General features: G+C 36.5%; 3 protein-coding genes, 1 long non-coding RNA gene and 1 pseudogene across 10 annotated transcripts; 2 read left to right on the forward strand and 3 right to left on the reverse strand.

Annotated features, from left to right (window-relative positions):
* Positions 1-2,761: 2,761 nt before the first annotated feature.
* On the forward strand, positions 2,762-9,505 carry LOC132311830 (uncharacterized). 2 transcript variants are annotated; one of them, XM_059809956.1, is made up of 14 exons: positions 2,762-3,012; positions 6,166-6,277; positions 6,722-6,834; positions 6,917-7,039; positions 7,129-7,301; positions 7,439-7,514; positions 7,624-7,710; positions 7,961-8,041; positions 8,152-8,184; positions 8,321-8,374; positions 8,485-8,526; positions 8,786-8,864; positions 8,950-9,020; positions 9,122-9,505. In XM_059809956.1, the coding sequence occupies exons 1-14, from the start codon at positions 2,824-2,826 to the stop codon at positions 9,221-9,223; spliced, it is 1,335 nt and encodes a 444-aa protein (XP_059665939.1). In that variant the 5' UTR covers positions 2,762-2,823; the 3' UTR covers positions 9,224-9,505. The 2 variants fall into 2 exon arrangements, with proteins under 2 accessions (XP_059665939.1, XP_059665940.1); XM_059809957.1 differs by lacking the exon at positions 2,762-3,012 and adding an exon at positions 5,620-6,039.
* Positions 9,506-10,096: 591 nt separating this feature from the next.
* On the reverse strand, positions 10,097-19,535 carry LOC132311833 (protein SUPPRESSOR OF K(+) TRANSPORT GROWTH DEFECT 1-like; annotated as a pseudogene).
* A 26,488-nt stretch (positions 19,536-46,023) lies between these two features.
* On the forward strand, positions 46,024-46,572 carry LOC132314903 (uncharacterized). Its single transcript, XR_009483539.1, has 2 exons — positions 46,024-46,091; positions 46,187-46,572. It is a non-coding gene; the product is annotated as an uncharacterized LOC132314903 (long non-coding RNA).
* Positions 46,573-49,755: 3,183 nt separating this feature from the next.
* LOC132311831 (protein SUPPRESSOR OF K(+) TRANSPORT GROWTH DEFECT 1-like) lies at positions 49,756-57,082 on the reverse strand. Of its 6 annotated transcripts, none has more exons than XR_009483113.1 (9): positions 55,955-57,072; positions 54,226-54,331; positions 53,386-53,584; positions 52,355-52,423; positions 52,046-52,120; positions 51,823-51,921; positions 51,554-51,709; positions 49,914-50,139; positions 49,756-49,877 (listed from the first exon to the last, which is right to left on the reverse strand). XR_009483113.1 is itself a non-coding variant. In XM_059809959.1 (9 exons), exons 2-9 carry the CDS (start codon positions 56,328-56,330, stop codon positions 50,014-50,016), a joined length of 1,206 nt encoding a protein of 401 aa, XP_059665942.1. In that variant the 5' UTR covers positions 56,331-56,381; positions 56,901-57,071; the 3' UTR covers positions 49,756-50,013. The 6 variants fall into 6 exon arrangements, 4 of the variants coding, with proteins under 4 accessions (XP_059665942.1, XP_059665941.1, XP_059665943.1 ...); XM_059809959.1 differs by having other exon boundaries at positions 49,756-50,139; positions 55,955-56,381; positions 56,901-57,071; XM_059809958.1 differs by having other exon boundaries at positions 49,756-50,139.
* Positions 57,083-62,799: 5,717 nt separating this feature from the next.
* LOC132314250 (ankyrin repeat-containing protein At5g02620-like) lies at positions 62,800-64,032 on the reverse strand. Its single transcript, XM_059813135.1, has 2 exons — positions 63,710-64,032; positions 62,800-63,127 (listed from the first exon to the last, which is right to left on the reverse strand). Exons 1-2 carry the CDS (start codon positions 64,030-64,032, stop codon positions 62,800-62,802), a joined length of 651 nt encoding a protein of 216 aa, XP_059669118.1.
* Positions 64,033-72,089: the final 8,057 nt, after the last annotated feature.

The following is a 72,089-nucleotide window of genomic DNA, read 5'->3' on the forward strand; positions in this document are numbered from 1 at the left end:
AAATATGGAGTAAATAGTAATTTATTTATTCATGAAAATTGAGTACAATCCTCTAAGATATTCTTTACAAAAGAAAGAAAATATCCTCTGATTTGATTTCCTTTGTTGGTTGGATCCAAGGGCTGTTGGAGCTTGATCTTGAATCGGGTTGTTGACAATCTTCTTCAAATATTTGTAGTTGAAGAAGATCGCCGATGATTTCTGATCGAGGGTTGACGAAGCTTGATCTCGAACAGCGTTGTTTGATGATTCTTTGAACTTGTTGAATCGCAGGAAAAGAACGACACGATTTTGATGTGCTTGTTATCCTTTGTTGAATTTGAGGAAGAACGGCATGACTTTGGATTGGATGTATTTGTTGTTCTTCATCTTCAGAGAATTTGTGGAAGAACGACACGGCTTTGGTTGTGCTTGTTGTTCTTTGCCTTCAAAAGATTTGTTGAATTTGAGAGAAATTGAGAGACTCAGAAATCCAGGGGTCCAGAAATTAAGAGACTTAGAAATCTGAGGACCGGAAATTTAGAGGGATCCAGAGATTCAGAATTCCAGAGTAAATATAAAAGCTCTGCCGACTTTCATCCTCAACACCTAAACCTGAAGGCGAAAAGCAACAAGCACATCAAATCGTGTCGTTCTTCATCAAAATTCCACGGTGATCAACAAAAAGCACAACCAAAGCCGTGTTGTTCTTCATCAAATTCAACAAATTCTCTGAAGACGAAGACCAACAACCATATCCAATCCAAAGCCGTACCGTTCTTCCTCATATTCAGCAAAGAACAACAAGCACATCAAAATCGTGCCGTTCTTTTTCTGTGATTCAACAGGTTCAAAGAATCACCACACAACACTGTTCGAGATCAAGCTTCGTTAGCCCTCGATCAGAAATCATCGGCGGTCTTCCCTAACTACAAATACTTAAAGAAGATTGTTAACAACTTAATTCAAGATTAAGCTCTAACAACCCTTGAATCCAACCAACAAAAGAGATCGAATTAGTGGATATGTTCTTTCTTTTGTAAAGAATACCTCAGAGGATTGTACTCAATTTTTATAAATAAATAAATTACTATTTGCTCCCTATTTTGTTCTTTATTTGTAGATTACAAAATTTGTGTGTATAATGTCACCAAAATAAGTGAAGCAAATTCTAATTTATTGTTACCACATCTTCCATTGCATTGCACTCCATTGGCTTGTATTGTATTTGTATCTATCATACCAGATACATATCTTGGGCGAACAATGTAAACCAGGAAATTTTTATCCACTTGATGTAGTAGATAAATTCAGGTATGAATCCTGTACATTGGGGGATCTAAGGGTGGACTTTATTTTTTTTACTATACCCAATTTAAGCTCAGCCAAATATATATATATATATATATTATTTCTAGTATGTAGACTGTTTTGAATATCTGCAATGGATATTAACACCATCAGCCCCTTAAGTGCCAAGATATCAAACAACTTGCAGCCCATTTGAGTGAAATTGGTTTTCTTGTAATTAATATCTCAACGTTTAATCTTTCCCGTTATTATGTAAATTCTTTTTAGACGCTCAAGGTACCAAAAATTAAAAGAGATTTAATTTTAAATTTAAAGTGCTAATTTAATATTCTCAGACATAACTTAATATTTTTCTCAATAAAGAAAGAATAATGCTTCAAACACGTGTATATTGTGCAACTCTAATAAATACGTAATAATAACTCAAAGATAAAATTTAATTATGCTAATCACTTCGATAAAACTAGAAAGTTTCTATTTTTATTCAATATTTACAAAAGTGATTGTTGGAGATAATATTGCTAATTGGGCTCTGAACTTTCTATTTTAGAATTCCAACCAAAAATTGACAGCCTTTTAAGTATAAAATGAGACTTCATCAAGCCACCAAATTAACGGACAAGCTCCAGCACTTGCGACCCTGAGCTCCAACATCGATGGGCACAAGCAACAACCAGTCAACATATATATATTTTTTTCTTTTTTCTTTGCAACCACCTGTCAATTTTTATTTTTTTTATTTTTTTGGAGATTCAAAAAAATAAAAGAAAATGAATGTGTGGTATATATAAATTGGGTGTTATTTTTATTTAATAATTTAAAATTTTGAGTTAGCAATGATTTTTGGATCAAATTACTAAGTATTCACTCGTTACAAGATATCGCTATGCCACAAAGACTTTGATTTTGTGACTTTGTGAATTGTATATATATTTATATATATGTAGAGCGAGAAAGGGAGAGATGGTAAATCAATTCATCGCCTGAGAACAATTTTTTATTACATCCTTTGTTTTCGGAGGCCAATCATAACTCGAAATTTAAATTAAGTTATTCAATAATTCAGTATAATTTAAATTAAGAAATTTAACTGGTGCTTGATAAAGTTGTTAATTTAAATAAGTTGTTCAATGATCCGATAGATAAGACGTAAACTATAAATTTCTTTTGGGATGGGGTCGTACTTGCAAGAAACTTGCCTTTACAACTTGCTGAATAAGATGTATGTATATATCTATTTAGACAATCGGTCTACTTCAAGTGTTGTCTCTCTTGTTTTTTAAACTATGGATAAGTTTTCATTTAAGTAATTATACTGTGAATGTCGAAAGTTCGAAATTCTCTAGGGAATGTTTATTTTTTTTTTCACATTCCAACCACCGGTCCACCTCATTCCAACCACCGGTCCACCTCCCCCCCCCCCTCTCTCTCTCTCTCTCTCTAGACACACACACACAGAGTTAGTATTCTTATAACTTTGTCAATTTTTGTGGGGAAAAAAACAGAAAAAGAAAAAGAAATAGAAAAAAGGAAATGGGGTGGGGAAGGCTGCTGAGTGTGAGAGAACTGAGACCTGTGCTTCACCTTATGTTGCCTTTACTGGTTCACGGGATCGCCGGAACGATGACCATTCCGGTGCTTGTCGATGTCACCACCAGAGCTCTCTGTCCCGGAAACTCCGCCTGTTCTCGAGTTATTTACATCAACGGTATTCAGCAGACGGTACTCTCCCTCCCTCTCTCTACAAATTACATTCTCTCTCTAAAACTCCTCTTCTTTTTTGTTTTTGTTCTTTTCAAGATTCATATTCCTTAGTCCTTGTATTTCTTTTCGTTTTCCTGCAAATTTTCCGGGAACAAACTTAAAATTTTCGTATACAATTATTAATTTTATGTACAAAAGCTTTGGATTTTAAATCATAGAAGTTAACGAATGAAAAGTCTGATCGCTGACAAACTTTTGATATGAACAAGGTTGGGATAAATTTATTTATTTATTTATGACTAACTTAGGTTCCTGACCAATCAACAAAAAAATACAGTCAGCGTTAATCGAAAGCACACGTCAGCACCATTTATCAGATACTGTACAAGTTTCTCTCTCTTCGTTTTCTCTCTCCTCACGACTTTGTCTCCGATGACGACGACGACCACCATTTGTTGAATCCCGACAATCACTTCTAGCCCGCCATCCAACCCAACGCTGGCCACCCGTCCTGGGCTGCTTACCCCTCCAGAAACTGACCCACTCGCTGCCAATCAGCCTCAAACTGGTTCTTCCGTCGAGGAGCTCTCACCGGTCGTTTTTCTCTCTTCTCCTAACGACGACTTTTGTCTCCGCCGCTCCGACCACTTGTTGAACCCCTACCATAGTTCTGGCCCGCCGTCCAACCCAACGCCGGCCACCCCTCCTCGAGCGCGGCGGCTTACCCCCAGAAACTGTCCCACTGGCCGGCGATCAGCCCCAAACTGGTTTTTCCGGCGATGAGATCTCACCGATCGCACGCACTCTTCGATTTGGGTTTAAGGCTAGTCAAGACCCTTAATCATGGGTCACCATGCGGGTTAAACTTTATCTTGTTTGATCAATACGCTGGTCAGAACGGATCAAGAAATTCACTTGAGGGGAGCATATTTATATAGAGATATTTTATTTATAATTTCAGTGGGAGTAATTTTAAAATTTTATAAACATAAATGTAAAAAAGTACAAATTTAGAGGAATAAAATACAACAACAAAAAATTTCAGTGAAGGCACCACTGAGCCCACTGTAAATCGGTGCCTGACGCCGGTGATTTAAAATGATTCCATTCACACACTATATATATATATGTTGTACTTTTTTTTCTTTCTCTTCTTATATTTTACAAAATTTAGATTATTATATTTCTGGTCGTTTAGGTGCACCAAAAAGTGAAATGGAAGCAACCCAATTAGCTAAAAACACTGTTTGAGTGGTAACATTGTCAGGTTTTTCTTTTAGATGATAAAAATATTTGTTTACTAATTTATAATCCTTCATCCTTTTATTTCATTTCATTTTCCTGCAATTTCTCGGAAACCAAACGGAGCTTCAATTTATTTCTTTCATATTTCTGGTGGTTGATCTTGGTTACACCTTTTTATCTTTCTTTAGTGCTGGTTTGGTGGCATACTTTTATAAGTGCGTCTACCACTATTAATTTTCTGTTTTGCATTTTATATCGTATATCAGAAGTTAGGGATGCAAGAAACTTTGAGTATGTTTACTTCAGGTAAGAGTTCTTAAGAATAGAACTTATTTAAGATAATTATAAAAAACCTTTATATGAAAATAAGTTTTATTTTGTGTTTTTTTATAAATTAATTTTTTTATAAAAAAAATCAAATAAGCTGTACAATATTTTTATTTTCATTTTTATTCTCTTGAAAATAAAAAACTAAATTTGGATTTATTGGCTATATAGATTTGGGAATTTATATAAATTAATGTATTAGGAGCGACACAAATGCTCTCTATGGGACTTGAATACCTCACCTCCCTTTTGAGGGAGGATAGTTTATATAGGCTAGGATTAGTGATTCTGAATGCGGATATATATATATATATATATATATATATATATATATATATATATATATTTTATGTAATATATTGTACATTGAGGGATTATTATTATTATAATAAATATTATTATTTCTCTTTTCTGAAAGGTCAAGCAAATACACACCCTCGCACTATATATATTATGCCTCTACTCAGACTCAAACAACTAACATCTCCATTTGAAGATAAAAATTTATACCGTTTGGACTAGTGCCTATTGGTATTGTACGTTGAGTGTTTTAATTATAGGATCAATATTAAAATTTAGTGGATGACAAGAAGTTCTAATTGACTGATTTTGGATCATTTGATTTTGTTTTGTTCATTTTACAAAGCTGAGGTTGTTCCATTATAGTGGGGACTTTTTTTGTCTTTTGCATAATGTAAATGGATTTTGATTCATTGGATTTGGGAAGAGTTTCCTACTAAAAATGAAATAAAAAAGGCCATGGTTGCTCATGAATAAAGTATATGTTATATAATTTTGTGTATGGGTCCTCTTGATGTCATGGTTGTGGTCGGTTTGTTTTTAAGCTTTTGGTTGGATTTTCAAACTTGCAATATACATAGCATTTGAAAAAAAAGGATCTATCACTTTCATAATCAAGTAGGCGTACCATAAAAAATTAAAATATTTAAAAAATGATATATTTAGTCCATGACATGATCATTATCCATATTTTGAATTAACAAATACCTGCTACTAAAGAAAAAAAAAAAAAAAAAAAAACTGCTACTGTTTTGATGTTTTGACTGTTAAATTAATAGTCTTAGCATGTTAAATTTATACAAGTTATTTTGATTGTATTAGACTATTATGTAAAACCCAAATTATTTAGATACAGCTAAGTTCTTGAAATTTGGATGAAGAAGCAAAATTAGAAATTGAGATTTGTTTTGTGAGGTCTATGAGAACCCTACCCCATTAGTGCACCAAAGGCGTATGAGAAAATGCAAGTAAGAAGAAAAGGGCAGTAACAACAAAAAACTGATCCAATTCGAACTCCTTTAATCCAACAAATGTGCGGGAATGCGATTGTGTTTTTAGGTAGGCTGAAGGACATCCAAATCATATTATCACTATGCAGCAAGCTTGGCTCCCTGATCTATGTCCGAGCTTTTGACTCCAGATATTAAATGCGTAATCTCAGTATTCAATGGGGTATTCCTAAATAATCTCATTTTTCAATTATTCATCCATTTCATTTTACGAAGTTCAATGTTAACCAGATTAGTCAACATATCAACCGTGTACTATCAAGGCTTAGGCTTATCTTTGCCCTTGTAGGTTGTTGGAATTTTCAAGATGGTGGTGCTTCCAGTCCTAGGCCAGCTTTCCGATGAGTTTGGGCGTAAACCACTGCTTCTTATTACAATATCCACTACTATAATTCCTTTTGGTAAGTAATAGAATTTTGACTTTACTTTTGGGTGAGATCGTCTTAAATTTCATTCTGAACTTACTATGTCGTAATCACACTTAAAAGTTAAATGCTAGCTACTTTCTTGTCCCCCCCCTCCTCCTTTTTTAATTTTAAATTTTAAAATTTTCAAATTAGTCTTTGAATATCTAAAATGTTCCTAATGGACAGTGTATATACGCGAACCATAATGACAATTGGTAAATATGATTAGTGGATCATCTACCTCTCAATTAGTCCTTAGCTTTGAAGAAACAAGAATAATTTTCCGGAAAGCAGAAGACATATTTCATGGCCTATTTGTCATCTCTTGATGGTCATTCATTGAAAGGACACTACTTTGCATATTACACTCTGCCTCTAGTCTTGCCACAAGTATTCACAAAGTTTCCTATGACTGATCTTTTCATGCTCTTGTTTCAGGTTTACTTGCGATCAGCGAGTCAAAGGAATTTGTGTATGCTTATTACGTGATCCGTACATTTTCAAATATTATTAGTCAAGGGAGCATTTTATGCATTGCTGCTGCATATGCCGTAAGAATTTTTGTTCTATTTAACCTTTTAAAAAATCATGGTGGGGAACTACGGGGAATCAGCTTTGATCTTCCTCTTGCAGGCAGATGTTATTGATGACAGTAGGAGGGCTGCAGTTTTCAGTTGGATTACAGGTCTCTTTTCTGCTGCGCACGTCTTGGGAAATGTCCTAGCGCGCTTCCTTCCTGAAGATTACATTTTCGAGGCATGTTGGTGCTGAAACTATAGCATTTGCTCATGCTGTTTCTCTCTATCATTGCTACTAGTTAATACTGATGAACCTTCCTGTTTCAGGTTTCGATAGCTCTCTTGATCTTTTGTCCGGTCTACATTCAACTGTTTCTGCCCGAGACAGTTCATCTGACTCCCAAACAGGACAAAAGTGCATTTTGCTTGCACAAGGCATTCAAAGTTGTTCAGGAACGATATAACTCAATGAAATTTGCCGCAATTATTTTCATCAACAGGTATGTCAGTCTGTATGCCAGATTGATTTTTGTGGATACGTAGAAGCATTGCAACAACATATTTGTTATTCTCTATAGAAATTTTAATGTGGACAAACTGTGACATTCTGTTTGCCTGACCTCATTTTACTTCTCAGTCCAACGCTGAAGGGCATTTCTCTTGTTACCTTCTTCTATGAGATGGGAATGACGGGCATCAGCAGTGTCTTACTGGTATGTTGATCGTTAGAAGCTGCCCAAAATTTCATAATTTCAATATTCTACAAATGACTGAGTTATAACATTATCTAAACACTCATGTAACTTTCTTTTATGTCTGCAGTACTATCTGAAATCGGCTTTTGGTTTCAACAAAAATCAATTTTCAGAAATTTTGATGATGGTGGGAATAGGATCAATTGTGTCTCAGGTATTCCTTTTGGCGGTTCTTTCTCTGATATTTTACTTTAGAGATCCTGAAAGCATGTAATATGCTTGTAACTTGATACTGAAGATCGCACGAGTGTCTCAAATCTGAATCCGTTTATGAACAATAATGACAGCACACGAACAAATTGTTTTTATTATCTGTTGAATATTTTCGTTGTGTGCCCTTATTCCAATTATTCCTCAAGAATTTGTCCCCTAACCATATGCTTCATTTTGCGGTTTGCTTTAAGATGTTGGTGCTTCCTCTACTCAATCCATTGGTCGGAGAGAAAGTGATACTTTGCTCATCCTTACTTGCATCAATAGCTTATGTAAGTTTTTCAACGCTAGCTGAATTCAATCCCTGAGCCTGAGGACTTCATCTTATAGCAGCGCATATTTAGTGGATTTTTATGTCAAAGAGTTCATTTTTTTTGTGCAGGCATTGCTTTATGGCTTGGCATGGGCTTCTTGGGTATGTATTTTTACTTACTAATAAATGTGATACTATTATCTGTTTCGAAACTAAAATTCTTACATTAGCAGAAAAAAGACAGATGTTTGCATTTAAGGTTTCAAATCTGTTGCTTATTGAAATCAATGCCAAACAGGTACCATACTTGAGTGCTTCATTTGGAGTCATCTATTGCCTTGTTAAACCTGCTGTAAGTATATTTCCTACGACTATCCATTTTGTCTGAAAAATATGTCAATCAATTTATGATGCCAAATTTGATATTTTTTCCTTTTTTCTGTTGATTTCTTGATATGACAGACTTACGCTATTGTATCAAAAGCTTCAAGCTCGAACGATCAGGTTTGTGAAGTCACAGTGCATCCCTACACAGTGTCATATTAAATATCATTCAGAGTTATAGACATGGCAAAAACCGAAGCCATGACAAATTTGGGGCAAAAAAATGGGGAAAAACTCATTCACAACAGCCTTAAAATTGTAAAATTCAGTCTGCTTCCTTGCTTGACTTCGGTGTCTTGGTCAAAAAAATTTTCATTGCAATTCAGTTTCACATACTTCACATTCTTCTATCGTCTTCTAAGTCCAATATGAATAACAGGGGAAAGCACAAGGGTTTATTGCTGGTGTGGAATCAATATCAAGTTTGTTATCACCACTTGCAATTAGTCCATTGACATGTAAGTTGATTTTTCTGTTTGTTTCAGTTGAACATCAGAACCATTTCAACTAACTTGCCTAACTGCTGACTATATGTTGTCTCAGCATTGTTCCTGTCCAGCAATGCGCCTTTCAACTGCAAAGGTTTCAGTATTATCTGTGCATCGTCATGCATGGTAAGCCTTCTCTCTCTCTCTCTCTCTCTGTGTCTCTCTCTCTCACACACACACACACACGCAACAAACACACAACCTGACTGCACTATTCGTCATCTCAGGTGATTGCCCTTGGTTGTGCTTGGATGCTAAAACCAGAAGCACCACCAAAGAATGATTTGGAGGCTAATGTAGATAACATCGAATCGCCACTTCTGTCATAGAAGGTGGCAGTATTATCCTGGATACTCCTCTTAGGCTGGCAATGTATGCAAATTTTGATGCTTTGTTGTCGCTAATATAGAATGTAAATATCTATGAAGTCTGCCATTTTCTGCTAGTTACACTCTCTCATAGACAATATAGAGCATTGAATTGTTTCTCCTGCAACAGGAGAGTGTATTATAATTATTATTCATGCTCAACATAAGAGTGGTGTGTTAAATGATCTAAAGGTAAGTGATGTCACCAAAATAAGTGAAGCAAATTCTAATTTATTGTTACCACATCTTCCATTGTCCATTGGCTCGTATTGTATTTGTACCCATCATACCAAATACATCTCTTGGGCGAACAATGTAAACGAGGGAGTTTTTATCTACTTGATGTAGTGGATAAGTTCTGGTGTGGATCCTGTAGATCTACTACGTCAATGGCTAGAAACTCTCAGGCTAACAAATAGGTTAGAGAAACCGGCCAAAAAATCATTTTCCTGATTCAATCTCATTCGTACATTTCCATCTGTGATGCCTCTTACTTGTGTAAATATGTTTTTAAAATCGTGAACAAAATGTGCAGAACAAAGTGGACAGTATCTGCTATGAATTCCAACACCGTCACTCCCTCAAGTGCCAAGATGTCAAACAACTTGTAGCCCTATTGAGTGAAATTGGTTTTCTTGTAATTAATATCTCAACATTTAATCTTTCGCTTTATTATGTAAATTCTTTTTAGACGCTGAAGGTACCAAAAATTAAGATGTGATAAAGCATATCTTGTTGACTAATGATCTTTACAGAATTATATTGAGTTGTTTGCACTGAAATGAGCACACTGCTATAGCGTTCTTATAATTCTTTCAAAGGGTGACATTAATGTGACAAGATCAATCATCATAAAGAAACACTTCCGTTACTCTGTACAACATCCAAATGGTTCTCTAAATGAACAAACAAAATTATCAAGACAGTTTTTCTCCCAAATTTACAGTATTGGGGGAGATTTTATGCAACCTCTAAGATTGAAGCTAAATAGAGATGGTTTACATAACAGTACAGGTTTCAATGGCTGCACTCAAGAACTTTGGTCTTGTGTCCCGTATGAGAAACACAATCAGCCCTCTTCCCCAAATTCCTTTGTGAATCTCTCATGCACCTCGAGGTCTTTTTTGCTCACGGTTGGCTTCTGTCTTGTCAGTACTTTGTCAAAATCTCTTCTCGCGATAGGCGGCGGGTGGATCTGCAAGGCAGTCATTTATTTTGATGAGAAAGCAAGCAGTAATTTTCTGGTTAATGAAGGAAGAATTATGTCTGCTGGGATTAGCAAATATTATCTACTCGGGAAACAAATGTGCTTTGAGAATAATGTTACCACCATCACTGGATGAGGAGTATATTATTATCCTAGAAACCATGCCTTTTCCTTTTCAATTCATTCAATCATATTTTTTAGTTTTCTTTTCCTTCTTTTTCTTATTTTTACTTTTAATAAGCATGCTGTAATTTTGATGATGATAGTGCAATTATCGAAGTTCTGAATATTATGAGATCATGAATGTAATATATCAATCCTATTTTTATGACTTCCTGCCAAAAGGGAGGGGCAAAAAAAATTATTTATTGCACATCCTCAAGAATTATGAACATTGACTAACAAGGCCTTGGCTTGTGGTGTACATCTTCCACCTCTCCCAACTCCAAAGAAGAGGTCGAGCCCATAGTTAGCAAATACGTGCATTATCCATGTATATATAATAGTGATAATAATAAAAAAACTGTTTCCTGCATAAGGTTCAAACTTTAACAAATAGTACTCGTATTTTTGAATTGAATCATATATAGTACACGTATTAAACGTTTTAAATATTATACATTATGAAAAATATTTCACTTATATTATTTTTTTTTAAAGATTAAATCGTCTGTAATCATTTCATTAGAAGAAAAAAAGCATATATTTATATATATATATATTTTTAAATAAATGGAAAATTATAGTAACATGACCAATAATTAACCTAATCAAGTAACCATTTCATTTTCCCAGTTAATAGGAAAGTTAATAATTTTATATCTCGTGAGCCACAAGTGGTATCATATAACACTATAAACCTAGGTAATTTTTAAATCTTTTGATGAATTAATTCAGCTACGTAATTATACGTCCTCTGTGATAATTATATATTAATAATTGTGGTAAAAAACAGACAAACTCTTTCTTTGTAAGTTCAAAAAAAGAAAAAAAGAAAAAGACATATAAACAAATAAATATGCAATTTGTTTATAATACTTTTACAACCATGAATTTGTTTCATCACTCTTTTATTTTGATTTAAAATTTGGATATGATTTAAAAATAAACAAAATACTATAACAATAATAATTATTCTAAAATTTATAAACAAAAAATATATATAAATGGTACTGTATTTTTACCATGAACTTTTTATTAGCAGTCAAATTATACCCATATATGTATATATGGGTATTTTTACAGTTTAAATATTTTTATGCTGAATTTTCAACGTAATTTTTAAGAGAAAATCATAATAACTATTATTTTTCCTGGTTACATACTTTGCTAACTATGGTTGCACTATCAAAAATATTATGTGTGTGTGTGTGTGTGTGTGCACGTGGACATTGCACAACGCATTCTCTTTGTTTTCCTCGCCAGTAGTGCAAAGTTCGCTATTTTTTGAAAATGTACTGCTGAATAACTCAATTTCATGTGATCCATACCTTTGAAGCTAGGCCTTGTGCTGCTAGCTCCTGCATGTTAATCTGAATTGCACCTGGTTGTCTAGGTCCATAAGGCGTCCAGATATCGTTAGAAGCCTTTATGAAAAACTCAGCATCTTGAGTTTTACGGACAGGTTCGAACAGCACTTCATTTACCTATCATATAAGCAAAGGCAAGATAGTTAAGCGTTTCAGCCATATATCTAAAAACCATACTTGTGAAAGCTAAATAGGAAGAATTTAAGAACTGACATGAACCTAACACTTACACAAACAGAAACATCTGAACCTGAGAACCCTTCAGTTTTACGGGCTAGTTGTTCAAAATCACTTTCACTTAAGTTGTGAGGAGTATCTCCTAAATGTACCTGCTCATATCCATCAATTGGTATAAGAGTGAGAGTGGGGAAAAGAAGAAGGAAAATAAACTAAGCCAAGATGGAGGCATTGCCCTGATTCCGAGAGAGAGAAGATGCATTAAGAAAGTACCTTGAACATGTGTTGCCTTGCCTTCAAATCTGGGAGAGGAATATAAATCCGCTTCTCAAATCGCCGCCTGATGGCCTGTGATTTAGTTTGCATTAGCCGCCAGTAATAAGTAGCATTCTTTTTCTTACTTTCAACATGACGCTTGTGTCCTACACGTGCTTGAACCCTGCACCTCCTCTTTGGGGGTGGCAGTAGATTCTACTCAAACTAAGAGCCAGTATCCAATAAAAATTAGAAATCCCGAAAAATCTTAGGGGACGTTCCTATTTACTAGTCAAGACCTGTAAAGTGTCCAGAATTTGTCACCTGATCTAAGGCATACGGAGTATTTGTGGCTGCAAGAACAAGAACCTTCTGATCATTGTTCCCTACACCATGATAAGAATAATAAACAATTAAGCTTAAAAGAATGTAAGCAAAAGAGATAAACTTATCAATCATAATATGAGAAATGCTAATGAGACAGTGAGGGGGGAATATGTTGAATCACATGCTACTCTAGGACGGTTTGCAAGCTGCAAGAACCGAATCTTGTGAATTGTCAGAAAGAGGATAAATTTTCAATAAATATTCCACAAGGTTGACTTTAAAGACCATACTCTTTCCCATGACTAATGAGTGGACCATGATAGGGCTTTGCTTGACATTGGGGAGTCATCACCACCATCTGGTAGGGAATGTTACACAACCAGCTTTTCCAGCCTATTCTTGAGATCTTGACCTATCATTGGATGGTGGAAGGGGAAGAAGCGGCTAAGGCAATCAGTGATGACTATGCAATTATAGAGGTGGATGACAGTTTAAAATTTTGATAATGACAATTATTTTCAGATACTGGTCATTTAAAGGTTTCAACGCAAAAAAGTTAATGTATCTGGTCAAAATGCATTACAGAGATAAAGTTAACATAACCAGACAATAAAAGGATCAAATTAGCAAAGCATCTGTTCGGTGAAAAAGGAAATTTGATGGTCTCAAAATTGAGAAAAGAAATCTGATCAATAATACAAGTCAGAGTAAAAAAGGGAATGGTAGTCGTAGCTCACAGTTCTATTTCATTCAATCATAATTATTAAAAGATGGATCCTGGGAGAATTCTATTTGTAAAGCATGTCTTTTGGCTCCAACTATAAAATCCTAGAAGCATTCTGTTACAGGAAAAATTCTTTCTCAAATATGTTATATTACCCACAATTTGCATGTGGGAATTTGATCTGGACATCATTAAGTAGAAAATCTATGCAAGAACTTATGTCACTCAAGTCCAGGTATACCATTTCAATGGAATGGAAGCATAAAGTAACAGTTAAACACTTCCAACTGAGCAAAAACTACCTGCATCTGTACAAGTAGTTCAGTTTTAATATGTCGAGATGCTTCACTCTCATTGCCTTCGCCTCATTGGCCGCATAAAGAATTGATTTCGTCAATGACAATGATGGAAGGAGTACTTTCACGAGCCATTTGAAACAGATTTGAAACTAGCTTTTCCCTTTCTCCCATCCATTTTGAACCATGTCTGATGAAGAAATACTGCATAGAGATGGCATTTGATGCTTGTCAATCCATTAAGTAAACTCCAGCTACAAAAATACATTAAAAAAAGTGAAATATTCAACAGCCAAATTTTCTGAAAGAAAGGAAGAAGTGTAACCAAGTGATACTGACGGAGAAAGCACAATTCCACAATACAGTCTTACAACTAGATATGTGAACCAGCAAGGCATACACGGAAGGCAAAGTGGATATCTAGGAAAGTTGCGTGAATCCAAGAACAATAGATATGATCAGGCATACAGAATGCAAATAAAATCTAGACAATCTTGGTTATTTGCAATCAAAAAATGAATAAATGATTATATATATTTACAAACACAACAAAGAAACACCCACCAGGAACTCAAGCAGGTTCACGTGCACCACAAATCAACTTCAACATATTAAACCTACCAAAGGAGAGACCAATGTTATGCGATCTATTAGACAATGACAGCGTTCCATAATTCCACAAAGTATATCATTTGGAAAAACATGATACGTGTTTGACATATTGCAACAGTAAACCCCCAAAATGTCGTATCAGGAAATTGCTTTATAAGTGTCTACATTGGCCAATTCATTATAATGGAAAGTGGAAACAAACATAAACACACACTTGATCATAGCATGTAAAACCTGAAGAAAGTTGAGTCTGCTTCAGTTGCAACAGCTTTGTCTAAGTATGATTTACCCGTTCCAGGTGGACCATACAGTAGAAATGCTTTCCATGGTCGCCTCTTCCCTAAACAAAGGTATAAGATCAACAAGAATCATCAACTGCAAGATAGAATTGTATCATTCCCGATATCCAACTTGTAGCTATGAAGTACTTTGGAAGCATCAAACGCAAGGATAGCACAAAAATGTAATTACAAAGTCTACACACTATCTTTCAGGTTAATCATACATATGTTATAAAGAAACTCCCCCAAAAGTTTCCAGAACAAGACATAATTGAAACTGTTCATGCTAAAATCTTTACTTACCAACTGCTAGTTCCAGAAATTTGACTCAATTACACTAGACAAAATGTAATTCAATCACAAATTTCAGACCAAATAGATTTTCGTTTGTTCATTTAGATACATGAAAGCAAATAGGTAGGCATAGAAGCATTGTATTAAATTTTAGCGCATCTAATGTGATAAAAACATCAGTGGATAGAGCTTAATACAAAAGAACCATATAAGAAAAAGGTAACAAAAGCACACCGATATACACTATAAGGGGATCTCCAGTTATTACAATAATTTGACAAAAGAACATTCTTAATCTAACAGGTACAAACTCATTATGACGTATCCTTGTATAGAACTTGGATTGCAACCCAGTTCTCCACTGGAAATTATAATTCAGAATGATCCCCCAATCACGCCCCCTCCCAGGCCAAATATAATGTTTCTATGTCTATGCCCATTTTTAATCCCCTTGTTTAGCATTTTTCTTCGGTTTGCTTTATACCTGAAATTACTAAATTAGCCAGGGACATAAAAGATTTTAAGGTGGAGCAATTACTTATAGTAACTTTATCTTTAATTCTTATGCTCAAAGATTTAACTCCACAACAGCCAATTCCAACAAAGAGAGATTAGCTAAATATTTTGCACAAATCAATATCTTCCTACCCATTAAACCCGCAGTTATAACCAACGAAGCACAGGTGTGGACATAGGACATAGGTAAGACACGATACGGACACGGTGATACGACAAATCTCGTCAAATATGTTTGTTATTTTTGTTTTCTTATATTTTATATGTCTAATCAACCCATAAGATATTCTAAATTGCATTGAATCCCATTCTTCTAAAAAAATAATCACAAAACCACCCGTCGCATCTTGAAAGTGTTCAAAACATGTCCTAGTCGTGTCCAACTAGAAAATAAAATATTCAAATTTCAGGACACTTTTAGCCGTGTCCAACACGTGTCTAGGTTGTGTCCGTGTGTTCTAGTCTCCCATACTGCCACGGCACCCCAGAGAAGTGGTGTTCCTTAGGTTATGACTAGTTGAGCTGCGCCATAGGCAGACTTCCCCTTTCAAATTAAAAGCAACAAACATTGCAAAAAGACTTATTAATGCATATATGGGTCCTTCAGTATCGTGAACCATGCTAAACTAACCTAAACCAAATGTGTGAATTTCTTGTCTTTGGAGACTGTTAGAAAATGTTATATTTGGAAATATTATTATAGGAACCCTTAAATTACTCCTTGACATAATATTTGATATGATGATATCATGGGAGAGATTCTAGCCTATGATAGAATATTGATTGGAGTGATTTATGGTATTGATTTTAAGAATCTTCCATTAATGTATTTTTTATATTTATCACCTCTATTCCTTCACCTATAAATAGAGGTGATCATTGTATACAAAGATCAAGAGAGATTATATTATAAAGTGATGTAACTCTTTAGGCTCTTTGTGTCGTGGATGTAGGCCTTAGTGGCTGAACCACGTAATATCTGTGTTCTACTGGTTTTATTTATGTCTTTGCTTCTGTTTTATGCTTTACAACATGATATCAGAGCCTAATTTTCTTCCTAGGTTCGGACCCCTATTTTGGGATATTCCTTTAGCATCTGAAATGTTGCTAAGGGTTTTTCGGTGCTATTTGTGCCTTGTTTGGGTTGCCGGTTTGTTCGGCGGTAATATTTTCGCCTTTGCTGTGTCTTCGACAGTTTTTATTGACTTGTTTGAGCTTCCGGTCTGTTCAGTAGCATTGTTCATCACCTTCGCCATGTGTTCGGTGATATGTGGACTTGTTTGGGCTGCCGGTGTGTTCGGTAGCATTGTTCGTCACCTTCGCCATGTGTTCAGTGCTATGTGGACTTATTTGGGCTGCCGATGTGTTCGGTAGAATTGTTCTTCGCCTTCACCGTGTCTCTAACAATTTTATTGTCTTTTTCCAAATCGTTGTTTCATGATTTGATATGCAAGCTGAGCGTTATTTTCATACAGCCTTCAGCTTGAGGGGGAGTGTTAGAAAATGTTATATTTGAATATATTATTATAGGAATCCTTAAATTACTCCTTGATAGAATATTTGATATGATGATATCATGGGAGAGATTCTAGCCTATGATAAAATATTGATTGGAGTGATTTATAGTATTGATTTTAGGAATCTTCCATTAATGTATTTTCCATATTTATCACCTCTATTCCTTCACCTATAAATAGAGGTGATCATTGTATACAAAGATCAAGAGAGAATATATTATAAAGTGATGTAGTCTTTTAGGCTCTTTGTGTCGTGGATGTAAGTCTTAGTGGCTGAACCACGTAATATCTGTGTGTTCTACTAGTTTTATTTATTTCTTCGCATCCGTTTTGTGCTTTACAACAGAGACCATCGTTCTGTTTTTCAAATTGAAAGCAACCAGAGGCAACATACAAACAGAAACAAATATTGAGAAACTAACCAGTGAAAAAATATGGGAATTTGACAGGCAATATAACAGTTTCCTGCAACGCCTGCTTGGCACTCTCAAGCCCTGCAACATCATTCCACTTCACATTTGGCTTCTCTCTGAATATCGCCGAATTAAGCCCAGACCTGAGCTTCGCTTGCTCTGAGGCTTCCCCATCTCCACCTCCATTCTTAAGCTTTGTCTTCAGCCGCGCGGCAACAGCAGCATCCCCATTGGAGGGAGAGAACCAGTTCCTCCTCCATCAAGAACAGCCCAAATGAATTTCTGAGTAATGCAGAGGAGAGGGCTGATAGAGCTGAAGAAACCTGTGAGAAAATGATGGAGTCCATGAATGATTTGAAATCAAAATAGAATGTCTTCTTAACTTATGTTCACACAATTTGGCACATATCGACCTCCATTTGGTAGCGCACAACAGCAACAACCGCCAGCTTATGGACCCTTTGGTTGTCTATTAAATAGTCCTCAACCACCTACGTTTGGCCCATTTGGTCCATACCAACCATTTCAATCTGAGCATCCAGAAGATGATCAACGATTAATGATCGGTTATTCCTAGCATTTCAGATATTGATGCTTAGATACTGTGTTTTTTATGTTTAAATATTATATCTTTTGGTACTTTTTTCCACTTTTGGGCACCCCAGAGAAGTGGTGTTCCCTAGGTTATGACTAGTTGAGCTGCGCCACAGGCAGACTTCCCCTTTCAAATAAAAAGCAACAAACATTGCAAAAAGACTTATTGATGCATAAATGGGTCCTTCAGTATCGTGAACCATGCCAAACTAACCTAAACCAAATGTGTGAATTTCTTGTCTTTGGAGACCATCGTTATGTTTTTCAAATTGAAAGCAACCAGAGGCAACATACAAGCAGAAACAAATATTGAGAAACTTACCAGTGAAAAATTGTGGGAATTTGACAGGCAATATAACAGCTTCCTGCAACGCCTGCTTGGCACTCTCAAGGCCTGCAACATCATTCCACTTCACATTTGGCTTCTCTCTAATTATCGCTGAATTAAGCCCAGACCTGAGCTTTGCTTGCTCTGAGTCATCCCTGTCTCCACCTCCATTCTTAGGTTTTGTCTTTGGCCGCGCGGCAACAGCAGCATCCCCATTGGAGGGAGAACCAGTTCCTTCGTCATCAAGAACAGCCCGAATCTCTTCGGCCCTCCTCAAGTACTTGGTGAATTTCTGAGTAATGTCTTCCTTAATCTTTGGGTTCTTTTCATACTTCAAATGGGTCTTAAAATATTCTAAAGCATTCATATAAAGGGAAAAAGCCTTAGCATAATTCCCCGCGTTATCCTCTGCAGCAGCCTGCTTCGCAAACGATATAGCCTGCTCCTTAAAATTGCTATACATTTTCTAATGACAAAATAGGCACAGAAATCAATCCTCAAAATATCCAAATTGCAATCATATCATTAAAGCTTCTTCAATTCATTGACAATTGATCAAAATCGATTTCCCAATTACCCCTCACTTTCTTCCCAATTGAACAATCCAACACTGAGTTGTTGCTTCGATGGTTTGTTCAAATTTGAGGTGCTTTGAGGCAAATCAATCCTCCAATTCAATCAGATACAAAACAACCCAATACGACAAATTCAAGATGTTCAATTGAGACTTCCAATAAACGAAGCTTAAAGAAAATCCTAGTTTTTAAAAAGCTAGAACAACTCCTTACAACATACTAAAAATACTCTTTGATTTGATGTTTGAGTGAGAGCAAATTTTAGAGGACCTTCAATTTGATCAGAATATGAAAACCCAAAAACTGGAAGACGCTAAAAAGATAATCAAAATCAAATAAGCAATCAAATGAAAACTTGCCTTTAGATTGAGAGATTACTGTACACTGTTCTAAAGTTAATATTTGCGTTACCTATACCAAAATACAACTGGCAGGTGATAGAGGGGTTTTTTTTATAGGCAGTTCAAGTGATAGCTAGTCTTTAAAAAAAAAAAAAAAAAAACAAAGAAGAATTAAAAAAAATATTGGTCCAAAAAAAACAGTGATCGATAGCTTCTCGGCTAAGATAGTTTGTTCCCATGATTAAAGATTCTTCAGTCTTATGCTGCTTTAATAAAGAAGATAACTTTTGTTCCGGGTGGGTGGTGGTGAGAGATGCTTGTTGAATGAGCTGGATGTGTCACTGTTAGGGCGAATCTTACTGTAGTTGATTGACTGTTGACGTCTTATTGTGGGGAGAATCTTATTGTACCTGATTGACTATCGAGTCTAAAGTCTTTCTGTGCTGGAGATTTCTAATCCAAGGCTCGCTATCAGTCTACAATTGCAGATTTGGCCTCCGTGTAACATAATCGGATATAACAAAATCATTTCTTTCAAACTTGCGCATATATATTAATCAACATACATCGATACATACCAATCAACATACATCCCTACTGTATAAATGATAATTTAAATCAAATAATAATGTAAGGGTTTAGTTAAATAAATTAATAATGTCGCTGAGATAATTTTGGTGTTTTGAATATACAAAATAAGATATAATTTAATAAAAAAATTTGAAATATTATTGATAAAATGTTAAATTTTATTCTTACAATACATGAATGTTAAAATATAAATAAATTATAAGGAAACTAATCCTACAAATAAATATAAAAATAAATTCTCTTTAAAAAATACTAAAACATAGAATAAGAAACCTAATAAATACAGCAACAAATACTAAATCTAAAATTTTAAAACAATCTGAGTTCATTAAAGCCTTAAACAAAAATCCCAAAATAATTAACAGTCTCGTATAAGACGATAAAACGTGATTTCGGAACACTAAACAAAGGTTTTCAGCCGAAAACTAGCATGACCCACAATCTAAATCTAGTGGGTTTTTCTTAACATTTTGTTTCCACCCAAAAAACACTATTAATTTGTCAAAAACGGACTTGTCGAACTGTGTCCTACATCAATCCCTCCTACTTCAAAAAAACCTGTCCTCGAATTTGGCTGCAAATAACATGAAGTCTCACCTACCACAAAATCATACTTTTAATTTCCTTAAGAACCTACAAAGCACGACTTCAAAGTATTTTCATTGGCACCTTTCGGAATAAATAGTTCTTCAGTTATAATCTGCTCAAATAATGATACTTCACCAACTTGAAGCCCGAATTCTTCCATATCATCTTGGACAAAAAACACTCTTAGTTTGTCAAAAACGGACTTATCGAACTGTGTCCTACATCAGTCCCCTTTAAACTTAAAGGCAACAAACGGAATTTGCTTCTTTTCAGGTATATCAAATAATTTTAAAAATTCTTCAACTTCTTCAATCCAGTCCAAGACATTTTCAATAATAAAACTTGCATTGAAAGTAAGTAGATCAAGTTTTATCTGAAATTCATTATTGTTGCGTCTACCTCGATCACTGAATATGAACTCCTCGTTATCAGAAGAATCATCGAAATAATCTGCATAGGCTGGAGGCCTACGTGGATAAACAAGAACATAACTCATATTTGGTTGGCTGTGAAACACATCATCAGAGCTAATTCGAACTGAATCATGAACCTGGTTGCCACTAATTCCAAAACTAGTTGCTACAAACCGATCTTGAGTATGCATGGCTGCTCAAGGGGTCTTCACTCTGCGATCATCGTAGGCAAATTGGGTGCTACCAAAACAAGCAATCGTCATCGGCCCAGGGTAAATCAAGGCTCTGATACTAATTGACGTAAGTGGAAGCAATAAATTTGTTCACAAGGAATGGTTTACTTTGAATCAACAAAATGAGGTGTTTTAAATCCACAAAACAAATGATAATTTCAGAGAAATCTCATATTTGTATTGATAATTGAATGAATGATTTTAATGTCTATATTACACTTATTTACAATGAAAGAAAACCCTAATCGATAAGGAAACTAACTGTAACTTAAATCCTTATAATATAAGAAAAACTAAACATAGAAACGATGTATACTAATATCCGAAAATAAGCCTAAAAATAAAATTTTTCTTCAAGTTTTCAACATATTATTTATTGAACTTAACTCTACTTTTATTTATATAACTGTAATCATATTATTTATTATGTTCAACTTCGTTTGTTTGTGTCATTATCAATCAAATGATGTTCATTCTACTTGCTGATATGTTTCATCACTCTTATTGCGTTCATGCTGTGAATGTTGTCCTTAATGTCTTTTATTAAATGTTAAATTCTCTTTGCATCGCATTCCATAAAGTACATGCATGTCAATTTATAGATTGAGAATTCTGGTATGTAAATTTGTTAAATTTCCCCAACATATATCATATATAGTCTTTGTCCTCTTTTTGGTTTTTTTTAATCAGACATGTGTTTTATAATGTCTATAATTGGTATATTATGTTTTTTATTTTGTGTTGAAATTAAGGTTTGGGGTTGACGAATTAAGAAAATGAAGCATGTGCATCGATGGTTCGGGTAAAGGGAAATATTAGGGTTGCTTGGTTTTGGTGCAGTAATTGGACTTCAATTGTAATTTTATGCCATGTTTCTGGAATACTTTTGAATTTCTTTTTGAAAAAAAAAAAAAAATCCCATAATGTTTATATGAAAAACAAACGAGAGTGATTCTCCAGGAAGAGTCATTCTCCTGACGGATGAGGACTAATTTAGATGAAAAATTAAATGAAGGACAATTTCGTAATTTTATTATTAAAAACTGACTTGGAGTGCCACTGTGCCGGTGACCTTTTTTGCCCTTTTTTTCACAGTGCCGGAGACTAAAATGCTCCCTAAATGTTGGTAATAATTTTATATAAAATAAGAAACAATTAATTTCAAAACTTGATTAGTTAATAATTGGAGCAAATAAAAATAACATAAAAAATTGTATCAATTAAAATTTAATAAAAATGTTCTTTTCACCAAATAGTCGAATTGAATTAGTAGTAAATTAGCTTAGGAATTAAAATACTACTGGCCGGTTAGGAATGTGTTATGATATTGTTTTTTTTATATTGATTTTTAAATTTGAATTCATATCATGTTTGGACGGTTGATATTGATTTGAAATAGCTCATTACATATAGGGGTGACAAAATGGGTCAAGAACCATTAACCCGCTTATATATGCCCGCCTTTTAATGGTTATGGGTGAACTATATTTGATTTGAGGGTCAAGATAGTTGGGTAATTTTTAACCACTTAATTTGAGGGTCAAGATAGGTTGAATATGGTTAACCATATTTAACCGACATTTCACCCATCACATAATAAACATATAACACACATCTATTTTATATTGCACTTAACTCATTTCTCCTTCTAAAATTCTCTCTCACAATCTTCTCTATCTAAATTTGTCTCTTATCAATCCCTTCTCTCTAAGTTTCTCTCTCTAGAAACTTCTTCTAAAAAAAATTAATAATTAGAAAATAATTTTCAAAATAAAAAATAAAAAATTTTTAAAACCTTCTGAAAAAAAATAATTTAAAAATAAAAATAATTAATTTTTTTTTTTATAAATAATAAAAAATAAAAAAATAAAAAAAATAAAAAAATACTATTATAGTGTTGGGTGGCCCCTTTTCTTTTTTCATACGTTACAGTTTTGGCAGTTTCACATTTATGCATATGCCCTCCTACCCCAGGTAACCAAACATGCCAATCAACAAAACAAAAAATTGGAATTTTTTTTAAAACAGAAAATCATTTGCAAAATATTGAACAAATCAAAGTTATCAAACTCAAAACTTCTATTAATTTTCAAAAATTCTGAATTCAAGCTTAAACTATTATGCTACAAACACAGAACTCTACTACAAAAAATTATTATCGAAACTAGTCATTCTTAGAAGCTTAACAGAGCTGACAAGGAGAAACAATGAATAATAGCTATTACCTAAATTCAACTCCATCAATAATATTGATCGGTACAGTTACAAAAGAACTTTGACTTTTTCTGTTTCCGTTTTTCTTTTCTTTTATTTATTTTCAGAAATTTTCTTTTTCCATTATTGCGAACGAGGTAGAAATAAAATAAATTGCGAAGGCGAAGTATGTCTCTTGGGAAAAAATGACGGATCTATTCTCTAACGATGAAGGATTTAGTCTTAGGCTATAAGAAAAAAGAATGTTAAGATCCTTCGACCACACACTCGTATTTGAAGTAAAACATAAAATTTATGTTTGGTTTCATTTGAAATAGAAAAGACATTTTTGTTGTGAAGTTTATTCATTTGTGAATGGAAGCAAGTTTGGTTACTTAAAATTTTTTATGCTCGTAAAAAATTAAAAATAAAAAGTTAAATTGTTTCAACACATTAGTTCTACATGTTGAAATCTAAAACAAATATGTTAAAACATGATTTAAGGTACTAGTATGATTTAAAATATGTTCCTCATTCGCAGTAAGAAAGAGAGACTAGCACTTATTAAAAAATTAAAAATAATAATAATTAATGGGTTTATGGGTCATAACGGATTAACCATGTCCATTTTTAACTCGCCCATGTTTAACCCATTCTGAACGGGTTGAATATGGGTCTTGACTCATGTTGACCCGTCTATTTTTAACCCAACTCAAACCCAGCTCATTTTCTATACAAATCAATCAATGAATCACTTTTTATTGTTAAGTTTCAAATACATTTTCTTATATAAATTTATTCAACTTATTATTATTATTATTTTTCTAAGCCTTCATGTTTTCAAATTTCAACCATTAGATGCATATACATACATTTTATATATACTGTGGTCCCATGCTAAAGCATTTGATGGTTAGAGATGTTTGGGTTTATGTAACAGGTATGTTCTTGTAATACCCCAATAATTTTTTTAAAGAGTTTATTTAAAGTAATTCGGTTTCGGTTAATTATTTAATTATGTAATGTGTAGATTTAGTCACCTATTATTTGTGTATGTTAAAATTTTTAATTAATTTTATTTATTTATGCATGTAATATTGATTTTATGTTCTATATATTATAATGATTAGTTTAGAAATTTTATTTGTTATGTTTTATATAATTAATATTAGTTACTTAAAGTATTATATTTGTATTGTAATATATTATTATGTAGTAATAATAATAATAATTACTAAATCAATGTCATGATGTAAAGTTGACATTAGTATGGGATTTCATTTACTAGGGTAGATTTTGTTGTCAATTATTTGACTTAAATTGCATAGCCTTAAGTTAGTTTAGGTGGGAATGTTGATAGTTAATATTTAGGTTAGATATTTGTATTATATATATTATATAAGTTAGTGTATATATATTAGTTAGTTAGCATTCCTTTGAGGGAACTCACGTAATAGAAGAAGAAAGAAAAATATAGCAGTGAACTATTCTAGAAGAGTGAAAGGAAAAGAGAGAGAGAGAGAAACTTAGATCGGTGTAGGTGATTTTTCCCGACTACGTGCAACTGGCGGATTTGTTTCAAATCCATAAGGCAAGTTATTATCTATTTTTCCCCTTTGAATCCATAAATTATTCAATTAATTTATTCGGCTATTTTAGAGGTTAGAAGCATGCTAGGAATTTTAATAAATAAATTTTTAGTTTATTAAAGAGATGAAATTTTAATTATTAAAGGTGTTAGATATTTATTTATTTGCCTATGTAATTAAAATATAGCTAAAAATAATTATTTAAGGATTTGGGAAATTTTCTAGAATATTCTGGAATTTTTCGGGATTTTTCTGTAATTTCTGGCTAATTTTCTGGCGAGATTTCGGTCACCGGCAGTGGGGAAGACAGTCGGAGTAATCCGGTGTGAGGCAGCGCACAAGGGTTCCTATGCACCTACATCAGCGGCCATTGGATTAGCTTTTGACCACTAGATTGATTCTATGTAGCATAGTATATAATAATAGGATACGCGTAATTCAAGAACCGTTGGATTAAAGGATGATCATTGAGATCAATCCAGTGTAGCGCGCCCACAGAGAAACGGTAAAACTGACCAACCAGCACACGCTGCGTTAGCAGGACGCATTATTGCGCGTGTGGCAGCGCGTGCGCGCGCGTGGCTGATGCCAGACGCGAGTGGGGGCGCGTGTAAGCGCGTGGCAGACTCTAAATGCGCGTGGAGGCGCGTGTGAGAGTGGGGAAGGTGGCAGCGCGTGGGGGAAGCTTAGGGAGGCGCGTGGGGGCGCGTGTAGGACCTCTACAGTTGTTGGAAATGTCCAGAATACCCCTAGGGACTGTTTTGTAATTTCCAGAGCCTTAAACTTTAAATTTTGAGCCTTGGGTTGATGTTTTCGGGATTTACGGGACTTTTAATTATTATTTTTACCCGTTAATTATTATTAGGTCTGATTAATATTTCTAAACATTAATTGTATCATTTACAGTATGGATCGTTATGAAACAGATGTAATTAATGTAATGGCATATTTGAATAATAATTGTGTTGTTATTTAATGTTAAATGAAATGATTACATAATTTGATTCATATAAATTGTCCATTGTATATTCCAGGATTATTTATGTTGTTAATGATATATAAATCATTACTATTATGCTATGTACATTTCAGGTAATAAATGGACTGCTAAATAAATTATGTCACATTTATATTATATGGATGTGTTGTCATATAGAACCATGTGAGCTGACTAATAAGTTTAGACTCATTTATACCTTACGCATTCGTTGCCATAGACAATTGAGTGACTGTCGGGGTATGTGGTTTAATATTATTGGCATGTGTTGCATAAGTGATATGCTCAGTATATTCATTAGTACCTTGAGATGTGTTACCACTATGTAGGACTCATAGTCTGTGTTGTCGGTACCGTGCACCATGTATTAATAGCTGATTACCCAGATAGGGAAATGAGACACTTAACCACCTCGTGTGAGTTTAAGTGATCACCGTCTATTCTGGTTGAGGTCATATTATACATGGTATAGTTTCATTAGGGTGTATACAGGTATAGTATACTGCCGAGTATTAATGATTAATTTATTTGATTCTCTGATTTGGGTCATAGTAGAGAGGACTTGCTCGTGGGGTTGACCCATCACTGTTGTTATTTTAGGACACGGTCAGTACCCGTTTCCAGGTTGAGGCTTAGCAGTGTGGGACCACCATCCGAACTCATCTACTCTTACGGTCTTATCCAGGGTAGAAGTTTTATATATTATTTTGTTTTCAGTTTTATTTAGTTCCGACGTTGAACTTTTAGGTTTATATTTAGGGATCCTTGACATAGAATTTCCAAGTTATATAACGGAGTATTGTATTTAATAAAGGATGGATAGATGTTTTGTTATCGAGTTTTCCTTTTCTGTCTAAGTTCTTTTATTATTATCATCTTGTATTCCATGCTTGTATATTATCAATTGTTTTTGATATCCCTCATTTTTCGTGTATAAGCCTGATCAACTTATGCGTGGAAAATGTGGGGGTGTTACAGTTGGTATCAGAGCCTTCCAGATTCGAGTGTCTTAGGGATCTGTGGTTACTATACTTCTGCGTTGTGTATTCTGATAATTAGAGCCTAAGTATTAGGGTTCTTTGTACTTTTTTAGTCGGTCCATTATAATGTACTGATGTTAGATTTTTCTAATCCGACAGAAAAATGGTTAGACGTGGGATAAGGAGTGCGAATAGAAATCGCAGTATTTCCCCAACTCAAGATGAGAATCAGGAATTTACTCCTCAAGTTGCTGGTATCATTGCACGAGCTGTAGTAGCAGGAGTAGCATCTGCTTTACGAAACCAGCAACCTCCTACGATGGCACCTGTTCCTGAACCGATAGCACAGCCAATTTCATGGGACAAAACTCATCACTCGTTCATCAGAGGGAATCCACCATCATTTGCAGGGTCCACGGATGTCATGTTAGCCTATCAGTGGAAACAGGAGAGCGAACATCATCTTCGGATGGTAGTCTGTACTAAAGTGCAGAAACAGATGTTAGCTACTTTTATGCTGATAGGCAATGCGTTGCAGTGGTGGGAGTCTATCACTACCATTGAAGAGAGGACCAGATTGACATATGCTGAATTTCAGACTCGCTTTGATAGCAAGTATTTTCCCTTGTCAGTAAGATCTGCAATGAAGACCAAATTTCTGGATCTGCAACAGGGGGATATGACCGTGGACGAATATGAACAGAAGTTCATCAATTTGTCTTTATTCGCACTAGAGGAGGTGAATACTGAAGAAAAGAAGAGAGACTGTTTTGTTAAGGGGTTAATATGGCCAATTAAAATGGTGATCGTAGGTAGTCCTGCGTATACTACTTACATACAGGTGGTTAATGCCGCTTTACAGCACTGCCAAATAAGGAGTGATTACCGGAAATCCAACGGAGATAAGCAGGCTGACCGAGACTTCACTCACCAGACAGTGGAGAGGGGAAGCAGTAGTGGTACCAAGTTTAATGACCAGGGCAGAGTTCAAGGAAATCAGCCTTGGAAGAAAAACAAAGGAAACACAGATGTGCGGAGAGATGGGGTTTCTAATCAGGTTAGGCAAGTTGGGGTACCTCAGATTGGATAAGAACAGTTTTCGGGAAATCAACAGAGGAGGCAGACAGGTCATTTTCAGGGACGTTGTTATCACTGTAGGGAGATTGGGCATCCAGCTAAGATGTGTCCCAAAGCAGGGACAGTATGGGCAACTGAGACCTAATCAGCCCTTACCTTTACTGGCCCCACAGATACCACGTGGGCAAGTTCAGAACTTTCAGGCACTTCCAGCACCACCACTTCCTCAGGGACAACCTCTACAACAGTTGCACCATGGCAGGGTATATAACTTCATGCCACATAATGGGCAGTCTCCTCAGGCTATTGAGGGTATGTTTTCTATACATGGTAGATCTGCTTGTATACTGTTTGACACTGGTGCATCACATTCTTTTGTGTCTAGATCTTTTGTTAACTTATCTGGTATGACGACTTAGTTTTGTGACCAACCTCTCAATATTTATACACCATTGGGAGTTGGCGCAATTTTACGAGAGCGTAGCGGTGATATTCTTATAAATATGGGCTGGCTTCGATTTCTTGCAAATTTGTTAGTTTTGGATATGCATTCGTATAATGTTATACTTGGGATGGACTGGTTATCTCAGTACCACGCTGAGGAGGCCCGATATGACATGGGCTAGGTGTGACTTGCAAACGCGGCATTGAGTCCGTACAGGTGGGTCAGGCCCATAAAAAGGCACTACCATATGGGCCGAACGCGCATAGGCCCATCAAAGAGGACCGGGACTCATGGAGGAACGGGCCTAGATCCAGCAGTCCATCAATATTTGTAAACCTCTATAAATAGGAGGAGTAAGGTAAAGAAAAGGGTATCTTTTTGGGGGTTGAGAGAAAGGAATACTAGAGAGAGAGTGGAGAAAGAATTTCTTGTATCTTCAATTGGCGCCGTCTGTGGGAAACGCATGGAAGTTTGGTTGATCAATGAGGAATATCGAGTAGATTCAGACCAATTCGGTTGATCGAGACTCGATCTTTGAGAGTTGGATCCAGATCTGAACGATTGTGACCTACTCTGGAGGAATTTCAGTTCTTGAAGCTTTGGCAAAAATGGCTTCAGATCTACGCAACAACGAGTTGTTCGATTGTGGCAGGATCTGACGGATTTAGAGTTCAGACAATTCAGATCTCGTCAACGGTGAGCATAATTCGGAGAATTCGAAACCAGATCTGAAAAATTCACACTCGCGAAGCTCGGATCTACTCGCGAACTTGAGATTAATGCCTTTACTCCGTTCAGGAATAATGATAGGTGAAAGCTCCAATCCGATGGAGGCTGTCCAGCAAACAAAGCTTGAGGAGTTGATGAACTTGATTGAAGCTCTCAAAAAAGAGAATGCAGAATTGAAAGCTGGAATGCAACATCAGCAAATACCTGCGGCTTCGCATCCACTTCCGGTCGGTGAAGGAGGTGTTCAATCTAATATCGCGCGTCAAGGCGAGCAGGACGAGAACAATCAGTCAGCTCACCACCGTGATGAAAGAATGATGGACAATTTGCCGCCAAATGTTCGTCGAGTTGAGGATCACGAAGGATCGACTCACGTTGATCCGCGACATGAGCAGATTAGACGGAATGAAGCCATAACCTTCGATCCGCATCGGGAAAGGTTCGACCGAGAGGAAGTGATAGAGGTTGATCGCCGTCGAGTAGCGTCGCCTTGGCAAAGAGAGTTCATAGAGGAACGGTCATTCGATCCGTCTTACCGGCCCTCCATGGCTACTATCACTCATCGCGGTTCGGAGGGCAGAACCGTAACTCACAGAGCTACCGCTGGACTCCAGAGAGAGAATGAAGCCCTCCGATCCGCAGCTCGGACGGTTGATTCACCATTCACCGACGAGATCTTGAATGCCCCGCATCCAAGGAAGTTTGCTATGCCAGTCTTTATTCTGTTTGACGGAACAACCGATCCGATCGATCATGTGTACCATATCCAGTTGAAAATGGCCCTGAATACGGAAAACGACTCTTTAATGTGCAAATGTTTCCCTACAAGCCTAGCCGGACCGGCGCTCAGCTGGTTCAAAAACTTGCCTAGCAGCTCCATTGGTAGCTTCAGAAACCTGTGCGATCGGTTCATAAGCCAGTACTATGGGAACAAGCGTCCGCCGAAGGACATCTCGAGCCTATTCACGATGAGGCAGCACAAAGATGAACGTCTCCAGGCTTTTCTCACCAGGTTCAATCTCACTAAGAGTATGGTGATCGAATGCCACCCTTCTACAGCGGTTCAAGCCTTCAAGTTAGCCATGACACGTGGAACTCCGTTTCACACCAGTCTGGTAGTGAACACGCCGACGACTATGGATGAACTCAATGAAAGAGCCGATGGCTTTGTGCGCCTAGAAGAAGAGGAGGCAGCTAATGCTCGGATAGCGTCGCTCGTGTCGACCGAGGAAAAGTCCAAGGCAAAGATCAGGCAGAAGCAGGCTCAGCCGCAACGTCAGACCTCCTGGAAGGCAAAAAAAAGGTCCAGGGAGGAAGAGCTGATTACTCCGCTGAAGATCACTCTGGCGAGGCTATATCAGGAGAACAAAGATAAGTTTCATCCACCACTGCCAATTAGGCAACCCCTCGAGCAGAGGGATCAGACTAAACATTGTGCTTTCCATTCCGATTTCGGTCATCAGACTAACGAATGCAGGAACTTGAGGAGGCAAGTGGAGATGTTGATAGTTAGAGGGGAGTTCGCGAGTTATGTTCAAGGCTCGGCGATAGAGCAGAATCGACCGGTGGAACAAATAAAAAGGAGTCATAAACAAAGCACCCACAATTCACAACCAGTTCGTATTATCAATGCTATCCATGGTCGACCCGAGCCTAGTGAAGAGTCAGATGAGCTACTCCGAGCGCGCCTACGGCAGGCGCAGATGAAGAAAAGGGTCAGCAGTGTGAATACTCTACACCAGCAGACCCCGTCGATGCAGATAAAGTTCGACTGGACAGACCTGCAGCGTGTTCAACTGCCCCATGAAGACCCGTTGGTAGTCAGTTTGACAGTGGCGGACTGCTTGGTGCGCAGAGTTCTGATCGATCCTGGGAGCAGTGCGAATGTCATGCCGAGGGACACATTTGATCGGCTCGAGATTAAACAGAGAGGCTCAAGCCCACTGGAAATCCCCTGTTAGGGTTCGATGGCAAGAGGGTGGAGCCCGTCGGGATGGTGGAAGTAGAAGTTCAAGCTGCAGAACGAGCTCTTATGGAAACTTTTGTGGTTGTAGAAATTCACCCCTCGTATAATCTCCTGATGGGAAGAGGATGGATTTACAGAGTCCAAGGTGTACCCTCAACTCTGCATCAGGTCATGAGGTGCCTCGGACCCGATGGAGATAAAGTGATAGACATCCGGGGGGATCAGGTTGCAGCCAAAGAGTGTTATTCCGTCACACTAAAGTATGCTGGGAAAGGGAAGGCGTCCGTCCGTTCGGCAAGCCCCAGATAGCAATTACAGGAACCTCCGCCCGAGCGGAACAGGGTGGAGGAGTCAGTTGACTTGACCGAAGAGCCCCTTCTGGATGTGCAGATTGATCAGTCCAGGCCAGAACGAACTACCAGAGTGGGAACAAGACTGACCAGAGAAGAACAGCAAGAGCTAGTGGACTTCTTGTCCCACAATGCCGACGTATTTGCATGGAGTCACCTAGACATGCCTGGAATTAATCCCTCCGTATCCTGTCATTCCCTGAATGTCAATCCCAAGTTCAAACCAGTAAAACAGAAGCAACGAAGATTTGCTCCAGAACGCAATCAAATCATAGCGGAAGAAGTTGATAGGCTGCTTGATGCGGGATTTATCAGAGAGGTACACTACCCTGATTGGTTGTCCAACGTCGTTGTCGTACAGAAGAAGAATGGGAAATGGCGAGTATGCATTGATTTCACCAATTTGAACAAAGCCTGTCCGAAGGACAGCTTCCCGCTGCCTAAGATTGATCAAATGGTGGACGCCACAACCGGGTATGATCGTTTGACCTTTCTGGACGCTTATTCAGGTTATAATCAGATCCCTATGGACCCCGCGGATGAAGAAAAAACTTCTTTTGTAACCGAGCGAGGAACATACTGCTACAAAGCTATGCCTTTCGGACTAAAGAATGCGGGAGCAACCTATCAAAGACTTGTTAGCAAGATTTTCAAGAATCAAATAGGAAAGATTGTGGAAGCCTATATTGATGATATGGTGGTAAAGAGTAGGAAGAAGGATGATCATCTGAGACATCTGCAAGATGTATTTGATGTATTAAAGCGATACGGGATGAGGCTCAACCCAACCAAGTGCTCGTTCGGTGTGAGTTCCGGTCAGTTTTTGGGACACGTGGTCAATCGCAGAGGCATCGAAGTTAGCCCCGCTCAAGCAGAGGCTTTGATTAAGAATGCCGAGCCAAAGACGATCAGAGAAGTGCAAGCCCTCACAGGACGAATAGCCGCATTAAGTCGATTCATTTCGAAACTATCAGATCGCTGCAAGCCGTTCTTTGACACGATTCGGAGCCATGGGAGACAGGTCTGGGGGGATGAGCAACGGTAATCATTGACCCATTTGAAGGAATATATGCAGAATCCACCAGTCCTGTCAGCCCCGGATCTAGAAGAAAAACTATTTCTATACCTTGGAGTATCTGGTGTCGCGACAAGTGCCATTCTGATTCGTTATAAGGAAGGGGTGCAATACCCGGTATTTTATGTAAGCAAAACAATAACAGAGGCAGAACAAAGATACTTAAAGGCCGAACGGGTGATACTTGCACTTGTAAATGCAAAAAGAAAGTTGAGGCATTCTTTCGAATCCCACCCCATAGCTGTTCTAACAACTTTTCCAATCAGAACGCTTATGCACAAGCCAGAGCTCTCGGGTAGAATGACAAAGTGGGCCATAGAGTTAAGTTCATTTGACATAACGTACGAGCCGAGAACAGCTGTCAAAGGGCAAGCGGTAGCCGATTTCCTGCTAGAATGTGATTCCGAGGATACGGAAGAAGACCTTAGATGCGGCTCTTGGAAACTTTTTGTAGATGGCTCCTCTAACCAGATGGGGGCGGGAATTGGGGTCAAACTGCAAACCCCAGAGGGTACTTCTTTGAGTCAAGCACTCAGACTTGAGTTCCGAGCCACCAATAATGAAGCGGAATACGAGGCGTTGCTGAATGGGTTAAAGTTGGCCAAAGAGCTACAGGTCAAAAGTTTGACTGTTTATAGTGACTCGCAGTTGGTTGTTCGGCAGGTAAATGGTGAGTACGCAACCAAGGATGACACGATGGGGGCATATCGTTCTGCCGTTCTGCATAAAGCCAAGGACTTTGCAAAAATTGAATTCATACAGCTACCGAGAGAACAGAATGCAGATGCGGACCGGTTAGCATATAGTGCTTCGAGTTCCGGTGAAACATTGGCGAGGGTGATTCCAGTAGGAATATTGACCCAGCCATCTATTTTCGAAGAACCATTGGACTCTGACCCTTGGCAAGTCAACGTCATACCGTATGAACCGAGTTGGATTGACCCAATCATTACTTATATTCGAGATGGCGTTTTGCCTATGCAAAGGGATGAAGCTAGGAAACTCAAAAAGAATGCTGCAAAGTACGCCATCGTGCATAACCAGCTATACAGAAGATCCTACTCTGGGCCATACTTGAAGTGTGTCACCCCCGCGGAGTCACAGCAGATATTGCGAGCTATTCACGAGGGCGTGTGTGGCAATCATTCTGGGGGAAGGTCGTTAGCGCATAAAGCAATGACACAAGGGTATTTCTGGCCAAACATGTCAAGAGATGCGGAGGATTTCTCTCGAACGTGCGATAAATGCCAACGATATGGACCATTGATCCACCAACCACCTGAGGAATTGCACGTAATGGCCTCGCCATGGCCTTTCGCGCAATGGGGGATGGATGTGGTCGGTCCTCTGCCAACTGCAAGAGCTCAGAACAAGTATGTGTTACTGGCCACGGATTACTTCACTAAGTGGGTGGAAGCAGAACCATATCCTAGCGTGACTCAGACTCATGTGAGACGATTTATTTGGAACAATATTATCTGCCGTTTCGGCGTTCCAAGATCCATAGTCATGGATAATGGCACGAACCTCGACAGCAGGCAAGTAAGAGAGCTGCTGGAGGAGTATGGAATCAACCAGAAGTTGGCTGCAGTAAGCCATCCTCAGGCCAACGGACAAGCAGAAATCACAAACAGAACCATTTTCGCCTGCATTAAGAAGAAGCTGGAAGACCATAAAGGGAAGTGGTTGGATGAGCCCCCGAACGTCCTATGGGCTTACAGAACCACCCCCAGGCGGCCGACTGGGGAGAGCCCGTTTGCAATGGCATATGGTACCGAGGCAGTTATACCGGTTGAGCATTTGGTCCCCACTATCAGAAGCTTAGCATGGAGTCGAGATCAGAACGACAAGATGTTAAGATTGAATCTCGATATGATAGACGAAAGGAGGGACACAGCGGCTATAAGGTTAGCATCGTATCAGCAAGTATTGGCGAATAGTCACAACAAAAGAGTAAAACACAGGGATTTTGCCCCTGGTGATCTGGTTCTGAAAAGAAAGGTGGGGATGGTCAAAAAAATGATGCCACCCTGGGAAGGCCCATACAGAATTGCAGAAGTCATAGGCAAGGGAGCATATACGTTGGAAACCATGGCGGGAAGGTTGGTCAGCAAGCCCTGGAACGCCACGTCTCTGAAGAGGTACTACCAATAAAAGCTAAGTTTCGGCTTTAATTGGATGTTGTTTGTTGTCAATCAAGTACGTATGAATGTGCAAGTTACTGAAGTTTACAAAAAATAACTTTCCTTTCCAACGGCCTACTAAAAAATGAAAAGCCAAGTGGCAAGTGGCATTCTAGCCGAGCGCCAGGCACTCAAGCAAGATAAGTGGCAGCTGGCACCATAAGCCGAACGCCAGACACTTGCTAAAAAATGAAAAGCCAAAGTGGCAAGTGGCATTCTAGCCGAGCGCCAGGCACTTAAGCAAGATAAGTGGCAACTGGCACCATAAGCCGAACGCCAGACGCTTGCTAAAAAATGAAAAGCCAAGTGGCAAGTGGCATTCTAGCCGAGCGCCAGGCACTTAAGCAAGATAAGTGGCAGCTGGCACCATAGGCCGAACGCCAGACGCTTGCTAAAAAATGAAAAGCCAAGTGGCAAGTGGCATTCTAGCCGAGCGCCAAGCACTTAAGCAAGATAAGTGGCAGCTGGCACCATAAGCCGAACGCCAAACGCTTGCTAAAAAATGAAAAGCCAAGTGGCAAGTGGCATTCTAGCCGAGCGCTAGGCACTTAAGCAAGATAAGTGGCAGCTGGCACCATAGGCCGAACGCCAGACGCTTGCTAAAAAATGAAAAGCCAAGTTGCAAGTGGCATTCTAGCCGAGCGCCAGGCACTTAAAGGTGGCAGCCGGCACCATAAGCCGAACGCCAGACACTTGCCATAAACAAACACACGGCAAAGTTAATATAAAAGAAAAGAGACAAAAGGCATATATGTATTCAAAATAGGTTGAACAGAGCATAGCACAAAGGAAAAAGGGAAAAAGAGTTTTGTCATTTCATTCGTAATAAGCATTGAGTTTACAAAAAATGAGATATCCAAGTCACATAGTTACAAAAAGGGTATGGAATCGAAGAGTCCGGAGGAGTCCTAGCTAGCTGCCTCAGTACCAACAGCATCCTGGTTGTGCCGACCCGCCTCCTCGGTCCCATCAGCCGTCTCACCTTCACGAGGTGGGGAATCAAGATGAATGACTGAATCGTTCGGCTGGGGCTCAACGTCAGCAGTGGCTATGGAAGGTACCACAGTTGACGATTGAGGAGCGGTCAGAGGCAGAGCGGTAGGAGGAGCTGTAATGATCCTTAAGGAAGCAATGTCCTGGCACTCATCGAATATGCGCTCCGCTTCGGTGGATTCTGGGTCGACATAGACCCCCAGAGGTTCGATCCCTAAATCCTTGTCGACCTCATCTGGAGTGGAGCTGGTCTGTCCCTCATCCGGAACTCGGTCGGCGAAACCTTCTCGGAATCCTTGAGCATATCTAAGAGCACCGACCCTTGAGAACCGAGCGTGAAGAGCCAGCATCCCACCGCTCACTCTGCTGACGCATCGATCAGAGTGGTACGCTCGTCCAGAGCTCTCTTCTCAAAAGCCATCCGAGCAGACTGTTCATCAGCCAGAAGGCGCTGGAGCTCTGCCTTTTCGTCTCTGATTGAATCACGCTCAGTCTGCCAGACGCTCTTTTCAAGCTGGAGGGCATCCTTCTCATCCTGAAGAGAGTCATTCTCCTTCTTCAGGACATCTTTCTCTTGTTCAGTTTTTTCAAGCCGAGCCAGTACCTCGGTATTCTTGATGGCGAGAAGGTCGTTGTCTTTATTAGCCACCTCCAGGCTATCAGAAAACTTACGAGCCCTGGCGTTCCCAATCTCCACCTGCTTCTGCATAGCCATCATTCCGAACAATGTCTGCATAGATGTACATTAATAACGGTTAAGCCAATAGTCAGGTCGGGCAAAGGCAAGACCAAATAATATGAGAGAATTCATGAGTTGGAAAATAAAAGTCACCTCCATAGCAGATTGGGGAAAGCGGCTGAACACATCCTTCTGGGATAGGCCCTTTGCCGCCTCAAGGTCTTTCGGAGTCCACATGCTCCTATAGTACGCCATGGCGGTCTAGCCATCCTTCAGCATGGTCTTGTTCGGTTTCACGAACGTCCCATCCGTTCGGGTGTACCGAGGGGCCCATGGCGGTAAGGTGGGGATAGAAGGGGGGCCTGAAGCAGAAGCAGAGGCACCAGCTGCAATAGGCCCAGAGGGAGCAGGAGCTCTGATCGGGCGATGCAAGAGAGCACCCGGCCCGGAGACCCGGGTCCTTCTTATGAGAGGTTCCTCCTCAGGATCGATTCCACTGTCAGGATGAGGCCTTTTGCCTCGTTCTTTGTCCCGAACGCCCCCCGCGGCAGCAGGAGCTGTGGTAGTTTAGGGAGACGCGCTCGGGTTGGCAGCAGGGGTGCTGACAACAGAGTTAATAGCCACTGTGCTCGGGATAGTGTCAGAGATGGTGGCTGAGGAAGAGGCTGATGCTGGAGAGGAGGTCGCCTCAGCAGCAGGAGTGGCTGGGGGAGTATTTTTCTTCCTGCCAAAAGAAGGAATCTGAAGCCTGCTCATGTTGTAGCCGAGTGATGAGAGCGCTAAGAGGTTGTCTGAAGTGAGGAGATCTGAGCAGGAAGGAATATCGTTCAGAACGTATTTCTTCAAGTAATTACTCCTATCCCTGCAAACACTGTAGCTCAAGTCATCACAAGGTATTCCTAAGGAACGGCATAAGAAAGTACAAAAACGGGGAACGCATGTTTCGCAGGGGCAATCATGTTTATGAGATTTGAATTTCTTATAGGAGGAAACAGAACAGACACCAAAGGCGCTCGGGATTGGGTAACCCTCTGCAGCCGGCGAAGACCAAGCCCCACTAATGCCCACGATGCTATCCCTCCAACCCTTTCCAGATTTTATTGTGTCCGTACATATGGACATCTTCTCGAACAGGTAGAGGTGGTAGAAGGGCTCGTTAGTACGGATCTTACTGACCTTATAACACAGAAGAAGATCTATGAGGTCAAGGTCCAGATTTCTGTCACGCATCAACAGGAGCATAACGGATATGATTCTAAAGAAATTGGGGTTTACCTGCAAGGGGGATATCCCCAATCTATTGAAGACATAACTAAAGAAAGGGTGCAGAGGGAACCTAACGACATTCAATTGAAGGTTCGTGAATAAGACTTCGCCGGGCAGGAGGCCGGCACCGGTCATAATGTTAACATCCTTAGGGCAAACCCTAACTTCGATGTTGTCAGGAAGTCTAAGTCTCATACGAAGAACATCCAGATCTACAACCATGGTGGAGGTGTTTGAAGGATCTAGAAGGGGTAAAAAGAAGCCTGTCGAAAGTAAAAAAGGAACGAAACTAACCTCTGAGGTAGAAAGCAATAAAGAGCACTGTAAAACCGCTGGAAGAACGATTCTTGAAGGATTTCACCGGAAAAAGCTTAGCGCTGTTCTAAAAGGAGAGAGATTTGACTGATGATGGAGACGGTAAAAAGGCATGGAATGGCATTCTAGGGCCTTATAAAGGCGAGGGGGGCCCGAGGGCCGAAGCGTCAGGAAGGTGAAAACTTCATCGAGCCCCGGAACATTGATTCTGGATCTGACCGTCCGTTCCCCCATGTGGTTTTCTCGAGCCGTCAATGTCATGATGAGACGCCTTCAATAATTACCCCCTTATTAAACAAGGGGTAATTATGGGGGCAGTTGAGGAGGCCCGATATGACATGGGCTAGGTGTGACTTGCAAACGCGGCATTGAGTCCGTACAGGTGGGTCAGGCCCATAAAAAGGCACTACCATATGGGCCGAACGCGCATAGGCCCATCAAAGAGGACCGGGACTCATGGAGGAACGGGCCTAGATCTAGCAGTCCATCAATATTTGTAAACCTCTATAAATAGGAGGAGTAAGGTAAAGAAAAGGGTATCTTTTTGGGGGTTGAGAGAAAGGAATACTAGAGAGAGAGTGGAGAAAGAATTTCTTGTATCTTCACACGCTCAGGTTAACTGTTACGAAAAGTCTATTGTATTTGCTATACCAGGACAGGAGATGTATCTTATTATTGTACCACAACTTGATAGAGGGCCTAGTACTTATTTATTCGTTATTGAGGAGTTATTGAGGAGGACTCACAGGAAGTGACCGCGGTATCTCTTGACAACATTCCGGTAGTGCAGGAATTTCAGGATGTATTCCAGGAAATTCCAGACTTGCCACCGAGTCGGGAGATAGACTTCGTCATTGATTTAGCTCCAGGCATTACACCTATTGCTAAGGCGCCATATAGAATGGCACCAGTGGAGATGCGAGAGTTGAAAGATCAAATTCAGCAGTTGCTCAGCCAGGGATTTATTCGTAGGAGTACCTCACCATGGGGAGCACCAGTATTGTTTATTAAGAAGAAGGATGGATCTCTTCGTCTTTGTATTGATTACAGAGAACTGAACAAGGTCACTATTCGCAACAAGTACCCGTTACCCAGAATTGATGACCTGTTTGATCAGTTGAAGGGAGCTACTTACTTCTCGAAGATAGATTTGAGATCTGGTTATCATCAGCTACGAGTCAGAGAACAAGATGTTCCAAAGACAGCATTTCTCACAAGGTACAGATCTTATGAGTTTTGTGTTATGCCTTTCGGCTTAACTAATGCCCCAGCTGTCTTTATGGACTTGATGAATAGAGTATTCAGAGAGTACTTAGATCAGTTTGTCATTGTTTTCATCGATGATATTCTGGTTTACTCTAAGTCGGAGAAGGACCATGCCAGACATTTACGCACCGTCTTGCAGACACTTCGAGAACATCAGTTGTTTGCAAAGTTTGAGAAGTGTGAATTTTGGCAGAAAGAAGTTAAATTTCTGGGCCATGTAGTGTCAGAAGAAGGATTAGCAGTAGATCCGGCCAAGGTTGCGGCAGTTATGGAGTGGGCATAACCTACCTCACCGACAGAGATTCGCAGTTTTCTGGGATTGGCGGGGTATTACCGCAGGTTCATCCAGGGATTTTCCAAAATTGCGGGTCCACTTACTCATCTAACCAAGAAGAATGTACCATTTGTGTGGGATGATTCTTATCAGACTGTTTTTACTGAATTAAAGAGTAAGTTAACTTCTGCACCTGTCTTAGCCACACCTCAGAGTGGAATTGAGTATTTAGTATATACCGACGCTTCTCTAAAGGGTTTGGGTTGTGTGTTGATGCAAGAAGAGCGACCAGTTTCTTATGGGTCGCGGAAGCTTAAGCCTCATGAGCTTAATTACCCAACTCACGATTTGGAGTTAGCAGCAGTGGTTTTTGCTTTGCGTATATGGAGGCATTATCTTTTGGGGGAGACTTTTCGATTGTTTAGTGATCATAAGAGTTTGCAGTATTTGTTCACCTAGAGGGAACTGAATATGAGACAGCGCAGATGGTTAGAGTTCGTGAAAGATTATCACTTCTCTATTCAATATCATCCAGGGAAAGCGAATGTAGTAGCAGATGCACTTAGCCGCCGACCCTATGTCAGCCTTTCAGCTTTGTTTGTAACAGAGTGGGATACTTTAAAGGTTGTTGATGAGTTAACAGACTCTTCTATGGCATGTGTGGTAGTAACTCCTTCTATCATTCACCAGGTCATTAAAGCTCAACTCACAGATCAACAGTGTATTGATCGGGTTTTGGAGTTAGCTTCAGGTGATGTTCCTTTTTATTCCATGGGTACGGATGGAGGATTGAGGTTGTTCCTTCAGCTGACAATTTGAGAAATGTTGTGATGAGAGAGACACACACTTCTCAGTTCTCCGTACATCCAGGGGGAGACAAGATGTATCAGGACATGAAACGCCAGTTTTGGTGGGCCAGCATGAAGAGAGATATAGCTATCTTTGTCTCTAAATGCAACACTTGTCAGATGATTAAGATTGATCACCAGAGACCGCCAGGATCTTTACAGCCACTTCCCATACCAGAGTGGAAATGGGAGAGTATTTCCATGGACTTTATAGAGGGATTACCTACTTCACATCATAATCACAATTCTATTTGGGTCATTGTTGATAGATTGACCAAGTCCGCTCATTTTCTGCCTGTTCGTTCAAACTTTACGTCAGAACAGTATGCTAAGCTTTATATTGCAGAAATGGTGAAACTTCATGGCATACCATTGTCCATCGTATCAGATAGAGATCCGAACTTTGTATCAGGATTTTGGAGGAGCTTTCAGCAGGCTTTGGGTACAGAACTTTGTCTTAGTACTGCATATCATCCTCAGACAGATGGACAGACAGAGCAAGTTAATCAAATTTTGGAAGACATGTTGCGGGCATGTGTTCTTGATTTCAAGGGCAATTGGGAGGAATATTTGTCGCTTTCAGAGTTTGCTTACAACAATAGTTATCAGAAAACTATTGGTATGGCACCATTTGAGGCTTTGTACGGTAGACCATGTAGGTCTCCTGTTTGTTGGCTTGGAATTGGCGAGAAGAGCTTTTTGGGTCCTGAATTTATTAAGGACACGTCAGAAAAGATCGTTATCATTAGGGATCGGATGCGTACAGCTCAAAGCAGACAAAAAAGTTATGCCGACCGTCGAACTCGTGTTTTGGAGTTTAAGGTTGGTGATCAGGTTTTACTTAAAGTTTCTCCTATGAAGGGAGTAATGCGGTTTGGGTCAAAGGGTAAGTTATCGCCTCGTTTTGTGGGTCTTTTTATGATTACAGATCGGATTGGGGCAGTAGCTTATCGTCTGGCTCTACCAGATAATCTTCACAGGGTACATAATGTTTTTCATGTATCCATGCTGCGGAAATTTCTACGGGAAGAAGACAGATATCAACACATTGATGTGGGTGAGATTGAGTTGCAACCGGATGCAACCTATTTAGAACAACCTTACCGTATTCTCGATCGTAGGAATCAGATACTGTGCACGAAGACTATTCCATTAGTACGTGTACAGTGGAGTCATCATAGTGAGTCAGAGTCTACTTGGGATCGGGAAGATATTATCTGTGCCAATTATCCAGAGCTCTTTCATACAGGTATGTAGTGAATATCGAGGACGAAATTCCTTTGTTAGGGGGGGAGAATGTTATACTCCGTAATTTTTTTAAAGAGTTTATTTAAAGCAATTCGGTTTCGATTAATTATTTAATTATTTAATGTGTAGATTAGTCACCTACTATTTGTGTATGTTAAATTATTTAATTAATTTTATTTATTTGTGCATATAATATTGATTTTATGTTTTATATATTATAATGATTAGTTTAGAAATTTTATTTGTTATGTTTTATATAATTAATATTAGTTACTTAAAGTATTATATTTGTATTGCAATATATTATTATGTAATAATAATAATAATAATAATAATAATAATAATAATAATTACTAAATCAATGTCATGATGTAAAGTTGACATTAGTATGGGATTTCATTTACTAGGGTAGATTTTGTTGTCAATTATTTGACTTAAATTGCATAGCCTTAAGTTAGTTTAGGTGGGAATGTTGATAGTTAATATTTAGGTTAGATATTTGTATTATATATATTATATAAGTTAGTGTATATATATTAGTTAGTTAGCATTCCTTTGAGGGAACTCACGTAATAGAAGAAGAAAGAAAAATATAGCAGTGAACTATTCTAGAAGAGTGAAAGGAAAAGAGAGAGAGAGAGAAGCTTGGATCGGTGTAGGTGATTTTTCCCGACTACGTGCAACTGGCGGATTTGTTTCAAATCCATAAGGCAAGTTATTATCTATTTTTCCCTTTTGAATCCATAAATTATTCAATTAATTTATTCGGCTATTTTAGAGGTTAGAAGCATGCTAGGAATTTTAATAAATAAATTTTTAGTTTATTAAAGAGATGAAATTTTAATTATTAAAGGTGTTAGATATTTATTTATTTGCCTATGTAATTAAAATATAGCTAAAAATAATTATTTAAGGATTTGGGAAATTTTCTAGAATATTCTGGAATTTTTCGGGATTTTTCTGTAATTTCCGGCTAATTTTCCGGCGAGATTCCGGTCACCGGCAGTGGGGAAGACAACCGGAGTAATCCGGTGTGAGGCAGCGCACAAGGGTTCCTATGCACCTACATCAACGGCCATTGGATTAGCTTTTGACCACTAGATTGATTCTATGTAGCATAGTATACAATAATAGGATACACGTAATTCAAGAACCGTTGGATTAAAGGATGATCATTGAGATCAATCCAGTGTAGCGCGCCCACAGAGAAACGGTACAATTGACCAACCAGCACACGCCGCGTCAGCAGGACGCATTATTGCGCGCGTGGCTGATGCCAGACGCGCGTGGGGGCGCGTGTAAGCGCGTGGCAAACTCTAAATGCGCGTGTGAGAGTGGGGAAGGTGGCAGCGCGTGGGGGAAGCTTAGGGAGGCGCGTGTAGGACCTCTACAGTTGCTGGAAATGTCCAGAATACCCCTAGGGACTGTTTTGTAATTTTCAGAGCCTTAAACTTTAAATTTTGAGCCTTGGGTTGATGTTTTCGGGATTTACGGGACTTTTAATTATTATTTTTACCCGTTAATTATTATTAGGTCTGATTAATATTTCTAAACATTAATTGTATCATTTACAGTATGGATCGCTATGAAACAGATGTAATTAATGTAATGGCATATTTGAATAATAATTGTGTTGTTATTTAATGTTAAATGAAATGATTATATAATTTGATTCATATAAATTGTCCGTTGTATATTACTGGATTATTTATGTTGTTAATGATATATAAATCATTACTATTATGCTATGTACATTTCAGGTAATAAATGGACTGCTAAATAAATTATGTCACATTTATATTATATGGATGTGTTGCCATATAGAACCATGTGAGCTGACTAATAAGTTTAGACTCATTTATACCTTACGCATTCGTTGCCATAGACAGCTGAGTGACTGTCGGGGTATGTGGTTTAATATTATTGGCATGTGTTGCAAAGTGATAAGCTCAGTATATTCATTAGTACCTTGAGATGTGTTACCACTGTGTAGGACTCATAGTCTGTGTTGTCGGTACTGTGCACCATGTATTAATAGCTGATTTCCCAGATAGGGAAAGGAGACACTAAACCATCTCGTGTGAGTTTAAGTGATCACCGTCTATTCTGGTTGAGGTCATATTATACATGGTATAGTTTCATTAGGGTGTATACAGGTATAATATACTGCCGAGTATTAATGATTAATTTATTTGATTCTCTGATTTGGGTCATAGTAGAGAGGACTTGCTTGTGGGGTTGACCCATCATTGTTGTTATTTTAGGACACGGTCAGTACCCGTTTCCAGGTTGAGGCTTAGTAGTGTGGGACCACCATCCGAACTCATCTACTCTTACGGTCTTATCCAAGGTAAAAGTTTTATATATTATTTTGTTTTCAGTTTTATTTACTTCCGACGTTGAACTTTCAGGTTTATATTTAGGGATCTTTGACATAGGATTTCCAAGTTGTATAACGGAGTATTGTATTTAATAAAGGATGGATGGATGTTTTGTTATCGAGTTTTCCTTTCCTGTCTAAGTTCTTTTATTATTATCATCTTGTATTCCATACTTGTATATTACCAATTGTTTTTGATATCCCTCATTTTTCGTGTATAAGCCTGATCAACTTATACGTGGAAAATGTGGGAGTGTTACAGTTCTTCAATCAGAGTATCATGATTATTTTTTGAAAAACTAAAAAGTTAAATTAAAGAATAATGATAGGAGATTAAGGATTGATGTTGTCGCCACATAAAACTCATATTAATGATATTATGATGACGTCAATTCCACTCGTGTGTATCTATATATATATTTGGAAGGTGTTCTTTGTCAAGTAGTACACCATTTACTTTCACATACTTCACATTCTTCTATCCTTCTAAATCCAATGTGAATCACAGGGGAGAGCACAAGGGTTTATTGCTGGTGTGGAATCAATATCAAGTTTGTTATTGTTGGGATTTATATGCCCTGACATAGCAAATTTCTGTTTGGATTAAAGTGACATATGTTCCTGACGTATCTGAAATATTTATGATTTATACAATTGATGAATTCAATGTATTATGTTTCAATTCATTATGGAATTGATAATATCCATTTGAATACAAGAGATATTTATATATGTATGTGATGGCGATCAATACATGAATATAAATAGTAATCAGAAATTATTCATAATCGGTAATTATGGATGGACTCATAATTAATTAAGACTTGAACTGGATCCGCTTTAGGTTGAGATATATTGCGAGAGCCGTCGTATGCAATTGCTCCCTATCACCGTCATGGCATTTGACTCTTAAGTATGAAAAAAGTATAAATTCTTTTATTAATTAATAATTACTTTGATTTGTTCGGCGAATACTTCAGGATCCTTAAATCGACACTTTGGGTAGTTATTTAATTAATAGTTAGAGAATTATATTTTCAATATTTGCATCATTGTTACTTGTATTTATTTTGTATTGATTATGGTTGATCACAAAGTAAATTCGAAGGCCTTCGTGTATTTTTAGACAAAATAATTTATTATATATTTATTTATTTAAATTATTATTTTTGTCAAATAAATGTTTTATTGTGATCGAGTCAGAAATAATCAAAGGTACCAAAATAAATATATTAATTAAGTAGTCGGATTGATGGCTTTATTTATTCGATAACTAATTATGCATAAAGGGGTCAAAGTGCAACATTGACTTAGAGGTTATTTATTATTTAATTAGAGTTCAATTAATTTATTTTAGTGGAGTAGAAATTAATTTATGAATTAATTGAATTGGGTTCATGGACCGGGCTAATTATTAATTCATTGTAGTTAATAAAATAATAAGTCCAAAGGATTCTCACTCATAGCCCAACTTGATATTGAAATCCTATTAGATTTGAGACATGTGAATTAGAGATTGAGAAGGATTATTATTTCATTTTCTTTTTCTTTATGTTACTTATATATATACATGGTCTATGTATATTTTAGGGGTGATTTTTGGAAGAAGAAAAAATGAATATATTTTCTCTCTCTAGAAAATTAGGGTTAGTGTTCTCATCTAATGGAGGCTCCCACAAGCCAAGTTTTCCAAGGTCATTCATGGAGGCTTATGAGTGATTCCTAAAGGCAAAACAAGTACTAAAAAGATGGAGATCCAAGGAGAAGGCAGATCTAAGGGATCTACAATAAGTGAGAACATTCATTTTAGAGGAAAGATTTATATGTTTACTTAGACCTTTGATGTAAGTATTCAATCAGTTAATTGAATGATACATCATATTTTATTTTTGCATAAAACTTGTCTCTATGTGATGAATCAAGATCTGTGAATGAAAATCCCTCGAAAAGTTTCTAAAACTAATACGTTTCCCAACAGTTATCACCACTTGCAATAAGTCCATTGACATGTAAGTTGATTTTTCTGTTTGTTTCAGTTGAACATCAGAACCATTTCAACTAACTTGCCTAACTATTGACTATATGTTGTCTCAGCATTGTTCCTGTCCAACAATGCGCCTTTCGACTGCAAAGGTTTTAGTATTATCTGTGCATCGTCATGCATGGTAAGCCTTCTCTCTCTCTCTCACACATACACACAAACACACACACACACACACACAACAAACACACAACATGACTGCACTATTCATCATCTCAGGTGATTGCCCTCAGTTGTGCTTGGATGCTAAAACCAGAAGCACCACCAGAGAATGATTTGGAGGCTAATGTAGATGACATCGAATCGCCACTTCTATCATAGAAGGTGGCAGTATTATCCTAGATACTCCTCTTAGGCTGGCAATGTATAGTAATTTTGATGCTTTGTTGTCGCTAATATAGAACGTAAATATCTATGTAGTCTGCCATTTTCTGCTAGTTACACTCTCTCATAGAAAATATAGAGCATTGAATTGTTTCTCCTGCAACAAGAGAGTGCATTATAATTATTATTCATGCTCAACATAAGAGTGGTGTGTTAAATGATCTAAAGGTAAGTGATGTCACCAAAATAAGTGAAGCAAATTCTAATTTATTGTTACCACATCTTCCATTACACTCCATTGGCTGGTATTGTATTTGTACCCATCATATTAGATACATCTCTTGGGCGAGCAATGTAAACGAGGGAGTTTTTATCCACTTGATGTAGTGGATAAGTTCAGGTGTGGATCGTGTAGATCTATTACGTCAATGGATAGAAACACGTCAATGGATAAAAACTCTCAGGCTAACAAATTGGTTAGAGAAACTGGCCAAAGAATCATTTTCCTGATTCAATCTCATTCATATATTTCCGTCTGTGATGCCTCTTACTTGTGTAAACACGTTTTGAAAATCGTGAACAAAATATGCAGAACAAAGTGGACAGTATCTGCAACGAATTCTACACCGTCACTCCCTCAAGTGCCAAGATATCAAACAACTTGTAGCCCTCAGGACCCGTTTGGATTGGTTTTTGAAACGCTACTTTTAGCTTTTTGGGGTTGGAAGTTGTTTTGAGTAGTTTTTGACTAATTTTTTAAAAGAGCTTTTAAGTCTTAGAAGAGTGTTTTGGAGAAGCTGGGTACCCACAGCTTTTCTTAAACGCTCTTTTTTTAAAGACATGGGAAGCTGTTAAAGGGTTTAAAGAAACTTTCAAAATACCAAGCGTGCCCTCCATATTTGTGAACAAAAAATAAAATATTCTATTGGTATCCCTATATATGTAAAGAAACCTAATCGCATCACAGATTGTCTCTTTCATCTGGTTCACAATTTCACATAGCAGCAGGTTCCTCCTCTCTTTTTTCTCATCCTCAAGATTTCAAAGCTAGATACTCCGTATTTTTTTCCAGTGGACAAATAACTCAATACAGTAGTATTTTAAGTTTTATCATGAATCAGATTTGTTAGATTTTAACGAACGATGAGTGAGAACAATATATATTTATTTATTTATTGCTATTGCAATTTATATTTCGTTTCATTCTAGATTTTGGTTTTTTGTTTTCTCTTTTTCTCATATACGTTACCATTATATGTTTTTGCCTTCAATTTTATTTTCTTTTAGCTTTGCGAATCTGTGGGTATATACAAGTAATATATGTGTATATTTTATATGATTTACTTAATGATAGTTACGAAAATAAACTCCATAAGTCGGGCTAATGACTCTTTCAACTTACATAACCACGGTCAACCAAAAAATATGAAGAACAAAGAAATCTTTTCATCTTTAGCTTTTTTTTCACATAGAAATTGAATTGGGAAATACTTTCCATCTTTAGCTTCTTTTTTTTACATCAAAATGAACATATATATAATGGCATCTTTCTATGGCAACCACGATGTACTAACCAAAAAAAAAAAATGAAGAATAAAAAAATCCTTCCATTTTTAGCTTCTTCCTTTTTTCACCTCAAAATTGAATTGAAAGATAGGTGAACTTATATGTAAAGCGTTGTATTTTAAAAAAAAAAAACTCAATACAATATAGAAGAAAGAATTTATAAAATGAGTTACATATATTATGTTGAAAAAACCGAAAGAAAGAAAAATAATTAAATAATTAACTGTATGAATGACTTCCTTATAGTGAAATTAATAAAAAATGCAGAAGAATGTTATTTAGATCATTTTATAGACAACAACAATGTAAAAGAAATAATTTTAAAATCATTTTCACGATGGATGTGTAACATATTTTATTCTTTCATAAACGATATGTTTGTTAATATCATAGTTTTGGTTACAGTTGTTGGGATGGTCATTGTTTGGAACCTTATTTCATTGGTTAGTGTTTGGAACCTTATTTCATCTAAGGGCAAATTAGTTATATTAGTAGTAGAAGAGCTTTAGTAAGCATTTTATCAAACAGACAAAAAAATTCTCCTAACATTAAAAGCTCTTCTAAAATACAATTCTCAAACACTATCAAATAAGCCGTATAGAAGTGATAGCTTATACTTCTCTTCTTCTTCTCTATAAAAGTATAAGTAAAAGCTATGCTAAACGAGCACACTGCTATAGCGTTGTGAAATTGGTTTTCTTGCAAATTTATATCTCAACATTTAATCTTTCCCTTTATTATGTAAATTCTTTTTAGACGCTCAAGGTACCAAAAATTAAGATGTGATAAAGCATATCTTGTTGACTAATGATCTTTATAGAATTATATTGAGTTGTTTGCTCTGAAATGAGCACACTGCTATAGCGTTCTTATAATTCTTTCGAAGGGTAACATTAATGTGACAAGATCAATCATCATAAAGAAACACTTCCATTAATCTGTACAACATCCAAATGGTTCTCTAATTGAACAAACAAAATTATCAAGACAGTTTTTCTCCCAAATATATAACATTGAATTGTTTCTCCCGCAACAGGAGAATGTATTATGATTATTATTCATGCTCAAAGGAGTCGGGTGTTAAATGATCTAAAGGTAAGTGATGTCACCAAAATAAGTGAAGCAAATTCTAATTTATTGCTACCACATCTTCCATTGCACTCCATCATCTCGTATTGTATTTGTACCTATCATACCATATACATCTCTTGGGCGAACAATGTAAATTATGAATTTTTACCCACTTGATGTAGTGGATAAGTTCAGATGTGGATCCTGTACACTGGCGGATTTAGGGGTGGGCTCAAGACACCAAATTTTTATTTTTATTGTTTTTATTTAAGCTCAGTTTAAATAAAATAAAATTATTACTAGTATTAGCCCACCCAAAGAAATATTAGCTCACCTCGTTGACAATTCCTGGATTCGTCCTTGATCTTGTAGATCTACTACGTCAATTGATAGAAACTCTTCGACTAACAAATAGGTTAGAGAAAACCTACCAAAGAATCATTTACCATTTTATATTTGATAGTGATTCAATCTCATTCTTACATTTTCGCCTGTGATGCCTCTTACTTGTGTAGACACGTTTTGAATATCTGCAATGAATTTTAACACCGTCACTCCCTCAAAGTGCCAAGATATCACACTAACTTGTAGCCCTTTTGAGTGAAATAGGTTTTCTTGTAATTAATATCTCGACATCTAATCTTTCCCTTTATTATGTAAATTCTTTTTAGACGCACAAGGTACCAAAAATTAAGATGTGATAAAGCATGTCTTGTTGACTAAATCATCTTTATAGAATTATATCGAGTTATTTGCTCTGAAATGAGCACACTGCTATGGTATTCCTATAATTCTTTCAAAGGGAAACATTAATGTGACAAGATCAATCAACATAAAGAAACACTTCCATTACTCTGTACAACATCCGAATGGTTCTCTAATTGAACAAACAAAATTATCAAGATAGTTTTTCTCCCAAATTTACAGTACTGGGGAGATTTTATGCAACCTCCAAATTTACAGTACTGGGGAGATTTTATGCAACCTCTAAGATTGAAGCTAAATAGAGATGGTTTACATAACAGTACAGGTTTCAATGGCTGCACTCAAGAACTTCGGTCTTGTGTCTCATTTCAGAAACACAATCAGCCCTCTTCCCCAAATTCCTTTGTGAATCTCTCGTGCACCTCGAGGTCTTTTTTGCTCACGGTTGGCTTCTGTCTTGTCAGTACTTTGTCAAAATCTCTTCTCGCGATAGGCGGCGGGTGGATCTGCAAGACAGTCATTTATTTTGATGAGAAAGCAAGCAGGAAACAATTGTGCTTTGAGAATAATGTTACTACTGTCACTGGATGAGGAGTATATTATTATCCTAGAAACCATGCCTTTTCCTTTTCAATTCATTCAATCATATTTTTTACGTTTTCTTTTCTTTCTTTTTCTTCTTTTTACTTTTAATAAGCATGCTGTAATTTTGACGACGATATTGCAATTATCGAAGTTCTGAATATTATGAGATCATGAATGTAATATATCAATCCTATTTTTATGACTTGTTGCCAAAAGGGAGGGGGAAAAAAAAATTATTTATTGCACATCCTCAAGAATTATGAACATTAACTACCAAGGCCTTGGCTTGTGGTGTACATCCACCTCTCCCAACTCCAAAGAAGAGGTCGAGCCCATAGTTAGCAAATGCGTGCATTATCCATGTACATATAATAGTTATAATAATAAAAAATCTGTTTCCCGTAAAAGATTCAAACTTTAACAAATACTCGTATATTTGAATTGAATCATATAGTACACGTATTAAACGTCTTAAATATTATACATTATGAAAAATATGTCACTTATATTACTTTTTTTAAAGATTAAATCGTCTTTATTAATTTTATTAGAAGAAAAAAAGGATTTTTAAATTTTTTATTTTATTTTATATATAAATAAATGGGAAATTATAGTAACTTGACCAATAATTAACCTAACCAAGTAACCATTTCATTTTCCCAGTTAATAGGAAAGTAATAATTTTATATCTTGCGAGCCACAAGTGGTATCATATAACACTATAAACCTAGGTATTTTTAAAATCTTATGATGAATTAATTCAGCTATGTAATTATACGTACTGTCATAATTATATATTAATAATTGAGGTAAAAAAACAGATGAACTATAACTTTTTAAGTTCAAAAAAAGAAAAAAGAAAAAGACATATAAACAAATAAATATGCAACTCTATAAATGTTTATAATACTTTTACAACCATGAATTTGTTTCATCACTCTTTTATTTTGATTTAAAATTTGGATATGATTGAAAAATAAACAAAATACTATAACAATAATAATTATTCTAATATTTATAAACAAAAAATATATATAAATGGTACCGTATTTTTACAATGAACTTTTTATTAGCATTCAAATTATACCCATATATGTATATATGCGTATTTTTACAGTTTACATATTTTTATGCTGAATTTTCAACATACTTTTTATGAGAAAATTATAATAACTATATTTTTTTCCTGGTTAGATATTTTGCGAACTATGGTATATATGTGTGTGTGTGTGGACATTGCACAATGCATTCTCTTTGTTTTCCTCACAAGTAGTGCAAAGTTTGCTATTTTTTGAAAATGTACTGCCGAATAACTCAATTTCATGTGATCCATACCTTTGAAGCTAGGCCTTGTGCTGCTAGCTCCTGCATGTTAATCTGAATTGCACCTGGTTGTCTAGGTCCACAAGGCGTCCAGATATCGTTAGAAGCCTTTATGAAAAACTCAGCATCTTGAGTTTTACGAACAGGTTCAAACAGCACTTCATTTACCTATCATATAAGCAAAGGCAAGATAGTTAAACGTTTCAGCCATATAACTAAAATCCATACTTGCAAAAGGTAAATAGGAAGAATTTAAGAACTGAGATGAACCTGACACTTACACAAACAGAAACATCTGAACCTGAGAACCCTTCAGTTTTACGGGCTAGTTGTTCAAAATCACTTTCACTTAAGTTGTGAGGAGTATCTCCTAAATGTACCTGCTCATATCCATCAATTGGTACAAGAGTGAGTGTGGGGAAAAGAAAGAAGGAAAAAAAACCTAAGCCAAGATGGAGGCATTGCCCTGATTCCGAGAATGAGAAAGATGCATTAACAAAGTACCTTGAACATGTGCTGCCTTGCCTTCAAATCTGGGAGAGGAATATAAATCCGCTTGTCAAATCGCCGCCTGATGGCCTGTGATTTAGTTTGCATTAGCCGCCAATAATAAGTAGCATTCTTTTTCCTACTTTCAATATGACACTTGTGTCCTAAACGTTCTTGAACCTTGCACCTCTCCTCTTTGGGGGTGGCAGTAGATTCTTCTCAAACTAACAGCCAACTATCCAATAAAAATTAGCACTCCTGAAAAATCTTTGGGGACATTCCTATTTACCAGTCAAGACCTGTAAAGTGTCCAGAATTTCTCACCTGATCTAAGGCATACGGAGTATTTGTGGCTGCAAGAACAAGAACCTTCTGATCATTGTTCCCTACACCCTGACATGAATAATAAACAATTAAGCTCAAAATAATATAAACAAAAGAGAGACTATCAATCATAATATGAGAAATGTTAATGAGAGAGTGAGGGGGGAATATGTTGATCACATGCTACTCTAAGACGGTTTGCAAGCTGCAAGAACCAAATCTTGTGAATTGTGAGAAAGAGGATATATTTTCAATAAATATTCCACGAGCTCGATTTTAAAGACCATACTCTTTCCCATGACTCATGAGTGGACCATGATATGGCTTAGCTTGACATTGGGGAGCCATCTCCACCGTCTGGTACGGAATGTTAAACAACCAGCTTTTCCAGCCTATTCTTGAGATCTTGACCTATCATTGGATGGTGGAAGGGGAAGAGGCGGCTAAGGCAATCAGTGATGATTATGCAATTATAGCGGTGGATGACAGTTTACAAATTTGATAATGACAATTATTTTCAGATACCGGTCATTTAAAGGTTTCAACTAATAAAATTTAATATAACATGTATCTGGTCAAAATGTATTACACCGATAAAGTTAACATAAAAAGACAAGAAAAGGATCAAATTGGCAAAGCATCTGTTTGGTGAAAAAGGAAATTTGATGGTTTCAAAATTGAGAAAAGGAATCTGATCAATAAAACAAGTCCGAGTAAAATAGGGAATGGTAGTCGTAGCTCACAGTTCTATTTCATTCAATCATTATTATTAAAAGATGGATCCTGGGAGAATTCTATTTGTAAAGCATGTCTTTTGGCTCCAACTATAAAATCCTAAAAGCATTCTGTTACAGGAAAAATTCTATCTCAAATATGTTATATTACCCACACTTTGCATGTGGGAATTTGAGCTAGACATCATTAAGTAGAAAATATATGCAAGAACTTATATCACTCAAGTCCAGGCATACCATTTCAATGGAAAGGAAGCATAAAGCAACAGTTAAACACTTCAACTGAGCAAAAAATACCTGCATCTGTACAAGCAGCTCAGTTTTAATACGTCGAGATGCTTCACTCTCATTGCCTTCACCTCGTTGGCCGCATAAAGAATCGATTTCGTCAATGAAAATGATGGAAGGAGTACTTTCACGAGCCATTTGAAACAGATTTGAAACTAGCTTTTCACTTTCTCCCATCCATTTTGAAACCAGGTCTGATGAAGAAATACTGCATAGAGACAGCATTTGATGCTTGTCAATCCATTAAGCAAACTCCAGCTCCAAGAATACAATCAAAAAAGTGAAATATTCAATGGCCAAATTTTCTGAAAGAAAGGAAGGAGTGTAACCCAGTGATACTGATGGAGAAAGCACAATTCCACAATACAGACTTACAACTAGATATGTGAACCAGCAAGGCATACACGGGAGGTAAAGTAGATATCTAGGAAAGTTGCGTGAATCCAAGAACAACAGATATGATCAGGCATACAGAATGCAAATAAAATCTAGACAATCTTGGTTATTTGCAATCAAAAAATGAATAAATGATTATACATATTTACAAACACAACAAAGAAACACCCACCAGGAACTCAAGCAGGTTCATGTGCACCACAAATCAACATCAACATATTAAACCTACCAAAGGATAGACCAATGTTATGCGATCTATTAGACAATGACTGCGTTCCATATTTCCACAAAGTATATCATGTGGAAAACATGATACGTGCTTGACATATTGCAACAGCAAACCCCCAAAATGTCGTATCAGGAGATTGCTATATAAGTGTCTATGTTGGCCAATTCATTATAATGGAAAGTGGAAACAAACATAAACACACAATTGATTGTAGCATGTAAAACCTGAAGAAAGTTGAGTCTGCTTCAGTTGCAACAGCTTTGGCCAAGTATGATTTACCCGTTCCAGGTGGACCATACAGTAGAAATGCTTTCCATGGTCGCCTCTTCCCTAAACAAAGGTATAAGATCAAGTAGAATCATCAACTGCAAGATAGAATTGTACCTTTCCTGATATCTAACTTGTAGATGTGAAGTACTTTTGGAAGCATCAAATGTAAGGATAGCACAAAAATGTAATTACAAAGTCTACACACTATCTTTCAGGTTAATCATACATATATTATAAAGAAACTCCCCCAAAAGTTTCCAGAATAAGACATAATTGAAACTGTTCATGCTAAAATCTTTCCTTGCCAAACTGCTAGTTCCAGAAATTTGACACAATTACACTAGACGAAATGTAATTCAATCACAAATTTCAGACCAAATAGAATTTCTTTTGATCATTTAGAGACATGAAAGCAAATAGGTAGGAATAGAAGCATTGTATTAACTTTTAGCGCATCTAATGTGATAAAAACATCAGTGGATAGAGCTTAAAACAAAAGAACCATATAAGAAAAAGGTCACAAAAGCACATTGACATACACTATAAGGGGAACTTCAATTATTACAATAATTTGACAATAAAACATTCTCAATCTAACAGGTACAAACTCATTATGACGTACCCTTGTATAGAACTTGGATTGCAATCAGAAAAGTATATCATATATAAAACAGCTAATAGAGCAACCCAGTTCTCCACTGGAAATTATAATTCAGAATGATCTCCCACTCCCCACCAACAACCAACCACCCCCAACCCCCCCCCCCCCCCCCCCCCCCCCCCCACACACACACACACAAAGCCAAATATAGTCTTTCTATGCCTATGCCCATTTTTAATCCCCTTGTTTAGCATTTTTCTTTGGTTTGTTTTATACCTGAAATTACTAAATTAGCCAGGGACATAAAAGATTTTAAGGGGGAGAAATTACTTAATAGTAACTTTATCTTTAATTCTTATGCTCAAAGATTTAACTCCACAACAGCCAATTCCAACCAAGAGAGATTAGCTAAATATTTGCACAAACCAAATATCTTCCCACCCATTAACCCCACAGTTATGACCAAGGAAGCACAGGTGTGAACACACGATACGGACGTGGTGATACGACAAATCTCATCAAATATGTTTGTTATTTTTGTTTTATTATATTTTATGTGTCTAATCAACCCATAAGATATTCTAAATTGCATTGAATCCCATTCTTCTAATAAATAATCACAAAACCACCCACTGCATCTTGAAATTGTCCAAAACATGTCCTTGCCATGTTCCATGTCCTTGCCATGTTCCATGTCCTTGCCATGGTCCAGCCATGTCCAACTAGAAAATAAAATATTCAAATTTCAGGACACTTCTAGCCGTGTCCAACACGTGTCTAGGCTGTGTCCGTGTGTTCGAGTATCCCATACCGCCACGGCACCCCAAGAGAAGTGTTCGTGTTTCCTAGGTTATGACTAGTTGAGCTGCGCCACAGGCAGACTTCCCCTTTCAAATTAATAGCAACAAACATTGCAAAAAGACTTATTGATGCATATATGGGTCCTTCAGTATCGTGAACCATGCCAAACTAACCTAAACCAAATGTGTGAATTTCTTGTCTTTGGTGACCATCGTTCTGTTTTTCAAATTGAAAGCAACCAGAGGCAACATACAAACAGAAACAAATATTGAGAAACTAACCAGTGAAAAATTGTGGGAATTTGACAGGCAATATAACAGCTTCCTGCAACGCCTGCTTGGCACTCTCAAGCCCTGCAACATCATTCCACTTCACATTTGGCTTCTCTCTGATTATCGCTGAATTAAGCCCAGACCTGAGCTTCGCTTGCTCTGAGTCTTCCCCGTCTCCACCTCCATTCTTAGGCTTTGTCTTCGGCCGCGCGGCAACAGCAGCATCCCCATTGGAGGAGGGAGAACCAGTTCCTCCTCCATCAAGAACAGCCCGAATCTCTTCGGCCCTCCTCAAGTACTCAGTGAATTTCTGAGTAATGGCTTCCTTAATCTTTGGGTTCTTCTCATACTTCAAATGGGTCTTAAAGTATTCTAAAGCATTCATATAAAGGGAAAAAGCCTTAGCATAATTCCCCGCGTTATCCTCTTCAACAGCCTGCTTCACATACAATATAGCCTGCTCCTTAAAATTGCTATACATTTTCTAATGACAAAATGGGCACAGAAATCAATCCTCAAAACACCCAAATTGCAATCATATCATTAAAGCTTCTTCAATTCATAGACAATTGATCAAAATCGATTTCCCAATTACCCCTCACTTTCTTCCCAATTGAACAATCCAACACTAAGTTGTTGTTGTTTCGATGGTTTGTTCAAATTTGAGGAGCTTTGAAGCAAATCAATCCTCCAATTCAATCAGATACAAAACGACCCAATACGACAAATTCAAGATGTTCAATTGAGACTTCCAATAAACGAAGCTTAAAGAAAATCTTAGTACTTAAAAAGCTAGAAAAACTCCTCTTTGATTTGATGTTTGAGTGAGAGCAAATTTTAGAGGACCTTCAATTTGATCAGAATATGAAAACCCAAAAACTGGAAAACGCTAAAAAGATAATCAAAATCAAATCAGCAATCAACAGTTGAAGAGGAGAAATTGAGGGTAACAGACCTTATACTAGCATTTTGCGATGAGAGACAGAGAGAGAGGTTCAACAAAAGCCAACTGTTGTTAATTTTCTCTCTGAACTGGTAATCGCGGCTTTTGATTGGAAACCTTGACCGAGAAACGAGAACGAGAGACCAAATAAGTTGCTACGTCTCATACTAAATTTCCAAGTGGATGCTTCCACTAACGGTGGAGCCAGAATTTCAATTTAGGACTATACTGTCAAAAAAAATAAAATAAAATAAATAAATAAATAAATAATAACAATAATAATAATAAACAAAGAACAGAAGAATCAGAAGGAGAAGTATTTTAGGTAATAGAAGGAGAAGGAAAAAAAAACACAGAAGAAGATTTGTTTTATATATATGTAAAAATATTAAATTGATGGTAAATTTTCAAGTGGAATGCCTCCACTACCAGGCTAGCCAGGATTTTAATTTAGGGGTATAGTGCAAAATAATACAGTAATAATAATAAGAAAATAAATAATAAACAAAGAAAAGAAGAACAAGTAGAAGGAGCATTATAAATAAATTTTTATATATTTGTAAAAAAATTAAAAAATAACTATAATAGTATAGTGGGCGGGGCCAAGTCAAGGGGAATGAACTGGCTCCGCCCCGGCCTCCAATTTCAATTTTTAGGTCGTTTGTGAAATGATTTGTTTATTATTAAATACTTTTCTTTTATTGAAATGAATAAAATAAATGGTTTTTTTTTATTTTATATTATTGAAATGAATCTTAGTACCCTTCGTCTTCTTCTTCTTCTTCTTCTTATTATTATTATTATTTTAGTTCGAGTCCTTGTTGTGCTTAAATTTTGAATCATTCCATGTCAAGTTATAATTTTTTTGAAATATTAAAAAATCAAAAGAAATGAATCTTAATGAGGTTTTTATTAAAAAAATATGGTGATTTTAGTGTGTTATTGAAAACATATGAAATAGCCACTTAACATTGAATTTAGGTGAAAGTTGAAATAGGGGACCAAAATGGAATCAAATAGCCAATAATGGAATTGTGGTTGTGTTAAAGTCACCTTTGCAATTGAACTTCATAAACGCAATTTTTTTTTTGAAGAAAACAAATTTTTTTTTAAAGGACCTTTTACTAGTAACTCCATATTGTAGACTTTAGATTTTGTCCTACCCACTATTTCAACTACAAATATCTACGATCAAGGAATTTTGAATACTCCACATTCACTATAAAAGGTAAAATTTTATCACTACAAGTTATTCCATCATTTGATTATGAAATCACCCCCAAATTGAGTCTCGATTTAAGTGTTCGATCCCTTATTTGCGGTTGACATGTTCTAGAGGCTCCAAATCAATCCCAAATATGGAGTTTTATCATTCCCTAACCTTTCAAATTTTCCTTGCTGTTGGATGGTGAAATTGATTTTGAAAAATCATACCTTTTTGTTGACATGGGGCTGAAGGCCTAAATTAGAGTTTTTGGTACTCTAGTTTTAATTTCAGCCAATATTAGAATGTCATCATCCACATTAAAGTCAATCAAGTCGTTCAAAATACAAACTTAGATCATAATTCATCCAATTGCCCTAGTTGATTTTAAATTGGCCCATCTAATTGAGCAAATTTTGAAAAATTGTGAAATTAATTAGGGTTTTCATAGCCCACGTTGTCTATTCTCAATTTTTTTAAACTCCATATTTCCACCATCAAACACTCAAATTGATGCTTCCATGGTGAAATTGAGCTCATTTTACCTAGAATCCTTCAGGTTTCTCTCTCAATCGAGCTACTTCCACTATTGGATCAAATCTTCTCTCTCTCAATCGAGCTACTGCCACTAGAATTGTCCGATCGTGGGTACATATTCCTAAACTATCAAATCTTCATCTTTTCAATGCCATATCATAAGATTAATGATTCTTGGACTGCTTTACAATTTTCAGAAGATTTTGAACCTTTTTGCTCTTTAGATGTAGTCATTTTCAAGTAATTTTGACTTCACACTCAAATCATCTACTAATTTTATTTTTATTTCACTCACTGAATATATAATTATTAAATTACATTGCGTGCATTTTGTACTATGAAATTTGCAATCACAATATTAGAATTACAAAATTAGTAACCGTTACTGTCTGACTCATTTATAGAATTACATACTTATTTGTTTAAATATCTCATTTTCTTCCTTAACAAAATATATATATATATATATATATATATGTATGTATTTCTTCATCTCCATTATTAATATATTGTTATCACAAAGTTTGCATAATTACACAATTGAACCAGTTGATCGTAATATTTAACCAAATACTGATATATACCATTAAAAAATTTAGTTTTCTACTTTGCCAATTAGGAACCAATTTTTTGATGCACAAACACTATAAAATATAGACTTTCGAAGTGGTATATATCTCTTATCTTTGATTCATTGTAAGTAATACAACTTAAAACCTTGGTATTTGTTTTTTATTTTCCATTCAATAAGTAAAAACATCTTTCAATGAAGTGGCTATTACTGAAATCTGGGTTTGATTGAATTCGGTTAAAAATAAATAGAAAAAAAAAAAAAAGAAAAAAAAAAAAAGAAAAGTCTGCTTGGAGTTCCATTTGCTCTATGAGAAACTAGATGCTGAGGGCTATGCTAGTATATGAGGATCAACACCTAGTTCGTTTTGTACTCGAGTCAATTGACCTACGAAATTGATCCAAAATGTAAAAAATATTGAGAGAGAATAAATATGAAACAATTGCGAAAAAAGGGCGCGAAGTTGCAGCCCCCTACCTGCTGCCTTAGATGTGAGAGACAATTAGATGCAGTCCCTGAAAAATCCATGTATGAGCTACCTTTCCCGTCGAATTCAACTCTCGCAGGGCGACCTAATAAATCGTCACCATATAACTTGAGAGCCTTTTTTTGGTGCATTTCGTGTTGCAAACTTAAAAGGCCCTTAAATATGTCAGCGTTAAATGTAAGACGGATGTTGACAATTTCTCCCACATTTTTGAAGAAATTCACATCATCATCTTTTTCAACCTTATAGGATAGGTTGGCAACAAAGAGAGTTTTTGAAAGAGAGACACCCTTTTGGGCAGCTTTCTTTCCAGACTTGGTGAATGATGGATCAAAACATACCGACACTTTGATCAAATTGTTTCCAAACTTGTGCCGTTAATTGGGGTGTGAAATGTTAAATTTGACCATATAATTTATTATTAAATTAAAATTTGATATCTACATTCTCTCTCTCCTACAAGTTACAACCACGTTCTGTCTCCTGCAACCCATAACAGATTTTGAATCCACAAAGTAAGAGATAAATTCAAAAACTAAGGTTGTTCACACGATAAATTACTTTGAATTCACAAAGTAGTAATTTTGATTTCACAAAGTACGAGATAAATTCAGAAAAAATCTAATATTGTGTGTTGATAATTGAATAGGTGATCTGCTCTTTATATTATGTGATAATGAAACTAACTGCAAACTCTGCAAATTCATAAGGAAACTACCTGCAACAGAAACTTGAAACTTTATAACATAAGCAAACCTAATATCAAAAAAGAAACCAACGCCCTAAAAATAAAGTTATAAAAACTATTAAATTTAAAAATTGAGAGGTTCATTTAGACAATAAGCAAAAATCCCAAAATATTCTGTAGGCCTCATATATGAAAGAAAAGCCCTAAACAATGGTATTTGGTAGAAAAAACAACTTACAGCGCAACATGACCATGTGTCTTGTTCGGTGGTGTTTTCAGTTAAAAAAACAAAAAACTCTCTTTTGAATAAAAATGTGCACTTCAGGATTAGACCAAAAAAAAAAAGCAATCATATCATTAAAGCTTCTTCAATTCATAGAAAACTGATCAAAACCGATTTCTCAATTACTCAATTTCTTCCCAATTGAACAACCCAACCCTCAATTTTTATTGTTTCAATGGTTTCTTCAAATTTAAGGTGCAGCAAATCAATCCTCCAATTCAATCAGATACAAGGAACCAATACAACATTTTCAAGATGTTCAATTTAGACTTCCAATAAACCAAGCTCGAGAGAATCTTACTACTTAAAAAGCTAACTCTTTTATATAAGTGCAATTCAAGCAACTCTTTTGTGCACTTATTTAAAAAAAAAACTGTACCATTTTTATTGTACTTATTTTAAAAAATTGTACCAGTTTTATTGCACTTGTACATGTTTTTTATTTTTATTTTTTTTCGGGGTAAGAGTTAATAACAAAAGAGAAAAAAATTACGTCCCCAAGGCCCGAACAAGAAAACCAGGCCCATCGGGCTAAGGGGCAACCAAACAACCAAAAGAGCAAAGCTGAGAACAGAAGATGTCAACATGGCCCACACTTGCAGTACTCAATTCAAACCATAGGCCTAGGCGGGCACATCAACAAACCGGAGAGCATAGTGGTTAGTAGAGTAGACACGTGAGATAGATGTTCTTGAAAAGGGAGTCAAAGTGTACGGAAGGCAACATTCTTTTTGGATTGTTCATGATTTATTCGGGCTGGCGTTCAAATCTCATTAGTATCCCGTGGTTTATCTTCTAGGGGTGGGTCCAAGAATCTTATTTATTTATTTATTTTATTTTTGGTGCAGAGAAGAAAAATGTAAGGCCTATTTGGTTCGGTATTTTAGGATTTTTTTTAATTATCATATTTATTACTATGATTATTATTATTTTGGTTCTAGTCCTTGTTGCGCCTAAATTTTGAATCATTCCATGTCAAGTGATAAATTTTGTGAAATATAAAAAAATCAGAAGAAGTGAATTAAAATGGGATTTTATTAAAACAATGGTGATTTTAGTGTGTTATTGAAAACATATGAAGCTAACAATGGATTGATGTGAAAGTTGAAATAGATCATAATTAATCCAACTGCACCACTTTATTTAAAATTGGCCCACCTGATTGAGCCAATTTTGAGTAATTCTCCATTTTTAGGCCCACGTTGATTATTCTCCATTTTTCTAAAACTCTATATTTCCCTCTATCAAACAATCACATTGATGTTTCCATGGTGAAATTAAGCTCATTTTACCTAGAACCCCTCAAATTTTCTTCTCAATCAGGCTACTTCCACTGTTGGATTATATTTAGGCCACCACACTTTCAATTGTGGGTATATATTTCCGAACTATCAAATCTTCATCTTCCCAAAACCAAATTATAAAATTAAGTGATGTTATTAAAAAACAATTAAAATTTCACTCCAATCGAGTTACTTTTACTATTTGATCATCAAAGGATTCTACCTGTCTGATCATGATAAGTATGAAAAAATTGTATATGAGTTAGTTTATTTATTATTATTATTATTATTTCTTAATTAATTTTCTAGTTCCTATACCTCTATAAATGAGGAGAGATATGCGGCTAATGAAAATTAATATAACAGTTAGTTGAAAGGAATTTTAAAAAATAGGTGACACCAATTTTATATTTAACAAAAAAATCAAACCAAAAGTCAATGTAAAGATTAACGTTGTTGTATGTCACCTTCATGAGTGGCAAAAAAGGCTTTATGAAAACTTACTAAGAAGAAATTTTAGTTCATTCACTCGAGGACTTAATTGATACATATACCAAATGTTACAAGATTAATGTTTTTCCTTTCTCAACTTGCATAGCTAGAAAAGGATACGATCACTCCACGGATAGAAAATGCCAGGGCAATAAGTGGATATGATCATATTCAAAAGAAGAGGTAATTGCGAGTAGGCAAACAAAGCTACAGGTATACAGGAAAATGAAGTAATAGGAAAAAGAATCCATGTAATCGTATGTGCAAACATAAGATAAGAGTGTGGTGCCAAAAGCTACCATCATGGATATTAAGATGATAAATAATGATTAACCTATTCGGCAATTAAGGTGAAGAGAAAATCAGTTAGAGAAAATCAATTACTGAATAACGCGAAGTAAGGATGGATAAGAACATCACCACATAAGAGATAGATGAGAAAAGCCCAAATGCATCTAATATAACAAAGATTATGAAGCCTCTATCTTCAAAGAGAATTGGAATGCCGTTGTTGCCATCATTTCCACCTGGTACTGTAATGGCAACGGCAAACAGTACAGCAGTAACAAGAGCTACTATGGTTGTACATGAAGTGGCTGCGTCTTTCATTAATTTCTCTCCTTCTTTGACCAACTCCTCATGTGCCTCAGTATATACTGGTCCTGATGTAGTTGTTTCCTTGGTACGGAATCCTCTGTAAAAATCAATTGCATGTTTTTCTACTTCCTTCATTATATGGAATGAGTTTGCATTGAGAGAGCAATAAATTTGATCAAAAGATAAAGAGTTTTTGAAATCTAAAATATGGCATGTTTTTCTACTTCCTACGGTACATAAATGCAAGTCCAGACTCATATCATACTGTGAGTCCATATAGTGGCTTCGATTATTTTATATATTGTATATCTAACTCATATGATTAATGTATTAATCCAAAGAAGTCTTAACCCAATAAAAATAGACTTGTTTTGGGTCGATTATTGGTTAACATGATTTATTTTATTCCATATTCAAGCTACATCCAAGACGAATGTAATTAGTAAATCGGTCCATATCTAAACTAATTTAAAATTAGATTCAAACTACAATCCAAACTTGGTATAATGGAATTTCAGATAAGATTTTAAGCTCAAACTTGACACATAATATGACCTACCAAAATGAGGATTACGAGATTATGTAAATTCTGATTAAATCAACATAAGGATAAGTATGAAGTTTAAAAAGATTTGATTGTCCAACACTTTTTCTTGGTATGAAAATAATATTCATTTACCTTGAACCACTGCAATTCTGTAGAGCTGCACCAGCGGCACTTGCTCTAAGATTGAGTTTTTGCTCTTTCTTCAAATCTAGAATCAAATCTAGACAACTTTTATCATTTGAGTCCCGCTTTGTTACTATAAGGTGTCTTACCTCCTCACGAAATTGATAAATGAGGTTGAATACATCTTCACAACGATTCAAAATTGCAATATGAAATATATTTTGTCCCATCTCATTTGTGTGATGAACTAATCCCGGAAATACCTCAATAATTTCTTCAACAACTTCAGGAATCCCAGAATTTGCTGCATTCACTAAAGTTTGTTGAATCATCTCTTTAGCTTTTGAGTATTTTAACTCCGAACATTTGCTGCGTAGATGTTTGACAAGCTGAAATACTTGTTCGTGTTTCAGTTTTATCTCTTGAATGTATTTCATCTGTGGCATTACAATTCAAATGAAAGCGAGAAATGATGGGAATGGTTAGTGCTAAAAATTTTAATATTGCATGCTCCAAACTACAGTGGTTATTTTACACAGTCCTTACCAAATATTAAAGCGGCTTTTCATAATATATAATGTAGCATTTGCTTCACTGCATGCACAACCAAAGTAAATCTGTAATGTCAGAGATGGAGGGCAGCACTTTGGGATGATGTATAACTTCTATCAAGAAATTACTCATATAACAAGAGCACAAATTCTTTTCACTCATTTTAACATACACACGTATATAAAAACATATACACAATTGTACACACATGTACACAACCAAACATGAACACATACTATTGCACCCTGATTTCGACCCACACTATCCTAATGGCGGATTGGCATTATAATTCAATTATATATGAATTTCAAAGTTGATCCAAATAGTAACTTTGTAATTGAATTCTAATTCCATAGGATTGGATTTCTCATTCAATTTATTTGTGCCACCAAACGCATTTGGGTAAATATTGTTGCCCTGACATATAAATAGAGGAAAGATAGTAAGGATTTCAAATCTAACCATCAATCAAAAAATAAAGTAGGACAAATAAATAAAACTAAGGAATTTGATAATCCTGGAAGGAAGCTAATATTGATAGGGTTTTCAATGTCACCTCCGCAACAGTGATATGGAACTTCTAATTTCGTGAGAACAGATGAGTGAATTATCAAATTACTAATATGCTTTACAAAAATATTTCTTTGAAAATAAAAATAATAGAATAATGAAATTGGTGCAAAACAAGTGGCAATAAGTGATGATTTATTTTCATGTTTCAGTATTTTATAGTAATAGAGTTGATTTGTGGACCTTTTAAACGTAAATTTTTTTAGGAAAAGCATAATTTTGTTTTTTGTTTTAGTTTAATGTTTTCTTTTGGGCGACATTTTAGGGTAGTTTTGGTTTCTTTAATCGTGTAGAGAGTATGCTCTCATTATTTATAAGGTTCAATTCTAGCTCTAAAGGAACAACGAACATAACTACCACGAGGAAAGGCACAACCTCAAGGTCAGGAGGCCCTTGTCTGCGTAACAGTATGTGTATAGAACTCACTTTTGGAGTGGACAAAGAAAAGAGCAACTAAACTCACGATCACTTTGTGTTTTACAAGTACAATTTTGGAATTCTCTTTAGCTTAATTAAGTCATATCAAGCATCATTTTATGAGATCTCCCAATCATGGTGGACTCATTTATTCTTCGTGATTCATCCTGATGGTTGTCTTCGGGAATCATGAAAGACGAGACCTAGAGGCAACAACTTGGCATAACTTTTTGACTAGTAAAAGTCACATCATGAATATATGACCCTCGAGCAACGTGCGGAGGAAGGAATTTCGGAGAGAGAATCGTTGAGAGATGTCTCGATTCCTTGGTCACAATTTCTTGACGAAAGTTTAACTCTTGAGTCTCATTCATTTAATTTCTTCCACAGTAGCCCTTCTTACACTTTATTGATGAGATGACTTTTATTTTTATGAAAATTAAAAATATTAATTTATTAAGATAAAATTATCCTTTAAAAAAAAAAAAAAAAAAAAAAAAAAACACAACATACGGGAATATATTATTTTTCTTTTTGGATTGCCAAAACAAATAATATTGAGGGAATGAATTATTTTATTTTATTTTTTAATTATATTTTAACTATATATATGTGTGTGCGCGCGCGCTATATATGGATTCACATTTAATTCATATAATCACAATTCATATAGGATTTTTTTTTCCTCACTTAATTGATGTATATGTATATATATATATAATATAAACTTGAATATAGAATAAACTTTTTCTCTGTATTAGCACACAATTCACAAGTTTACACAGGTTCTCTTTATAAGAGAGAATACACGCACAAAACTAGCTGGCCTAATTAATAATTTCCTAATTTACAATATTTGACCAATATTCTATTTACAACAAATATCCTCCAAAAATTATATTTACAGTTAATAATATTTGGTAGTATTACTACCTAATATTTCTTTTTCCAATACTCCCCCTCAAGCTGGTTTGAAGATATCCTCCATAGCCAGTTTGCCAATTAGTTTATCGAACTGTCTTGTAGGAAGTCTCTTTGTAAGTACATCTGCAACTTGCTCGGTAATAGGAATGTACGGCATACAGATCAATCCTTTTTTGAGCTTTTCCTTGATGAAGTGTTTGTCTACCTCCATGTGCTTTGTTCTGTCATGAAGCACTGGATTGTGAGCGATCGAAGTAACAGCTTTATTGTCATAGTACAATTTCATAGGCAACGGATTAGAGACCTTTAATTCATCCAATAGTCTCTTAATCCATAACACCTCACAAATTCCATGAGCAACTGATCTAAACTCGGCCTCTGCGCTGCTTCTTGCAACTACATTCTATTTTTTTACTCCACCAAGTGACAAGATTACCTCCAACAAAGGTGCAGTAGCCAGAAGTTGACTGTCTGTCAATAGCACTCCCAGCCCAATCCGCATCAGTATAGGCTTCAACTTGCAAATGTCCACGATTTTTTAACAGTAGACCTCTTCCAGGGGTCCCCTTTAGGTATCTGAGAATTCTGTAGACTACATCAAAATGTCTTGTCCAGGTGAATGCATGAACTAGCTAACCATGCTGACTGTAAAAGCTATATCTAGAAGTGTATGTGACAAGTAGATCAGTCTTCCAACAAGTCTTTGATACTGCTCTCTATTCATAACTTCTTCTTTAGAAAGCTGCAGCCTAAGGTTGGGCTCAATGGGTGTCTTGGTTGGTTTACATCCTAGCAGACCTATCTCACTAAGTAAATCAAGAACATATTTACGTTGATTCACAAATATACTTTATTTGGATCTAGCAAACTCCATTCCTAAAAAGTATTTTAATGCACCCAAATCTTTGATCTTAAAGTCAGCTGTAAGTCTCTTTTTCAGTCTCTCCAATTCTTCATTGTCATTACCTGTCAAGACTATATCATCCACATAGACAATTAACACTGCAACCTTGCCTTCTCTATTATGTTTGTAGAACATGGTATGGTCAGCTTGGCTCTAACAGTAGCCACAATTCTTCATAGCTCTCCCAAATCTCTCAAACCAAGCTCTAAGGGACTGTTTGAGACCATATAAAGATTTTTTCAGTTTACAGACTTTACTAGGTCCCAATTTTCCCTCAAACCCAGGTGGTAGATTCATAAAGACCTCCTACTCAAGGTCTCCATTTAAAAAGGCATTTTTTACATCTAACTGGTGTAATGGCCAGCTGAAATTCACAGCCAAAAATAACAAAATTCTGATTGAGTTTATCTTGGCTATAGGAGCAAAAGTTTCTTGATAATCAATTCCATAAGTCTGGGTGAATCCTTTTGTTACTAGTCTTACCTTGTACCTCTCTATGCTACCATCAGTTTTACATTTCACAGTAAAAACCCACTTGCAGCCTACTATTCTTTTCTCCTTAGGTAAATCAACTATCTCCCAAGTATCACTTCTTCTAAGAGCATTCATCTCTTCCATCACCTCATTCTCCCCCTAAAGAGAATTTTTGGGAAAGTAGGATTTATTTTCAAAGAAAGAGACATCCATACTTACATAAAATTTTCTTGTTTGGGGATTATAGCAGTTATATCTCTTTTGATTAGAAGCATACTCTATGAAAACACATTTTTCAGCTCGAGGATCAAGTTTGGACTGAGTATTATTAGGTATATGAACAAAAGCTATGCAGCCAAAAACCTTTAAAGGTAAATCTGAGTATATCATTGAAAATGGAAAAATTCTTTTCAAACATTCTAATGGCGTGCTATATTTTAAAACACATGAAGGCATTCTATTAATCAAATACGAAGCTGTTAAAACAGCTTCACCCCAAAGATATTTTGGAACATTCATTGAAAACATTACAGCATGAGCCACTTCGAGTAAATGTTTATTTTTTCTTTCAGCAATTCCATTTTGTTGAGAGGTATCCACACATGTAGACTGATGATGGATACCCTTTTCTTTCAAAAAAACTCCCCAAAATTTCATTAAAATACTCGGTTCCATTATCGGAGTGAAAAATGCTAATTTTTGCTTGAAACTGAGTTTCAACCATTGTGTAAAAATTCTTAAAAATCTTTTCAACCTCAGACTTTTTATTCATAAAATAAACCCAATATAAACAAGTATGATCATCTATAAAAGTAACAAACCATTTTTTTCTAGAGATAGTAGTGACTCTTGAAGGTCCCCAAACATCACTATGTTTTAAATAAAATGGTTTTGAAGAAGTATAAGGTTTTGGCAAATAAGTAGTACGATGACTCTTAGATAAGCAACAACTCTCATAATAAAACGATGAACAATCCAAACCTTTAAATAAAGCAGGAAACAAATGTTTAAGATAGGGAAAGCTAGGATGTCCTAGTCTTAAATGCCAAAACATTATTTGTTCGTAAACAGAGTTAGAACTAACACTACTAAGGCCCTGAGCCTTTTTATTACTGGAGAAATCTCCATCAAAGTAGTAAAGTCCATCTATTATCTTAGCACTGCCAATCTTCTTCCCCGAGCTTTGGTCCTGAAAATCACAGTAAGAATCACAGAAAATTACACAACAATTAGATTCTTTGGTTAGTTTCCTCGCAGATAAAAGGTTACAGGCTAGTTTAGGGACATAGAGAACAGATTTAAGATCTATATTCTCGGATAATTTTATCAAATCTTTTCCTGTAATAGGTGAGAAACTACCATATGCAATTCTAATTTTTTCAAGGCCAGAACATGGTGAGTAAGTGCTAAAAAGATTGGAAAGGCTGGTCATATGATTAGAGGCTCCAATATTGATGATCCATGGAGTACAATTTAAACAACAAAAAAGGGCATTAAGTGCACTACCTATTTGTGCAAGAGAAACACTAGGAATACCAGATAAGGAATTAAATTTCAGTAGTTTCAGAAGGTGATCCATCTGCTCCTTGCCTAAGGGACTTGTCTCAGCTTCATTAGCAGTAGGAATCGTACGCCTATTTCTATCACAAGGCTTGTTACTCTTCCAATTCGCTAGTTTTCCGTGGATTTTCCAGCAGTTCTCCCGAGTATGGCGCAGTTTGTTGTAGAAGTCGCATCAGACCTGTGGCTTCTCTTCAGTTTTTCGCTGAAAATTGACTGCTTTATTAGCAACAATTTCTGCAACAATAAGGGCGGAACTCTCAACAGGTCCGCTGGTAATCTTCTTCCCCAACATTACATGTCTGCGGCTCTCTTCTCTTTGAACCTCAGCAAACACTTCACCAATTGAAGGAAGTGGAGTCCTGCCAAAGATCCGTCCTCTTACTTCATCAAATTCCACGTTGAGTCCAACAAGGAATTTATAAATGCGATGTGGTGGGTCCATCGTCGATACTCCAAATTTGTGCAAAATAGTATGGCCAAGTTTTAAATTTATAAAATGCCACTACTAACTCTAGCTACTAAATATAGCTAGGGTGAGTAGGGATCGTCCTAAGGGATTGTGGGCGTACTTGTAATAGAAACAATATATAGGGTTAGTAGGTCGAATGATCAAAAGGTGGTTTGTTTGGTTGATTAAATTACAATGTAAATGAATGCAATACTAAGCAACTAAAGTAAATAAAAAGGTAGAGAACAAGAAAGAGATGTCTTGGGACTTAGAGGTCACCACTAAATATCACCATTCTAGGCATTCAATGTGTAATAAATGAGGGGGAAAGATGTGTTGCAATACAAAGAGGTGTGATTGATTGAATCAACAAGTATGGATTGACTCATTAAGCATACATTGTCTAGATAACCTAGTGAATAGCACAATATATCAAACTAAGCCATTAATCATTCTTTTAAGTTCATGATCAACACACTTACAAATTAGAGAATAATACTACTTGCATTCATAAGTATGGAACATCAAACAACAAGCATGGATTGTCCGCCCATCTAAGAAACTAAGGCAACTACACTACAACTACGTTAGGAACATAAAAATTAAACTAATTAAGCTAAGGGAGATGCACAATCCATCAAGAAATGAGCATGAACCATCAAATAAACCACAAGAGTATTATATTAAGCACTATGCCTTGACAATCTCTAGATTCATAGCATCAATACACATAGACATTCATCAACATCATAAAACCAAGAAATAAACACATGAACATCTATTCTAGCATACATAGACATATGGATAAAATGAAATGATCAATAGGAAATATTAAACCACACAAATCATTGTATAAACAAGATTCATATATAAATCAAGTGTCAAAACAACATTACAACACAAATTCCCTCAAAATACAAAACATTAAGGTCTAGAAGGCATGCTTAGGGCTAACTCTAGCCCCAAGAAGATGTTTAGCTACTCATTGATGTAGTTATCCAACCCTTAAGGGCTATCTCCATGGTAGAAATGTTCTTCTCCTTGGTTGAAACCCTAGAAGAATGGAAGAACTCCCAAGAATAGTGTATGTCTCTCTAAGCTCTACCTCCTCTCCAAGATAGATGATATATGATATGAAAATCAATGAATGTTGATGAAATATACTCTTAAAATGACTCCAAATCCTATATAGAAGGCTCAAGTGTCACACCCAATGATTTGGACTCGTGCACTAAGGTCCCTTCAATGATTGCACCATGTGCCATCTTTTAATGAGCTAGACTCTGTTTTAATTCGGACTTGAGGAGGTTCGATCGATCGAGTTCAGATGAGATCGATCAAACTTTGGTGAGATCGATCCAATGTTGGCGAGATCGATCCATCCTTAGCGGCGCCTTTTAGAATAAAGACAAATCTGAGACATTTTTGGAATATTTTGGGATAAAGACAAAAGTGGTAGGTGGGGATAAGAACAAGGTAGTTTGATCGATCTGAGAAAAGTTGGATCGATCGAAGATGGTGAATTCTTTTGGATAAGGACAAAGGCTTGGATCTATCTTGAAATGGCTAGATCGATCAATGTGAGATTGATCGAAAATATTCCTGATCGATCAAAGTTTGCAGATTTCCACCACTTTGCTTCCACTTTGCTTCATTTTTCCATTCTGCTTGAGATTGCTTCTTTTATGCTCTAATTTGGCTGAATTAGCTTATTTTGGGGATAAGTGCCTGAAAAGGGCAATAACATGAAATTAGTCTAAACAGGAAAGTAAGATAGATAAAGGTCCTAGAATACTCGAGCTTAAGGGGTTTAAATGCGCACTTTTCAGCGCTCATCACACCCCCAAACTTAAATATTGCTAGTCCCTAACAATGAACTACAAAGTAAATGAATGAAATGAACAACTATACAAGTATGAACTAGAAAACAATAAATGGATAATGCCATTTTCGTAGGGAACACAATTGCATTTTGCATATGCAACAAGCCTTTTAAACCCCTAGGTCCCCTTTAGTGGATGAGTGAAGTCTCGTGAGGGTTTCCAGAAATGAAACCCATAAACATTAAGCTCATTCTCACAAAAGAGGCACCAATATTGCAAACAAGCATTGGGAGAAAACTACCTCAAGTATGTAATTTTTCAATCATTTCCAAGCAATCTCCCAAAATTTTAACATCAAGCAAACAAGTATGGTCCTTCACACATCAAGAAAATGATCATACAAATCAAAACAACTCTAGAATTCTTTTGAGTGGGCCGGCATCAAATATGTTGCTATCTAAGCCAACTAAAGAAATGATCACATCCTTACCCTCAAACTAGAACACAAATCTAGTCCCGATCATCAAAATAAAGAGTGGACCTTTTATTAAAGCTTTATTGATCTAGGTGCGCTTATTTTATTTATTTATTTATTTATTTTTTTTTCTGATCCCAAGGATCAAAGATGGAAGCATAGTGCAATGTGTTGATTTATTAAGCTTTCTAGTGATCCATAAGGTCGAGCGTTAGATCAGTGACTCCCAAACTAGACGG

The sequence above is a fragment of the Cornus florida genome, unplaced genomic scaffold, assembly GCF_030987335.1.
Source record: "Cornus florida cultivar Cherokee Brave unplaced genomic scaffold, ASM3098733v1 CherokeeBrave_3.0.0_Hap2_Chr06, whole genome shotgun sequence".
Lineage (NCBI taxonomy): Eukaryota > Viridiplantae > Streptophyta > Magnoliopsida > Cornales > Cornaceae > Cornus > Cornus florida.

Coding starts and splice junctions, on each gene's coding strand:
- LOC132311830 (XM_059809956.1), top strand. CDS start 2,824: ATGGGGTGGGGAAGGCTGCTGAGTGTGAGAGAACTGAGACCTGTGCTT. Junction 8,865..8,949: donor TGCAATTAGTCCATTGACAT/GTAAGTTGATTT, acceptor ATGTTGTCTCAG/CATTGTTCCTGTCCAGCAAT. Junction 9,021..9,121: donor TCTGTGCATCGTCATGCATG/GTAAGCCTTCTC, acceptor TCGTCATCTCAG/GTGATTGCCCTTGGTTGTGC.
- LOC132311831 (XM_059809958.1), bottom strand. CDS start 56,426: ATGTATAGCAATTTTAAGGAGCAGGCTATATTGTATGTGAAGCAGGCT. Junction 52,424..53,385: donor AGCTGCTTGTACAGATGCAG/GTATTTTTTGCT, acceptor TATTCATGTCAG/GGTGTAGGGAACAATGATCA. Junction 50,140..51,553: donor CACAAGGCCTAGCTTCAAAG/GTATGGATCACA, acceptor ACTGTCTTGCAG/ATCCACCCGCCGCCTATCGC.
- LOC132314250 (XM_059813135.1), bottom strand. CDS start 64,032: ATGATTCAACAAACTTTAGTGAATGCAGCAAATTCTGGGATTCCTGAA. Junction 63,128..63,709: donor CAGAATTGCAGTGGTTCAAG/GTAAATGAATAT, acceptor TGATTTTTACAG/AGGATTCCGTACCAAGGAAA.